The sequence below is a fragment of the Phascolarctos cinereus genome, unplaced genomic scaffold (genome assembly GCF_003287225.1).
Source record: "Phascolarctos cinereus isolate Bilbo 61053 unplaced genomic scaffold, phaCin_HiC Scaffold_4;HRSCAF=312, whole genome shotgun sequence".
NCBI classification, from domain to species: domain Eukaryota; kingdom Metazoa; phylum Chordata; class Mammalia; order Diprotodontia; family Phascolarctidae; genus Phascolarctos; species Phascolarctos cinereus.
Window position 1 is genome coordinate 576662642 of NW_027555847.1, and position 72089 is coordinate 576734730.

At 38.5% G+C, this 72089-nt stretch overlaps 1 protein-coding gene across 2 annotated transcripts; it reads left to right on the forward strand.

Moving 5' to 3' along the window:
- Positions 1-22927: 22927 nt before the first annotated feature.
- ATP6V0D2 (ATPase H+ transporting V0 subunit d2) lies at positions 22928-52538 on the forward strand. 2 transcript variants are annotated; one of them, XM_020970101.2, is made up of 8 exons: positions 22931-23247; positions 36620-36791; positions 42029-42207; positions 45302-45381; positions 46877-46954; positions 50506-50682; positions 51945-52022; positions 52258-52538. In XM_020970101.2, the coding sequence occupies exons 1-8, from the start codon at positions 23118-23120 to the stop codon at positions 52417-52419; spliced, it is 1056 nt and encodes a 351-aa protein (XP_020825760.1). In that variant the 5' UTR covers positions 22931-23117; the 3' UTR covers positions 52420-52538. The 2 variants fall into 2 exon arrangements, with proteins under 2 accessions (XP_020825761.1, XP_020825760.1); XM_020970102.2 differs by lacking the exon at positions 46877-46954 and having other exon boundaries at positions 22928-23247.
- The last annotated feature ends 19551 nt before the right edge of the window (positions 52539-72089 follow it).

Genomic DNA, 72089 nt, shown 5'->3' on the forward strand with positions numbered 1-72089 from the left:
GACTATGACGTTTTTAGGATGTGTGAAATTGAAGGGGAGTAAATGTTTTCTTTAGATAAGTGAGATATTATTTGATGTTTATTTTTTTTTTAGCATTGTATGCTTCTTTTTAAAAGTGGTATCTAAATTTCATAGGAAATCCTTAAGAACAAAAGGTATTTTTCTAAATGGAGAGTAAATGATGAGTTAATATAAGACTGTTGGGGCAGTTATTTGTTAGAAAGGGAAGATTGCCCCTTGGTATCTATGTTTCCAAGCTGTTTAACAATCTCATCACTGGCTTGGATCAATGCCACAAACAGGCGTGTTAATCAGATTTACAGAAGACCACAGAGCTGGGAGGAGTAGCTGCCCCGTGACAATCAGTATTCAAGAAGATCTTGACAGGTTAGAGTATATGGCTTAAATCTACTAAGGTTAAATTCTAAAGAGATAAATATAAAGTCTCTCTCTGGGTCTCGAAAGTTCAACCTCACAAGTACAAGACGGGGAAAGCAGTTTGTCCATTTTAGTTGTTTATAATCTCAATATAGAGGCAGCTAAGTAGCACAGAGGATAGAGTATGAGCCTGGAGTCAGGAAGACTCATCTTCATGAGTTCAAATGTAGCCTAAGACATTTAATGGCTGCGTGATCCTGGACAAGTCACTTAACCTTGTTTGCTTCAGTTCCTCATCTGTAAGAAATGAGCTGGAGAAGGGAATGACAAACCACTCTAGTGTCTTTGTCAAGAAAACCCCAGATAGGTCATGAAGTCAGGCACAACTGAACAGCAACAGCAGCAGGCTGTGATGTGAAAGGTTGAAAAGCTAATATGAACTTGGGCTTCATTAAAAGGGCAGCTAGGTGGCACAGTGGATAAAGCACCAGCCCTGAGTCAGGAGGACCTGAGTTCAAATCCGGCCTCACATATATAACATTCACTAGCTGTGTGACTCTGGGCAAGTCACTTAACCTCAATTGCCTCACCAAAAAAAAAAAAGGAGCATAATTTCTGGGAATAAAGAGGTCACATTCTCTCTGTACTCTGCCCTGCTCAGATGACATCTGGATTACTATGCTCTAGTCTGGGTACCATAGTTTATAAAAGATGTCCCAAAAAAGGGGGTGGCGCTTCCAAAGAAAGGCAACCAGAACACGGCCTTGAGTCCAGTCCATACAATATTAGGATGAGTTGAAGGCTCAGGAAATATTTAGCTTGGAGAAGAGAAGACCATCATCATATATTAGAAGAGCTGTTACATATAAGAGGGATTAGACTTCTATTTAGCTCCAGAGGCTTGAACCAGGAGAAATAAATGGGAAGCTACAAAGAGATAAATTTAGGCTTGATGTCAAGAAAAAAAACTTCCTCTGTGTGACCCTGGGCAAGTCACTTAACCACGATTGCTTCAAAAAAAACAGAAACCCACAAACTTTCTGATAATTTGAGTTGCTTAAAAGTGGAATGAACTTCCTCAAGATGAGGTAGGTTCTCTGTCTTTGGAAGTCTTCAAGAAAAGGCTACACTGTTGTTGTTGTTCAGTCATTTCAGTTGTGTCTAACTCTTCGTGACCCCATTTGGGGTTTTCTTGGCAGAGATACTGGAGTGGCTTGCCATTTCCTTCTTCAGCTCATTTGGCAGATGAGGGAACAGAGACAAACAGGTTTCAGTGACTTGCCCAGGGTCACACAGTTAGGCCAGATTTGAACTTAGGAAGATGAGTCTTCCTGTCACCAGGTACAGCACTCTATCCGCTTCACCACCTAGCTGTCCTAGATGATTACTTGACTGGAAAAATATCATGGGAATTTCATTCTGAACTGAGGCAAGAATATATTTGGGTGTTTTAATGATCACCTCTGTCACTCTGGGCCACTAGGTGACAAAGCACTGTACCTGAAATCAGAAAGACCTGAGTTCAAGACACTTACTAGCTATGTGACCCTGGGTAAGTCACTTAATCTCCTTTCAATTTTCTTATTTGTAAAATGGGGATAAATAATAATACCTACCTCCCACGATTACTGTAAGGATAAAATTATAGAGCTTTGTAAACTTTAAAGTACTACATAAATGCTAGTTATTGTTATTATACATTAAATAATGAGTTCTGTTGTAACCACTTGTGTATTTGAACTTTTGAGATAATTAACCATCACAGGATTTTGAACTCATCTTTGTCCCACAGAGTTCTGTAAATTCACAAATAAACCTTGAAATAAACCGAAGGACAATTTGAATTGGTTTTTTGTTTTTGTTTTAGAAAAATACTTATTCATGGTCCCAATAATTGCTTTAATGAAGGGAATAAGCTTTCTTCTTCTTCTTCTTAATATTCTTATTCTTATTATTCTTCTTATTATTATATTATCATTCCCATTATTATCATCCTTATTTATGAAATTGAGGTAAACAGAGGTTAAGTGATCTTCCCAGGGTCGTACAGCTAGGAGGTGTGTACAGCTTAATTTGAACTTGGGTCTTCCTGACTTCAGTCCCAGCACTCTAACTACAGTGCTACCTACTTACCTTTAGTTAAAGATGCGGTGAGAAGAACCATCTTTTGCAGGGAATACTTACTCTGAAAACAGAAACAAGATAACACTTGGACAGCTCCAAGGGAACCATCTTTTGCAGGGAATACTTACTCTGAAAACACAGGTGGCATGGGGGGAACGAGGTGCATTTTAAAGATGCAAAGAAGATACCACAGCTCATGCTCATAGGTTCCCTGGACCCTGCTCTGTTTAAGACAGGTCAGAAACATGTGATGCTTTATTTCCCAAAGGCCACTGAAAGCCAATAAAATATTGTGAGGAAAGGCTCTTATCTGTTTCAGGTATAAATTAATAGCTAAAAAAAATAAAATACTGTTTTGCTAAAGCCATAAAAACAAATGGCACATTGTGATTCTGATGAGAAGATTTTAGACATTTGATTAACTTGAAATCTTTTTGATATCTTTCTGTTTAATAGCCAGAGTGGCTTAAAATGCCCACTATAAACAATAAATTATGCCAGATCATGAAAAAAGAAATGAATCATTATTGCAAATGAGTGAGGTTAGAGAATCAAGAATTGAAGAAAGGAGAGCTAAAACTGTTCTACTGAGTACCAGGATAGCCATAGTGAATCCACATTGGCTGGTGTTCATATGCAAGGAACAAAGAGTCACATGCTTCTGATTTGTCTCAAACCAGCACATGGAGCAGAGTCCTGAGAACATATGAGAATGAGCTGTGGTATACAATTCTTTTATCTTTGAAAGGTCTCCGTGCTGCCCCCCCCCAGAGTATTCACTGAAGAAGATAGTTCCTTTGAGGTTGTCTAGGCACTAGTCATTTGGAGGGAGGAGGAAGAGGAAAAGGAGGATTCCCCCTTGATTAAATCCAATCGAAGCTGTGGATAAGTTCACTTATCTTGGTAGTGTACTTTCCAGGGATGTACACACGGATAATGAGGTTGACACACGCATTGCCAGAGCTAGGTCAGTGTTTGGGAGGCTCCGAAGGAAAGTGTGGGAAAGAAGAGGTATTAGACTGACTACCAAAGTGAAGGTCTACAGAGCTGTTGTGCTGACCTCATTGTTGTATGTCTGTGAAACCTGGACGTTCCAGGAAACTGAATCATTTCCATTTGAATTGTCTTAGGAAGATTCTGAAGATCACCTGGCAGGATAAGATACCAGACACTGAGGTCCTTTCTCAAACTAGACTGCCAAGCATTCAACCTCTGCTTCAGAGAGTGTAACTCCAATGGGCCGGCCATGTTGGCAAAACGTACGCTTGCCAAAAAGACTATTTTATGGAGAATTCACACAGTGCAAGCACTCACATGATGGTCAGAAGAAGCGATACAAGGACCCTCTCAAGGTGTCTCTTAAGAACTTTGGAATTGATTGTGTGACCTGGGAGACACTGGCAGAGGACTGCTCAGCATGGCGTGCCCACTTCAAAAAAGGTGCTGTGCTCTATGAGCAAAGCAGAATTGGAATAGCTCAGCAGAAGCACAAGATGCACAAATTTAGAGACTCCACCCCAAAGGTTCACACGGACTATTTGTGCCTGATCTGTGGTAGAGTATTCCGAGCTCACATTGGTCTGATCAGCCACAGTCGGACACACTGTAGCTTGACTCATTTTGGTCTTCTTCAGGAATGAAGAAAAACAGCCAACTTCGATCAAATATAATTTAGAACTGAGGGGAGAAAAGAGCTTATGAATGATTGTGCTGTATCTCTCCATATCACCCACTTACTGAAAGAGCCATCTCCTTCAAGATTGCCATACACAGACATGATTTCTAGCTTCCAGTCAAATGTATACAACGGGGTTGTGGCCAGAGGTGTGCTGGTAAATGTTTAACAACCAGCTCTGGAAGAAAAAAAATACTTATTAAACAAATCCCCAGTGGTAAAAATGTTCCCAGGACACATCTTTAAGATTAATCTGAATTATTAATATTACTCCATTACTTTCTTGGGTCCAGAACTCTAGACAATCAACAAAACAATAAATAAAACTGATTTCCTAGGTGTAAATGCTCACACCAAAAATGTAAAGTTGTCTTACTAGCTGAGTGACCCTGGACAAGTTATTTAACCCCACTGCCTAACCAAAAAAAAAAAAGTAAAATAAAGGTATAAGTAAGTACTTGCCTCCAGAGACTGGGCCTTTTCCTTAGCTAACACATTGGAAATAGAAAGTCAGTGATGTAGAATGCAGTAAGAACTAAATATGTAGTATGCTTTTTATAAGCAAACTCTTCTTGGCAACTAGTTGCTAGAGAAGTCCCCCAACATGCAGGCCTACATCCTAGAAGTATGTGATCTATTATGGGGATCATAAAGCAGCATGTTTTTTCACAAATCTACTCCACAATAGCCCAAAGCAAGAGGAAAACCAGGTAAAGTTTGGGAACAATAGATTTAGACTTCCTGACAAGTATTAATTACTAATGGTAGCATTTGCAATTCACACATTAGATTCAATAAACATTTATTACATAAAAATGATAATAGTGACAGCTAGCATCTATACTGCACTTTAAGGTTTGCAAAGTGCTTTGCATGTATTATCTCACTTGATCAACCCTGTACAGCAGGTAGTATTATTATCTCCATTTTACAGATGTAGAAACTGAGGTTAGAGGTTAGGTAGTCGAGTAAATAGGTAGCTGGGCCTGGAGTCAGGGAGACGTGAGTTCAAATCTAGCTTCAGGCACTTACTAGCTGTGTGGCCTTGAGCTAGTCACTTAAACCTCTGACTGTGCCAACTGTAAACTGGGATTAATAATAGCACCTACCTCTCAGGGTTCTTGTGAGGATCAAATGAAATATTTGTAAAGGTCTTAACACAGTGCCTTGTACATTTTAGGTGCCTAATAAATGCTTGTTTCTTTCTCTCCTTCAAACTCGAGTCTTCTTACATCAAGTACAACACCCTACCCCCTGGACCACCTTGCTTCTCACTGTTTGCCAAACACTGTAAACTGGAAGAGACATAATGTTTAGAGAAAAAAAGGAACCTGTTCTCAAGCCTTGTAGGAGGATATATCCAATACTGTATGTATAATGTTGTGCAATAAAATAATCTAATTTGTTATAGAGGTACAAAGTAATATTCTATATGTTAACAAAAAGCCTTTTAATTGTCTGATGAACAGGAACAGAGAATATATACAAAAGTAGAGGAACTCTACCTCTCCAGTAATCCTCAGTAGAGGAACTTTCTCTTCCCTAGTGGCTTTTGAATGAGGAGGAAGAATTACTGTGGGCCTCCAGGTAGGGAAGGGGCCTTAGATACATAGCGCTGTTTTTTTTCTCTTCTCTCTGTTATATTTCATTCTTTCCTAATAGTAAGTAGGTAGAGTACCTGGAATTGGAACAAACCAGACTATGACCCAGTGAGCTTCAAAAGGTCAGAAGAGCCCTCTGAGGTCTAGTAATAGGAGTCCATAACAGAGCCTGCCATAACCATGGCAGCAAGCCAAGCCCAGTGAACCAGCACAGTCTTGAGGAACACCTTGCTTTGACATAGTCCATAAGTGGGTGGCCATGACAACTGAGACATTATAAGTTATTCAGTCCATCAGCAATACTGCAGCCAGAAGTAAACATGGTAAGGGGGTGGGGGAGTTGTAATATTTTGTAGCTACTACTTTGAGTTTGAACCTTCTTGACTGGGAGGTAGTAGAGGAGGTTGTGCCTAAGAATGTTTTGTAGTAAGCACTTTAAGAATTCCCCAGGTACCGAGGTATAGAGGGGAGACAGTGTGTCCTGATTCAAGATGTTTTTGTACTTTACTTCTTTCTGTATCTCAGTAAATACCCTTTTGTAAAAGCTAACTAATGCTAATTATTTAAATTAATATCAGGGCTCTAATAATTGCTTAGATGATATGGAGGAAATGGTAATTGGTCAATTGATATTGGGGGAATATACTAGATGAGGGGCTTGTGAGCAGTAGTACCAGAGAAAGAAACCCTCACAGACTTTCGAAAGTAGCCCTAGAACCTTGAAAGGAGATTTAACCAAGCTCTAGGCAACTGACCAGGGTTGGGAGAGTGATCCCAGAGTCTATATGTGTTACATGTGTATGTAGGTGCATGTGTGTATGCACTAATTGTCTTCAAACTTTGAAGTGTTGTTGGAAGATAATCACAAGAAGAAAAATAAATATCTAGCTTAATTAGTATAGAAATGTAATAATTTATGGGGAAAAAAATATAAACTGTAAAAAGGAAAATAAGAACTCATTAAAACTTACCAAACTCACTACCAAAACTTGCGATTTCAATTGAACAAACGATCGTTCAATTGCCTGCAATGTGCAACACACTATATGTAACTAGCACTATTATATATAGGTAGGTAGGTGGCCCAGTGATTAGAATGCTGGGTCTAGAATCAGGAAGACCTGAATTCAAATCCAGCCTCAGAGACTTGCTAGCTGGGTGACCCTGGGTAGCTCACTTAAACTCTGTCTTCCTCAGTTTTCTCAACTGTAAGATGGAGACATCATAGCACCTACCTCCTCAGGTTGTTGTGAAGACCAAATGAGATAATCTCTGTGAAACTCTTAGCATAGTGCCTGGCACATAGTAGGTGCTTAATAAATTGTTTCCTTCCCTCCATGTGCTGAGGATGCTGGTTCAGTCAGATTCTCATAGTGCATGTATTTCTTAGGAGTAAATAAAACATTGTTAGAAGGCTAAACATGAGTAAAGATGTATTTAGTCTTTTAGGTCACTAGAGCATTACAGAGCATGGATTTAAATATTCTTTGGATCAAATAATTTCGATTACATCCTCAAAACAGATCCTGCATCTTCCCCTCCTCTATTCTGCTTGTCTCTATTCTAGATCCAGCACTCATTAACCTCATCTAGACAATTACAGTAGCCTTTTTATATTTCTTCTCCTCCCCCTTTTGTTGGTGTCTTCTGCTGAATCCTTCAGTCTGTTTTCAGAATAATCTTCCTTGTGTAAAACAACTCTCTGTCTTCCCCTCATGCCCACTCTGTCTTTCAGAATGCCCCAATTTTTGTGGAGAACAGCATCATTCCAGCCACCCAGGTTCACAACCTCAGGCATCCCTGATTTCCCATTCTTCCTCACCACACACATCCTATTGTTTCTGTCTTATTGATTCTACCTCCACAAGCTCTCCAACATCCATGCTCTTCTTGCCTCTCATATAGCCATATACACAGGTATACACAAAATGTATCAAAATAAAGAATACAATTTTGGGAGAGAGGACGCTAACAGCTGGGGATAAAGTGAATCAAGAAAGATTTCATGTAGAAAGTGACGTTTGAATTGAATTTTTAAGGAAACAAAGGATTCTAAGAGACTGAGGTAATGACAGAGCATTCCAGGAAAGGGGTCAGTCAGTGCAAAGGCTCCATCATGGTTCTCTTCTCCTTTTATGGCTCCTTTGTCCTTTCCTACTTGCTACATTTGAGGATTCCTTAAGATTTAGTCCTTGCTCTTCTGCTCATTTCTCTTTACACACTCCCTCTGAGACTTCATTCAATTAGTTGACTTCAAGTATTGATGTTGATGGATGACTTCAGAATCTCTCTAAACTCCCTCCAAAGTTCTAAAATGCATCTTCAAATGCCCATTAGATGTTTTCATCTTCCTTTCATGTGTTCCACTGCCACCTCCAAATCAACATGTTTAAAACCCATATTATCTTAATTATTATTATATTAAACATATTATACTACAATAGAATAAATAACATTATATCATTATATTAAATAACCCATGATTATCTTCCCCCTTGAAGTGTTTTCCCCTCTGACCTCTGTATTTCAGTAAATGGTACCACCATTCTCTCAGTCACACTGGGCCAAGAATTTCATCTCTTCCTTTGAGATGTTTCATATATCTATTCCTTTTTCTCCCATTCTCACTGCAATATATGATAGGAGATCAGCAAAAGAGGAATTAAAAATAAAAAGATAACTTACTATTAGTGAGGACCAAGTTGAAGATAAATAGCGCTTTTCTGAGGTTAAGCCACAGCTAGACTCTGTGAGTCACAGAGTAGGCCCAGACAGTGGAGTTTATAACTTCCTCTATCATAGATCAGCAGTCTAGGAACTGCAGAAGATAAAATAAATGGAAAGAGTGACCCAAGGTTGTATAATGGTATTACATACAGGGTAGAAGGTCAGATACGTGGCACTGTGAAGATAACACTGGTCTAGGGATAAAGGAGGCCCATGAGTTGCAATTCTGTTTCAGAGACTAGCCATGTGGACTTAGACAAATCATTTATATAGGTCACTAAGTACTAGGCACTGTATTAAGTGCTTTACAATTGGTATCTCATTTGATCTTCACTACAACCCTGGGAGGTAGCTCCTGTTATTATCTACACTTTACAGATAAAGAAACTGAGGCAAATAGAAGTTAAAATAGAGGTTAGTCACACAGCTCCTCGGTATCTGAAGCTGAATTTAAACTCAGGTCTTCCTGACTCTAAGCTCAGTCCCCTATCCACTGTACTACCTAGATGCTCCTCATCTATAAAATGGGGATAATAATAATATCTACCTCATAGGGTTATTGCCAAGATCAAATGAGATAATACGTGTTAAACACTTTGTAAACCTTAGGGTGCTATATAAATATTAGCCATTATTAAGGAGATGAAAACATTTAGGATGTTAGAAAGGGTAGCTTTGAAATGCCTGAATGAGGCCTACATTGGGCAGTGAGGCAAGTGAAGTGAGCTTGGGGTAGCAAACAATTGGGTCAGTCAAAAAGTGGGGTTGGTTTGCCCTTGTTAGATGATGAGCTCCTGATCACTGGAATTGTTCAGCCGAGTGGTTCTATGGGGAAAGCACAAGATTTGCAATTAGAGGTCCTGGATTTGAATCCTTGATCTGCTAGCCTCCCTTCTAACCTCTAGTTTCATATCTCTAGTTGTCTTTTAGATATGTCGAATTGGGTGTTCCATAGACATCTTAAATTTAACATTTCCAAAAAGAACTCCTTATCTTTTCCCCAAACCCTCCTCCCTTCCTCCTAACTTCCCCATTACTGTCCAGGGTACCACCACTCTCATGGTCACCAATGCTCACAACTTAGATGTGACCTTCAATTCCTCATTGTTTTATCACCCTTCATATCCAACGATTAAGTCTTGCCCTTTCTACCTTCATAATTTCTCTGATGTAGAACCTCTTCTCCACCCGATACTGCCCACACACTTTGCAGGCCCTTATCACCTCAAGCCTGGACTATGTGAAATCAGCTTTCTCTTCCTGCTTCAAGTCTCCCCCTCCAATCCATCCTTCACTCAGCTGTCAAAATGATCTTCCTCAATGCAACTCTGACCATATCACCCTCTCTATCCAATAAACTCCAGTGTTTTCCTATCATCTCCAGGATCAAGTTTAAATCCATGTTTGATTTTCAATTCCAGTGGTTCCGTATCACCTCCAAAATCAAATAGAAAATCCTATGTTTGGCATTCAAAGTCTTTCATAACCTCCACCCTCCCCTACTTTTCCAGCCTTTTTACACCTTACTCTTACCCAAGTACTTTGTAGTCCAGTGACATTGGCCTTTGCTGTACTATGAACAGCACATTCTATCTCCCATCTCTGGGAATTTTCCCTGCTGTCCCCCTTGCCTGGAAATCTCTCCTTCAGCATCTCTACCTCCGATTCTTTCAATTTTCAGCTAAAGTCCCACCTTCTCCAAGAAGCCTTTCCCAGTCTTCTTGATCTTAGGGCCTTTCCTCTGAGATTATCTCCAGTTAAACTTAAAATGTAACTTGTTTTCACAAACTTATTTGCAAATTGTCTCCCCCATTAGACTGTGGGGCCCATAAGAGCAGGGAATGGTTTTTGCCTTTGTTTGTTTCCTCAGAACTTAATGCAATGCCTGGCACATAGTAGGTGCTTAATAACAATAAGATATAACATTGAGAAAGAACAGATTGTGGCCTTCCATAATCTGTTCTTTCTCAGTGTTATATCTTAAAACCTCTAATTTCCTTCAGATCTTGACCACTTTATGCATGAGATCTTTCCTGATGCCCCCAGAAGATAGTGATATGATACTTGGCCAAAATGAGCTTGTATTTATTTCATATATATTTAAATGTGTACATGTTGTCTGGCAACTATGTGGCATGGTAGATAGTGCCTGGCTTGGAGTCAGGATGACTCCTTTTTCTCAGTTCAAATCTGGCCTTAGACATTTACTAGTTGTGTGACCCTGGGAAGTCACTTAACCATATTTCCTCATCTGTAAAATCAGCTGGAGAAGGAAATGTCAAACCATTCCAGCATCTTTGTCAAGAAAACCCCAAATGGGACCATGAAAAGTAGGACAGAATTGAAAAACAACTGAACAACAATGAAACATGTTGTCTCCCCCCCACCCCAACAGAATGTAATCCCCTTAGGGATAAAGACTTTCTTCTTTTAACCTAAATATTTAGCACAATTCTTGACCCATAGGATCATTTGTTCATAAATTTAGTCAGAAAAGGCCTCAAAGGCTGTCTAGTCTACTTCATTTTACTGATGAGGAAACAGACTGACAGGAGGGGAAGTGACTTACCCAAGGTCACATGGATAGTAAATGGTCTAGTAGAACTTAATATAATATTTAATTGATTGATCCTAAGTTTCCAGTGTAAATACTTGTTCAACTCTTTGTTTTCCTGGGAATGCACCAATAGAGTCAAGCAGACAATGCAAAGGAGTCCTAGGATACCTATGGAGCTATGGCATCAGATTATATTTATCATTGTGATTCCCTACTTTTTCAAACTAATAATCTATCTGGGGAGAATGACAGGTTCTGTTAGGTTAGTAGCCAGCAAACCAGCCTTCTGGCTACTCTGCTAAGACCAAACACAGTTCTAATTCTGAAGTTTAAGCACAGAATTGTGAACACTCTTCCAAAAATAGTGAAGAACTCTTTGAAAAGATGTGCTATTTTGAACTGTTGTAAAGACATGAAAAAGCCTTTCAAAATGTTTTTATGATTTTGGCTTTATCCACAGAGCAACCTTATCTTGCCCAGAACCAGGCCTCCAGGCACTCCCTGGCTATCTCCACATTAGACTACCTGCTCTCCAGTCATCTTCCCCTACCCCTCGCACTGGAACCTTGGACTCTGCCCCTGAGACCCTGGATTCTGATATGTGAGCTTTTGCCTAATCTTACTTGGAAGCAGGCTTCCATGTCAACTCCTCTTTCCTCTCCTGCTTTCTAATTCCACTTTAATATGCTGTCCTTCCCCATTAGAATGTCAACTTCTTGGGGGCAGAGACTATCATGCCAGATGATCAATGATGAAACATACTATCTCCCTCCTGACAGAGGGGCAATGTAATTGATTTACAGTACTGAATGAGACAAAAATATTTTTGAACACAGCTAGCGAGGGAATTTATTTTGCTTGACTGCATATTTTTTACAAGGAATTTTCTTTTCTCTTCTTTTTTCAATGAAGTAGGAGGTAGTAGGGAAAGAAAATAGATTTCTATTAACTTTTTAAAAATAGAGATGTAGGGAGTGCTGTAGATGTGGAATATTGCATGTTCTTTCATATGAGTTCGCTGCTTAAGTGTTTTACTTTGCTATGAGAGACCTCTTATGGTGGGGGATGATCTGTAAATGTTTGCAACATGAAAACATAACACCTCAATAAAACTTTTCAAGATGTCAAAACAAAACAAAATCCTTGTAACAAAAATGCAAATCATAGTAAAGCAAAACAAATCCCCAAAATGAATGCTTCATTCCGCACCTGGATTGCTCTTTGTCAGGAGGTGATGCTCTGTCATCAGTCATCTGAAATCATAGTTGGTCATAGTTGCTCAGAGTTCTTATATCTTTCAAAAATTATGTTTTTACAACATGGTTGTTATTTTATAAATTGTCCTCTTGGTTTTACTCTCTCACTTCATATTAGCTCATACAAATCTTTCCAGATTTCTCTGAAACTTTCCCTTTCATCATTTGTTACATAATAATAGTATATTCCATTAAAATCATATACCATAATTAGTTTAGACATTCCCCAATTGATGTCCACCTTCTTAGTTTCCAATTCTTTGCCACTACAAAAGGAGCTGCTATAAATATTTTCATATATGTAGGTGTTTTTTCTTTTTTTGACCTCTTTGGGTCTAGTTGTGGTATTTCTGGGTCAAAGAGTATACCCAGGGGCAGCGAGGTGGCCCAGTGGATACAGCACCGGCCCTGAATCAGGAGGACCTGAGTTCAAATTTGGCCTCAGACACTTGACATTTACTAGCTGTGTGACCCTGAGCAAGTCACTTAACCCCCTTGCCTACCAAAACACAAACCAAAAAAAAAATTTAGTTAACTTTGAAAGCATAGTTCCAAATTGCTTTCCAGAATGGATAGACTATCTCACTGAGCCACCGCAGGACACTAATATACCTATGTCACTTATTGTTTAGTCATTTTCAACTCTTCATGACCCCATTTGGGATTTTCTTGGCAAAGATACTGGAGTGGTTGGCCATAGGAAACTGAGGCAAACAGTGTTCAGTGACTTGCCCCGGGTCACACAGCTAGTAACTATCTGAGGCCAGATTTGAACTCATGAAGAGGTGTCTTCCTAACTCCAGGTCACACTGAGCCACCTCGCTGCCTCATCCCTATGTCAGCCAGTGAAAAACAGCTTGACCAATACAGCCACAGCCCCGCCCCTTCCCAACCCCCATTTTTAACCTCTTCCTGGAATGGTACTGTTAGGGTTAACTTTCTTACTCCTCTATTCCTCATTCCTAGTTCCATGTTCCTCATTCCTCTTCCTTATTAGGTAATCTAGAACATATCTTCATTTTACTGGGTGTATAGATAACAGGACAGTGTCCTATTGTGATGGTACTGTCTCTTTGCCTCAAGTGACATATAAAGTCTAGCCCTGAGGCTGTCTGAGCCTTTGACCAGAGTCTGAATCTCCCACTCCTCTCCTAATAGCAACTGTTTTCTACTTTCCCTTGTAAGTAGCAACAAAGATTGTTAAAGCTATCTGGATTCTCTGCACTACAACCTACAGCACCTTCAAACCTCTGTCATTTTCCTTTTCTCACCAGCTTTGCCAGTCTGATCTGAGTCAGGTAGAACCTCAGTTGTTTTAATTTCCTTTTTTATTAGTGATTTATAATATTTTCATGACTGTTGATGGCTTCAGTTTTGTCCCTTGAAAACTATCCCTATCCTTTGACCATTTGTTAATTGGGAAATGGCTCTTGTTGTTATAAATTTGAATTAGTTATTTATGTAGCATGGATATGAGACCTTTATTAGAGAAATTTGCTTCAAAGATTTTCCCCCCCTGTAACTATTTCTCTTCTAATATTATCATGCAGTTCTAGGCTTAATTGGCTTCCTACATTGGATTTGATGTGCTGATAAAAGGTCTGACTACCCCAAGTCTGCCCCACTACTATAGAGTTGTTTAGCCCACAGAAATCCTTTTTTCAAATGCAAATACCCATGGGACTGCTAGAGCCCCATTAAGTCAGTTACCTCAAAGTCTAGGAGGAATGACCCCAACAAGAAGCAGTGGCTTGGTGGAGAAGATGGGGCTGTATTGAAGAGTGAAAGATAACTCAGAGGATAGAAACCTGGAGACTAAAAGAATACATGTTGACATCAACATGTATAGAGAAGTCAGGCAGAGGAGTGGGTTTAGGGAGAAAGAGAGCTGTGAGGATCATAGCACTACATACATGCTAGTCATTATAATAATAATTATTATTTATTTTGAGTTTATTTGGGGGAATGTTGAATTTGACACGCCTGTGGAACATTCAGGTAGAGATGTCCAGCAGGCAACTGAAGATAGGACAGGAGTTCAATAAAAAGAGATAAGATTTTTGCAGTCATCCCACACATAGAAAATAGTTGAAATCAGAGGTGATCCTGTTATCTGAACCAAATATCAGGATACGTGGTATGACTTTGAGAATTATTATTCAAAGAGGCAGAGTTTTCTGTGTTATCATAGATTTAGAGCTGGAAGTGACTTTAGAGATAATTGACAAGTATTTCTTAATTTCTTATTATCTGATACTCCCTGTGCTAAACCCTGAGGATACAAATAACAATGGAGAACAATCCCCAGTCCCAAGGAGCTTCTATTCTAATGGTAAAGGCAAATACACACACACACACACACACACACATGCACATGTGTGTATATGTATATGTGTATGTATGTATGTGTGGTGTACATGTATATATAAACACATGTGTGTATGTATATATGTGTATGTATATAAGCATGTGTGTATGTATGTGCATGTATACATATATGTATGTATAAGTATATACATATGTATATAGATATAGATATATATAATAACATACAAAGTGGAAGAAAGATTATCTCAGAAGGTATGGTAGTAGAAGCTGGAGGAACCAGGAAAGACTTCCCAAGGAAGGTGGCTCAAGTGCCATCTTCCTTCTTAAAGAATGTCAGGGTTCCTCAGAGTCAGGTTGGGAGAAAGATTATTCCAGATGTGGAGAATAGACGATGAAAAGTCTCAGAGACAGAAATGGAGTGTTATGTTTAAGGATGAACATATAGGCCAGTATGGCTGTATGGGACAGTATGAGGAGGATAATAGAATGTAAGAAAGTTGGAAAGGTAGAGAAAGCCCTAGTTATGAGAGCTTTAAATGCCAAAGGAACTTATATTTGATTCCAAAAGTACTAGGAACCACCAGAGTTTAATGAGTAGGGAGAGTGACATGTTTAGACTTATGTTTTAAGAAAATCACATTGGCAGCTGAGTGGAGGAATAGAGTGGGAATAGCTTGAGGTAGGTAGACTTACAAGGTGTGCTTTAGAGATCTTAGAAGGCTATTGTAATAGTCCAGGTGTGAAGTGAGGAGGACCTGCACTAGGGTAGTAGCTTAATGAGTGGAGAGATAATGATGTATAGCAAAGATGTTGTAGAAGAAATCACAATATTTGACAACTGATTGGATATTGGAATGAGCAAAAGAGATGAGTCAAGGATGATACAGGTTGTGAACTTGGGTGATGGAAAGAATGGTGGCCTCTTTGAAAACATTAAGGAGGTTCAGAAGAGGGGGGAGTTTGTGGGGGAAAAGAGCTTTGCTTTGGGCATGTTGAGTTTGAGATGCCTATGAAATGTTCAACAGGCAGCTGGTGATGCAAGACTGCAGCTCAAAAGAAAGGCTAGTTCTGTGTGTGTTGTGTGTGTGTGTGTGTGTGTGTGTGTGTGTGTGTGAATCATCTTCAGAGAGAAAATAATTGAACCCATTAAAACACAACTAGGTGGCTCAATGGCTAGAGTACCAGGCCTGGAGTCAAGAAGACTCATCTTCCTGAGTTCAAATCTTGACTCAGGCACTTACCGGCTGCATGATGCTTTGCAAGCCACTTAACCCTATTGGCTTCAGTTTCCTTATTTGTAAAATGAGCTAGAGAAAGAAATGTCAAACCACTCTCTTATTTACTAAGAAAACCCCAAATAGAGTCATGGAGAGTCAGACATGACTAAACAACGAAAGACCATATAGTTCAATCCACTTATTTTACAACTGAGGAAAATGAGACCCAGTGTAGTAAAATGATTTACTATAGGGCTCCTAAGGAGGAAAAGACAGAGCTAGAATTCGATGTACTCCAGCATCAAACATAAAATACTGTTTCTTATTTAAAGCCCTTCACCACCTGGCCCTTTCTTCCTTTTGCAGTCTTCTTGTACTGTATTCCCCTCCATGTACTCTAAGATCTGGTTAAACTGGCCTGCACTCCATTTCCAAACTTTATAACTTTTCGCTTGTCTGCCCCCCACACCTGGAATATACCTCCTCTTCATTCTCTACCTTCTGGCTTCCCTGACTTCCTTCAAGACTCAGCTGAAATCTAATCTTCTGCAAGAAGCCTTTCCATACTTCTCCAGGCTTGGGGGACAGCCAGAGAAAATGCTCAGAGCCCAGAGATGGAGTGTCTTGTTTGTAGAACAGCCAGGAGGCCAGTGTTACTGGCTCAAAGAGTACATGTTGGGAAGTAAAATGTAAAAGAGTGGAAAGGCAGGAGGGGGATAGTTTATGAAGGGCCAGACAGAGCATCCTGTGTTTGATCATGGAGGTAATAGGTAGCCACTGGATTTTATTGATTTGAGTTGGGGGGGGAGACAGTGACATGATCAGACCTGTGTTTTAGGAAAATCACTTTAGCAGCTGAATGGAGGATGGATCATAGTGGGGAGAAATTTGAGGCAGGCTGACCCACCAGCTGGCTATTGCAATAGTCCAGGCAGGAGGTAATAAGGGGCTGGACTAGAGAGGTGGTTGTGTCAGAAAAGAGAAGGGGACATCAGAGGAGAGAAGAGAGCTTTTAGGAGAGATGTTGAAAAGATGTAATCAACAGGCCTTGGCAACAGATTGCATGTGGAAGATAAGAGATAATGAGGAATCCATGTTGACTTCTAGGTTATTCTTCCACGTCTGGGAGGATGGTGATACCTTCTACAGTAAAAGGTAAGACTGAGGGGGTGACGTGGGGGGGGAAGGTAATGATTTAGGAGGAAAGACAATAAGCTCCGTTTTAGATATATTGAGTTTAAGATTTCAACTGGACATCTACTTCAAGGTGTCTGAAAGTTGTGTTGGAGATGTGAGATTGGAGGTCAGCAGAGAAATGGATATAAGTTATTTGTATGCTATCTCCCCATTAAAATGTCAGCTCCATGAGTGCAAGGACCATGTTTTTGCCTTTTTTTGTGTGTCTCCAGTGCTTAGCCAGTGCCTAGATTATAGTAATTACTTAACAAATGATTGTTGATTGACTAATATGGATACCGCACCTAAAAGTTTTGCCATATTACTGTACTTCCTCTTTAATTGCTACTGCATCTGGAAAGGCTACATCACAGCCTTACACCAGTGAAATCACAGGTTCACACAAGAAAAAAACAAAATTGCCAGTATAGTAGGTGATTACAGTAGGTATATCTAGGGAAGATAGGCTCCAGTTGATTACAGGTTTCTGGAGGTAGCAGAAGGTTGCTATCTCCCACAGAGCTACTAAATTAATATTCCTAAAGCTCAGGTCTTACCATGTCACTCCCCTCATCAAGAAATCAGTGGCTCAACATTGTCTTTAAGGTAAAATACAAACTCTTCTGTTTGGCATTTAAAGCCCTTAACAATATGTGTCTAGCCCACCTCTCTAGGCTTGTTCCACATATTACTCCCCTTCACACACTCTATTTTCTAGCCCAAATGACCTATTTATTTTCGCCTGTATATGATTGTCTTAAGACAGACCTAAAGGCAGCTAGGTGGAGCAGGGGATAGAGCCCTGGGCCTGGAGTCAGGAAGACCTGAGTCCAAATCCAGCTGCAGACACTTACTAGCTGTGTGACCCTAGGCAAGTCACTTAACCTTGTTTGCCTCAGTTTCCTCATGTGTAAAATGAACTGGAGAAGGAAATGACAAACTACTCCAGTATCTTTGCCAGGAAAACCTCTAAAGACAAGAGGGAAACAATTGGACAACAACAAAATTTGAGTAATAATAGCAGCACCTATGTCCCTGGCAGGTTGTGAGGGTAAAATGAGATAATATTTATATTCAAAACCTTAAAATGGAGATTATAAACGTCAGCTGTTATTATTATCTCCACCTCATCTTGAAAGAATCCCTCTCCTTTCAAAGTTCAGCTCAAATGCCACCTCCCAAATTAAGCCTGTCCTGATTTCCCTTTTCCCCTCCCCCTCCTAAGAACTTGATTTTTATTTACTCTCTAAATATTTTATAGCTCTTATTTTTTTCTCTTCTGTTGAGTTTTGTTTCCTCTTTCTGATGATTCCTTCTATTGGTTCTAATTCTCACAACGTCACTAATGTGAAAATATGTTTAACAGGAATGTATACGTATAGCCTATATCAGATTGTTCGCCATCTTGGGGAGGGTGGTGGGGAGGAAGGGGGAGAAAAATTTTAAACTCAAAAGCATATGGAAGTGATTGTTGATAAATCAAAATAAATTAATAAAAATATTTTATAGTTCCTTTTTTTTTGTTTATATGTTGGTTTTCCTTCATGAGAAGGTAAATTTCTAGAGGGCAAGGACAATTTTTGTACATAGTGATTTATATGTTATCTCCCTCATTAGATTGAGAGCTCTTTGAGATCAGGGGTTGTCTTTTGCCTTTTTTTGTATCCCCAGTGTTTAACACAGTGACAGGAACATAGTAGGTGCATAATACTTGACTTGACTTACATAATGCCTGGCAAGAAGTAGATGCTTTATAAATGTGTATTGAAATTATGAATGAATGTGTGAATGTCATGAAAGATGAGTAGAGGTATGAAAGCAAAAAAAAAAAAAGGTGGCATTGAAAAAAGCCTTGAAAACAAACCCCCTATTCTAAGAGTTGGTCCTACTGACAACACTAAAGATGAGTTGAGAATGAAGTGCCTGTGAGTGTTAAAGACTTGGCAGAATTGGTGTTGATAATGAACAGTCAGCCAATAAACATTTATTGTTATTGTTCAATTGCGAACAACTCTTCATGACCCCATTTGGGGGTTTTCTTGGCAGAGATACTGGAATGGTTTACCATTTCCTTCTCCGGCTCATTTTACAGAAGAGGAAACTGAGGCAAACAGGGTTCAGTGACTTGCCCAGGATCACACAGCTAGTGTCTGAGGCAAGATTTGAACTAGGGAACAAGAGTCTTCCTGACTCCAGGCCCAGTACTCTAGCCACTGTGCCGCCTAGCTTCCCCTTCAAACCCCTGAGCTCAGCTTTAAATGCTTTAAATGGCTCCATCTTATTTTCCCAGACAAGTCACATTATTCCCATTTACCTAAGCAAACTGGCACACATGCTCTTCCCAAAACTCAACATTCCATCTCTTGCCTCGATCCCCATTGTATCATTTGTGGTTCCCCATGCTTGAACACATGTCCTCCTCACCTCAGCCTCCTAGAATCCCTGCCTTCTTTCAAGGCTAAGCTCATAGACTATTTCCAACCCCTCTCCCACTATCAAATGTGAATATTCCCTGTAGGAGAGACAGCATGGAAAAGTTGGATTTGAGCATGGTCTTGAGGTGTTACAGTTGGAATATCTAGGTTCCAATCTTGCCTCTAACTCCAGTGCTGTGATCCAAGGTTATACCCTACATGTTAGTGCCCCAGGCAACACTTGGGAGTCTCTGATAGGCTTTGTTGGAGGCACTTCTATACATACACCAAAGACATCATCAGGCAGGCCCAAACTCTTATCTATCTGCCTGTTGCATTCCACCTAGTAGAAGGAAAGCCCCATGTGGAGAGAGAATACTTTAAAATTCTGTTTTTGTATTCCAGTATATACTATACTTTGTATTTCAGTATATACTATACTTTGCATTCCAGTATATACTTATACGATAAGCAGATCACAGAAGTAGATAGAGGGAGGGCCTAGGAATAAGTGCTATATTAAGCTGTTTATATTAAAACAGACTGGAGAAGTGGATAGAGAGAGGGCTTTAGGAGTCAGGACTTAGTGGGACCCTCTGGCACATACATAAGTATCCAGGAGGACCAGCATCTCTGGTGTGAGTGCTTATAGAGCCCTTTTTCAGGCAGCTTATCCACTTTTGGAGTCCATCACTCATCTGTGGCTCCAAGAAGCCGTAGCATGCACAGAGGTCATCTGGGTAGATGGGCTATACCAGGTTGATGGTAACTGAAGGACCTCAAACCCATCGGTGAGTTAGGGGTATTTACTCCCAAGCATGTGAAGACCTCCCAGGCAGAATAGGTGGATGAGAACAGTTTGTTCCCATGGCCACAAAGACAGCTGAAACAGGCGCTATGGAGCACTTAGAGTTTGGTCAGACATCAAAGGTGCCAAGGTCATCCACTCCATCTCAGGCCATCACCCATCATCCTGACTTCTGTCTTGCCCCTGGAGTTCTATGACTCTGGAAGAGAGAGTGAGGCTGATGACTTTGTGCAGCTCTGCCTCACTTAAATCCAATTCATGTTCAAGTGGAATCGTTGGTTCTCTTTGAAAATGAATGACAAAACCCAGCAGCAAGAGACAGAAAGAGAAATTCCACTAAAAATAACTGTAGACAATATAAAATACCTGGGAGTCTACTTGCCAATTACAAAATACTTTTCATACAAATAAAGTCAGATCTAAATAATTGGAAAAATATCAATTGCTTATGGATGGGCTGAACTAGTATAATAAAAATGGCAATCCAACCTAAATTAATTTACTTATTCAGTGTCATACTAATGAAACCATGGACAATTATTTTATAGAGCTAGACAAAATTAACAATAAAATTCATGTGGAAAAACAAAAGGTCAAGAGTATCAAAGGAATTAATGAAAAAAAAAAGCAAAGTAAGGTAGACTAGCCATACCAGATCTCAAACTATATTGTGAAGTGGCAATCATCAAAATTAACTGATACTGGCTAAGAAATAGAGTGGTGGATCAGTGGAATAGATTAGTTATATAAGACACAGTAGTAAATGACTATAGTAATCTAATGTTTAATAAACCCAAAGACTTCGGCTTCTGGGACAAAAATTCACTATTTGACAAAAATTGCTGAGGAAACTGGAAAACAGTACGGCAGAAACTAGGTATAGGCTAACATCTTACACAGTATACCAAAATAAGGTCAAAATGGGTGCATGATTTACACATAAAAGGTAATACCATCAGCAAATTGGGAGAGCAAGGAATAGTTTATCTCTAAGATCTCTGGGGAAGGGAAGAATTTATGACCAAACAAGAGATAGAGCACATTATGAGACATAAAATGGATAATTTTGATTATATTAAGTTAAAAAATTTTTCACAAACAAAACCTATGTAACCAAGATTAGAAGGAAAGCAGAAAGCTGGGAAACAATATTTATAGCAAGTGTCTCTGATAAAGGCCTCATTTCTCAAATATGTAGAGATCTGAGTCAAACTTACAAGAACATAAGTCGTTCCCTGACTAATAAATGGTCAAAAGATACAGACAGTTTTCAGATAAAGAAATCAAAACTATCTATAATAATAAGGGGAAAATGCTCTAAATTACTATTGATTACAGAAACACAAATTAAAATAACTCTGAGGTACCACCTCACATCTATCAGATTGGCTAATGTGAAATAAAAGGCAAATGAAGAATGCTAGAGAGGATATGGGAAAACTGGGACACTAATGCATTGTTGGTGGAGTTGTGAACTGATCTAACTATTCTGGAGAGCAATTTGGAACTATGCCAAAGGGCTACAAAACTGCACATACCCTTTAATCCAGCAATACCAATATTAAGTCTATATCCTAAAGAGATCATAATAAAAGGGAAAGGATCTCTGTGTACAAAAAATATTTATAGTGTCTCTTTTTGTGGTGGCAAAGAATTGGAAACTGAGGGGATGCTCATCAATTGGGGAATGGCTAAACAAGTTATGGTATATTAATGTAATGGAATACTATTGTGCTATAAGAAATGATGAGTGGACAGATTTTAGAAAAACCTGGAAAGACTTAAATGCACTGGTATAAAGTGATGTGAGCAGAGCCAGAACATTGTACACAACATTAGCAACATATTCAACTATTTAGTTCTCAACAATACAATGATCCAAGACAAATCCAAAAGACTCATGATAGAAAATTCTATCCAAATAAAGAGAAAGAACTGGTGGCATCTTAATACAAATCAAAGCATACTATTTTCACTTTTTTTCCTCTGGCTTTTTCCTTTTGCTCTATTTCTTCTTTCAGAACATGATTAATATGGATATGTGTTTTACATGATTGTACATATATAACCTATATCAAATCGCTTGCTGTCTTGGGGAAGGGGGAAAGGAGGGAAAAAATTTGGAACTCAAAGTTTTATATTAAAAAATAAAACTTAAAAAATATAATAAAGTTATATAAATTTCAAAAAAGAAAACAAAGGGAAAAAATAACACAACAAAAAACTAGTAGCAAGACTTGAGGAAAACAATTTAATCTCTCAGTTTTCCCTGGCAATTCTCCAGGACAATAAATTGCAAAGTAGATACCAATCTTCATGTGTAGAATACATTCTCTCTCTTTACTAATTCCGTACGTTACAGGTGGGGCAAGAAAAGTCCGTACTACCCCAGGTACTTAATAAAAACTGAGTCGGATCAGATTAGCTGGGGAGGGAGGAAGAAGACTTCTTTTTAAAGTCAGAGTAGAAAGTGCCTAGCCTAATGCCTTGAACACGGTAGAAAATTACTAAATATTTGATGAATTGAAAAGTCAAGGAAGGGGGCAGACAGAACTAGTTCCATGTGGGGGTTGGTATAAGAGTAAAAAATTACTCACTTTCCCAAAGAAGGGATCTACGGCCTGGAAGGAGGCTAGGTTTGTTGTCTGACTGATTAGCTATTGTTGTGTAAGCAGGATTGAGCTGTAGGCAATTGGAGCTGGGGGAAACTAGTCAGGGAAACCCTCACCATCAGCTGACAATCATTTGTTCCTCAATCTCCTTTATCACCTTTCCAAAAGCAGCAGAACACTTCTGTGACTCGCAAAAAAGGACTGGAGGTCTGCTTCTGTTTTAATCAGCTTAATCATTTTCTCAATGCTACAGCTCGCGGAGTTTTATTTCAATGTGGACCATGGCTACCTGGAGGGTCTGGTCCGAGGGCACAAAGCCTGCCTCTTGACCCAGCAAGACTACAATAACTTAGTACAGTGTGAAACTCTGGAAGGTAAGTGCTGCCATTTTCAAACTCTTGGAAAATAAACAGTAGATGATAGATCTCTCTGTAAACTTTAAGAGGGAAAGTCTGCTTCCAGTGGCTTGGGAGCCTGGAGAACTTTGTAGTAAGGCCAGCTCTGATTTTCTGAACAGTCTGTTCTCTCAGAAGCATGATGAAAAAATAGAATCTGCCTCTTTATCCTCACTGGCGGTGAATTCACAGTTTCAAGTTCCCCTGAGATACTGCTAACATTTTGCAAAAAATACATTAATGTGTGGGACTGGTACACTCATTGATCTGAAAGGTGAATGTCAAATCAATATTTACAACTTACATTTAGTTAGGACTTTAAGGTTTACAAAATGTTTTATGTACATCATCTTGTGACTTGGTTCTTACAACTAGCCTGAGAAGTGAACAGTACAAGCGTTGCTTAAGTGGAGGCTGGCTGGCTGACCCAGGAGTCAGGAGGCCTGGGTTCTAATCCTAGTCTCTTCTTACTAGTTATAACATTGGACAAATTATCTAAACTCTTCGAGCCTTGGTTTCCTCTTCTATAAAGTGGGGTTGATAGTAGTTAAAATAGCTATGATCACTATGTTGTCTTGTGAAAAGTGACTTGCCAAATTTAAGGCAAAATAAAAGTGAATTTATCTTCATTTAACAGATGAGTAATTCAGGCTCAGAAAGGACCAAATGACTCACTCATGATCATGTGGCTCAAACCCAGATCTTCTGACCACAAGCTTTCCACACTATACCAGACTACCACTTATTAATTTCAGTATAACTTTGATATTAACTAAAATGCAGCCAGTCACAGTGGATAGAGCATGCTAGGTCTGGAATCATGAAGACCTGATTTCAAATCCAGCCTCAGACACTTAGTAGTTGTGTGACCATAGGCAACTAAGTCACTTAACTTCTTTCTTGCTTCAGTTTCCTCAACTGTAAAATGGGGATAATAATAGCACCTACCTCTAAGGGGTAAGGATCAAGTGAGATCATATTTGTAAAAAGTCATGGCACATAATAGTCTCTATATGATGCTTATTCCCTTCCTTATCCTGCCCTCACCTTCCCTAAATTTCCACCTAATTCAAAAAAAGAGTTTAAAAAAAAAACTTGACATATGCCCTAGGGAGAGGAAGTCAAGAAAAAGCTCTTTGAAGGTGACTTTGTGGACTGCTTTAATGAAAGCAGTAACTGCCAGGCCATGGAACAGACTGGTTAAATCCTGAACCTGCAGAACAGCAGCAGCGGCAGTGATAACAAAAAGACTGCTGGTGCTTTCGTTTGAAATGGGAAAAGCCAGAAACTAATATCTCAGAAATGGTAATAGCTGATTCTGTTCTCCATAAATTAATTGCAATAGCAGCAAATAATCCAAACTGAAGATTGTTAATTACATTTATGCAGCTGAGATGCCTCAATGGTGACAAAGTTGTAGTGTCTTCAGTGTTTCTGAGAAGGGGGAGCTAAGTGAATTCCTTTTTAATTTGTAGCCTAGTTTTTTTGAAATGAACCAAGATAGGAGAAAGTTAATGGAAGCTATGTTTGCACCAAAATCCAAAGAAGCAGATAGGCAGCCATTGTGGGTTTCTAGAAAACAAAAGGGTAAAGAGATAAGTATGTGGAGTTAAGTCTGTCCTGGAGCAGATCTCCGTGCCTTTGCTTGCTATTTGGTTAATTTTTATGTATCTTTTGGGATGTTTCAAGGTAGGTGTGGAAGGAGGTTAATCATCATCATTATCATCATCTATATATAGTGTCCATTCGGTGCCAGACATTGTGCTAAGTGCTTTATAATTATTATCTCATTTGATCCCTACAACAACCCTTGGGAGGTAGGTGCTATAATTATTTCCAATTTACAGATGAGGAAACTGAGGCAACCAGAGGTTAAATGACTTGCCCAGTGTCACAGAGCTAGTAAATGTCTGAGGCCAGATTTGAACTTGTCTTCCTGACTCTAGCATCTATCCAGTCTAGGTACCACCAGCTGCTAGTGGTGTTACTTCTTTCCCTTTATCCTTTATAGGTGTGTATGATAGAAAAAGATGAGGGCTGCTCTTATGGCAGGGGTAGGTAGACAGCCAGAGTGCTCCCTTGGTACCTTCTCAGGAGAAATCAAGGAAAGTCTCTGGGAAGGTGTATTGGGTGGAGGGACCTCCTGGGAGAAACTTAGGGGAGGATATGGAAATAGTGTGGAAGGATGGGGAGGAGTGAATGGGCTGTGAATTTGCACAATTGGGATGAGAATGCCTGAGAGGAGGGCTTCTTTTCTTTCTTTCTCTCTCTCTCTCTTTTTCTCTCTCTTTCTTTAAATACATTTTTATTTATTTCATTAAATATTTCCAATTGTATATAAAAATAATTTTTTAACATTCATTTTAAATTTTTTTGAGTTCCAAATTCTCTCCCTCCTCCCCCTCTCCCACACCTTGATAAGGCAAGTAATAGGATATCATATTAGCCGTGTGGGAAAAGAAAACACATACACACACACACACACACACACACACACAAAAGTAAAAAAGTATAATTTAACCTGTCCTCGGAGCTCATTAGTTCTCTCTCTGGAGGTGGGATAGCATTTTTCGTCTTGCGAATCATCTTTGGAATTGTCTGGGATCATTGTCTTGATCAGAGTAGCTCAGTCTTTCATAGTTGATCATCAAAAAGAGGACTTCTTAACCATATTTGAGGTCCAGACCCCTTTGATAAAAAGAGGGAACTCTTAGAATGTTTTAAAATGTCTGAAATAAAATACATACAAGGACTAAGGAAATCAGTTTTATTGAAATAGAGCCATCAAATTAAAAAAAAAATTACAGAGACCGGGTTCAGAGCTCTTAGTTTAAGCATTGCTTTACATACAGTCGACACCAGGCCCCAGGATTTTTTCCCCAGCAAACTCTACCTCACCTTCATTTGTTCTCTTTCCAATTGTCAACAGATAATTCCTAACTCCTTTCTCTCTGACAGGTATTCACTTGGTCATTAAACTTATCTCTGGTTCCCATCAATGATAATATTTTCTTTCTTTTTTGTAAATAGTATTTTATTTTTCCAATTACATGTAAAGATAGTTTTCAACATTCCTTTTTAATAAGATTTTGAGTTCCAAATTTTTCTCCATCCCTTCCTCCCTCCCCAAGACAGCAAGCAATCTGATACAGGTCATACATATGCAAAATGATAACATTTTCATGGTACATAGGGCTAAAAATGACTCATTTTATAAATGAGGAATTTTTTGAAGAAACACCAAAAAGTAAGTGCTAGATCAGTAGAATCTAGAGCTTGAAGGGACCCTCAGGTTGGACCTAGTCCAACCCTATCATTTTATGTAAAAGAAAACTATAGTCCAGAGACCCTATCCCAGTCCCAGGCCGTCTCCCGTCTTCCAATCCGGTGGTCATTCCCCAATACCACCCAGCTGGTTGCCTCACTAATGGTAATCTAGGAGACCTGAATACTGCTCCAGGCTCTGTGTAGACTTCAGCTCCCTCTTTCCCCTGGGAATAATAATAATAGCTGCCCTGTTTGACCTCTTTCTCCCCCATGTTTGGAGATAATTTATATAAAGTAATGCTACTGTCACATCTGGCTGCATTTGAGTGGAGAACAGCCAGTAGGTTTTCTTTTCTTTCTTTTTTTTTTTTAAAGGTCAGAAAGGATTTAAGAAGAGAGGATTATAGTTTCAAGGGCAGAGGTATAAGAACAAACTTAAGGATTGGGAATGTCTCTCTATAGAGAGACCAAATGTTTTAGTGAAATTTTAAGCTTTTAATAACAGAAAACTGCATTAAGACTTTTGGGACATCTGTATTTTTGCATGAAAAGAATGATAAGCAAATAATGTGCAAGAGAACACTCCCCAAAGTCATTTTAGCCCAGTGTGTAAAACTGGGCACTTTTTTGGTAATAGTTTATCACCATGTCAGAAAAGAACTTTGAATCCTAAAAGCACATTTCCCCCTGATTCCAAGCTATTAAGTACTATTTTAGAAACAACTTCCAGGACAGATGTAAATATTAAAAAAAATTACAAGGATAAGGTCACACTACCAAAAATATATTTTAGGAACTATTATTCACAAGCTTTTTTGAGACTTGGTCTGGTCTGAGATATTCCAAGCCTGTTACTGACTCACTGTAACCATCGATCGCTAAAACCTCCATAGCTTAATTTTCCCCTCTCTAAAATAGGGGAACTGATTCATGCTGCTTTTGTCACTGGGGACAATCTTGTTACTGGAGCTAACAGAAGTTGAGGCTATATAAAAGCTGGTCCACTTTACAGAATTCTCTTTCTCACCCCTAATCTAAAACTGGATGGGGCCTTAGATCTCATTGAATTCCATATTTAGGGGCAGCTAGGTGGTTCAGTGGATTGACCTGCCCTGGAGTCAGGAGGACTTGAGTCCAAATCTGACCTCTGACCTCAGACACTAGCTGTATAACCCTGGGCAAGTCACTTAACCCTGATTGCCTCAAAAAAAAAAAGATCCCATATCTAGCTCTAGAGTTAGAAAGAGACCTTGGGGAGCATCTTGTCCAACCCCCTCTCATTTTACAGGTGAGGAAACTGAGGTCCAGAGATCACAGTCAGGTGACTTGCCCGAGGTCATAAATCTATTAAATGACATAACTGGAATTCAAACTGAAGTCCTATTGATTCCAGAGCTAAATCTCTTCAGTCCAACCCCTTCATTTTGTAGATGAGGAAACTGAGGTCTAAGGAGGCTATATGGCTTGCCTGATGTCTCAGTTGGGATTTGAACCTAGGACTACCTGACTGCCAAGCCAATTCCCTTTATACCATACCATACTGCATCTAGTCTGGTCCTTTCCACTACCACTTCTCCCTTTTCAAGTGAGGAAACTGAAGCCCAGAGAGTTTGTGATTAGCCTCAAAGTCACACAGGTGGTAATTTGCTCCCTTGGTCTAGATCTATTACTCTTTCACTTATACCAAATCCTTAAGATGATTTAATCAATGAAAGTAATATTGTTTAAAAAAATTGTTGCTCTCTCCTCTTTTTTTTTTGTTTTTTTGGTGAGGCAATTGGGGTTAAGTGACTTATCCAGGGTCACTAAAAATTTCCTTGCTTTTGCATTGTATCATAGGATCATAGACTTAGAACTGGAAAAGGACCTTCGAGGTCATCAACTTCAATTTCCCTCATTCAGGAGTTGAACGTTGTTCTCAGAGGCCAAATTCGAAGCTCTTTTCACTGTCCCACACTCCCTTCCCACTCTCACCTCTTTAGGTGACACTGCTTTTCCTGGTTCTCCTCCTATCTGCCCAACAGCTTCTTCTCTGTTGATTTTGCTGTTTGTTTTTTTTTTCCATCCAGTCCCTTCATTACCTCTATCCTGGACTACTGCAAAAGCTTTCTAACTGGGGCAGCTAGTTGGTGCAGTGGGTAGAGCACCGGCCCTGGATTCAGGAGAACCTGAGTTCAAATCCGGCCTCAGACACATAACACTTACTAGCTGTGTGACCTTGGGCAAGTCACTTAGCCCCATTGCCTAGCCAAAAAAAAAAAGCTTTGTAACTGATCCTCCTTTCTCATGTCTCCTCCCCACCCCAACCCATCCTCTACTCAACTGCCAAAGTCATTTTTCTAAAGCTTGGATCTGACCAAGTCACAAATACCTACCCCCACGCCCTTCAATGTGCTCCCTTGGCTACTTCTCATCTCCAGAATCAAATATCATCTAGACTCTACTCCAATCCCACCTTCAGGAGACCTTTTCCTTTTCCTCTAGCTGTTAATGTCTTCCCTCTCCCAGACTGTCTTCTATTTACTCATTTACTCACTTGCATTTACTTGTTTGAACCTACTTATGTTCTCTTCTCCAGGAATATCTGTCTGACCCTGGGCAAGTCACTTCACCTGTTTGTCTCAGTTTCCTCATCTGTAAAATGGCAATAATAATAGCACCTACCTCTCCAGGGTAGTTGTGAGGATCAAGTGAGAAAATGGTAAAAGTTTAGCACAGTGCCTGGCACATAGTAAGCACTATATACGTGTTAGCTGTCATTATGATAATGATGATGATGAGCTCCTTGGAGGCAGAAACTTTTTTTCATATTAACAGTGTTTGTAGCACTATGTGATCAGGTAGGAGGTGCAGTGGATAGATCACCCTGCCCGGAGTCAGCAAGACCTAAGTCCAGATCCTGCCTCAGACGCTTACTAGTTGTGTGACCCTGGGCAAGTCACTGAATCCTGTTTGCCTCAGTTTCCTCATCTGTAAAATAAGCTGGAGAAGGAAATGGCAATTTACTCTAGCATCTTTGCCAAGAAAACCTCAAATGGAGTCATGAAGCACAAGAACAGAAAGACAACATGGCTTTCTGTGACTGGCACACAGTAAGCCCTACATAAGTGTTGGTGTTGCTATTGTTACTGTTAGCAGTTCCTTGGAGGCCAGAGGCACATAGAAAGTGTTCAGTGTTTGATTACTGTAAAAATAAACATTTCTTAAAATAATAACATCATCTTTAAATTTTGCACGTGCATCCATTTCTCTTTCTCCAGAACAATTAGACATGTTACAAAAGGAACATAAAGTATGATATTACACAACTAAGACGGTGTTTTTATCCTCAGATTTAAGCCTTCCATTCCACTGTCCATTTGTGAGAAGTGCTTCTGAATCTTGTGCACCTCATATTAATCCTTAAGAGTTTTTATAGTAGCTGACCTATTTTTCAGGAAAGGTAGGGTTAGGCAGGGAGGGCTTTATTGCGCACAGAGTGAGAGTGGGCCCAGTATCCCTTAGCTAAAATCCAATCTCATTCCATGATCTCTCTCCTCCTTCAAAGAGCCTTTTAAGTTATGAAAGTATCACAACCCTAAGACTTTCACATCCTACCTGCAGCTAGGTTCTGTGTTGGCTTTTTCCCTTTTCTTGTTCTTCCTTGGGTAGAAAGCCCATCTATAGTCAGTTAAATGCCCTTCCCCTACTTAACTTTTGTTGAATAGCTAAAATATCTCCTCATTTCATTATGGCTTCTACTGCATAGAACCGGATTCTAAATATGCATTTCCTTTTGGGTAGGGTCAAATGGGTTTGTTCTGATAATTTTTAGTTCCATGCAAAATAAATCTAAATTAAAAATTTAATATCCAGGAGCCTTGGAAATGTGGTACAGCGATAACAATACACTTATTGCAAGTCCATATGGTTTTTATTCAAGTAGCAACTTTTATTTTGAGCCTTCATCACTTCTCACCAACACCCCATTTGTTGTCCACCAAAGTGATTTTCCTAAAGTCTTTGGTCATGATGTCATATCACTCCCACTCTTCCCAACAGACTCCAGTGGCTCTCTATTACCTCTCAAATATAAATGTACAATCAAAAATAAACTGGAATTTAAAACTTTTCACTTGCTGCTGCCCTTCCCAAGCCTGGAATGTGTTTCCTCCTCCTCTTCCCTTCTAGGAATTACTGGTTTAAGACTCAGCCCAAGTGCCACCTTCTATGCAAAGCCTTTTCTGATTACACAAACTACTTGTGACCTCCACCTACAAACTTCTTTATATTCATTTTATATAAATTAGAATGTCAAATCCTTGAGGGCAGGAACTGTCTCGCTTTTGTGGCCTGAATCCTGGTTGCCACATTCTTGCATTTACCCTTGTTTAGAGCTCTTCTTTTGTGTCATCTTCTACCCTTATGATATAAGCTTCTGGTGGACTAATACTCCTGTGCACTTAGAACTGTGTGACAGATAGAAAGCAGTTAATAGACGCTTTATATTCTGTCTGTATTCCTAATAGTACCTTGCCCAGCATCTGGATAATTAATAGCTGTTTATTGATTGATTGTTGCTGAAGATACCATCTCAGGGTAGGGGAATCAAGAATTCTGTAGAATACTCCCTAAGGACTCTCAGGATTTTTCTGTCTTTGTTTTTCCTTACATACATAGCCTCAGTGGTTTACATAATGTCTGGTGCATGATAGGTGCTTAATGAATGTTCGTTTTTTTTTTTGTTAGTGGTGGTGACAGTGGTGGTGGTGGTGGTGGTGGTGGTGGTGGTGAGACCCTTAATAAGTGTTTGTTGAACTGTTTAATTGACTAGTAGATTTGAGATAGATCTTAAATTGGATTGGCAAAATGCTCTTGGTAGCATTCTAGACCCCTTGAATAGAATGGGCTTGGAGAAAAGAAATACCCAGATGTGTTCAGGGGAGATTGGCTATGCAGAGTTCCCTGGGATAGTGGTACTGAGTCAGAGTAACCAACGTGACCTTGGTTGTTGAGTCATTTTTCAGTTGTGACTGACTCTTCGTGACCCTGTTTGAGGTTTTCTTGGCAACGATACCAAAGTCGTTTGCCATTTCCTTCTCCATGTCATTTTACAGAGGAAGAAACTGAGGCACACAGGGTTAAGTGACTTGCCCAGGGTCACACAGCTAGCAAATGTTTGAGACTTGAACTTGGGAAGAGTCTTCCTGACTTCAAGCCAGGTGTTGTCATCTAGTTGACCCAGGGACTACTCTACCCTTCTCTGTATTACTACCTAAAGCTCTTCAGAGATGCTCCCCCAGGTCACCTCCTTCCTCTCAAAGACCTGTTCCAGTTTAAATGTTGTCTCCCTCATTAGACTGTAAACTTTTTGAGGGCAAGGATTGTCTTTTGCCTCTTTTTGTATCCCCAGAGCTTAGCATAGTTCCTGGCACATAGTCGGCATTTAATAAATGTTTACTGATTGACTAATTCTTTGATCTCCAGAGCAGTGTATGAAAATGTATACAACTAAGGATTAGACATCTGTCCCATCCTTATTTAGGCCATGGTCATTTTTCCTCCAAACCAGTGATGACAAACTCATTTAGAAATGGGGATCATGGGGCAGCTAGGTGGCACAGTGGATAGAGGTTCGTCCCTGAGTTCAAATCCGGCCTCAGACCAAACACTTGATGCTAGCTGTGAGACCCTGGGCAACTCTCTTAACCCCAATTGCCTAAAAAAAAAAAGACAGAAAGAAATGGGGGTCACTAAACCATATATAAGGATTCCTGTTTGCAGAATACTGACTTAGAAGACCACGTATTAACATTTTGATTTGTTTTGGCCCTATTGGCCCAAGGACTACCTGTTTGACTCCTCTGCTCTAGACTATTGTGATAGCTTCTTGAATGGTCATCTCCTTGCCTTCTCTCTGCTGCCTAATCCATCCTTCACACAACTGCCAAAACAATTTTCCTAATGCGCTGTTGTTGTTGTTGTTCATGTCTGATTCTTTGTGACCTCATTTGGGGTTTTCTTGTCAAAGATACTGGAGGGGATTGCCATTTCCTTCTCAAGCTCATTTTACAGATGAAGAAACTGAGGCAAATGGGGTTAAGTGACTTGCCCAGGGTCATGAAGCTTGTAAGCGTCTGAAGCTAGATTTGAACTCGGGAAGAAGAATCTCCCTGACTCCCAGTCTGGTACTCTGCACCACTTAGCTACCCATCCTAATGCATAGGTCTAATTACTTCACTCCTTCCCTGCCCCCCAAAAATCTTGGAGTCTTTAGCCCCCAACAATTGGGCAAAAAAGTATTTTCCCAACCTTATTTCATGTTACTGTATTTCCCTTCACGTATTCTTTGTTCCTGCCAGACACTTGCTGTTCCATTGACTTGATTATCATTTGTCTCCATGGATTCCTGTCAGCCCCCTCTCATGCTAGTAATACTTCACTGCAGAGATCAGCCTTTAATCTCTATTTTTCTTCAGGGCTCCACTTCCTCCTCCAATGAGCCTATCCTGATCCTCCCCAGATGCAAGTTTTCTCTCCCAATCTAAATTTTCCTTAAGAACTTGAACTGCAGTCTCTCCCTTATGTAACCATCCCTTCTCCCCCACTGTCACTTAACCCCAATATAAAGCACCCTGAACAGTCTGTGTCCAACTTGTCTTCCCAGACTGATCTCATATTACTCCTCTTCTTCGCAATATATTTCAAGCATTCTGATTTCCCTTCAACATTATATTATATTCCTTTGCTATCTTGACAGAAGGTGTCTCCCCATTCCTGGATGCTCTCTTGAGCTGCCTTCAAAACACAGTTCAGGTGTCAGTCACCTCTCTCCACATTGGTAGAGGTCAATGGAAGGATGGAGTTGGCAAGAACAGGAGCAGGGAGATGTTGTCTCTTCAATCTCTTTGGGCTTTTTGGCACCCCGCTTCAAGAAAGAAGATCCACAATGACACATTCTCACTTTAGGCCACAAAGGGAGAAAAATGCTCTTGGAAGAAGTCAGTGTAAGAGGAGCTGGAAATCTCCATCAGGTCCCTATCCCCAGCTCTCTACACTAGAGACCAAGGGGAATTTCCCCCTTGGGTGAGATCTAGGACTCTTATTTGAGCTGAGTTACCTAGATGCCAATGAATAAGCTCCTTCACTCTATATTGTCTGATACATATTTTTCTATGTATACTTTTTCTGATTTCTGTTTTCTTATCAACTTGGATAAATGGGTTTCTTTGCTATTTGCTAAGTGTGTTCACTGTGGAATTGATATTTGATGGGAAGGGAGCCTTGAACATAAAGCTTAGGGGTCCTCTTTTCCCCATTAAGACATAATGATCAGCAGTTTAGTTGGAACCCAAAAACTACTTCCCCTAGTTTAATAATATTTAAGGGAGCAGATAAATAAAATTCCAGACCAGTGGCCCTCTGTCTAAGGAGAGCAGAGCTGCAGCCTTGGGCCCTAACCTCCTGCTTCTCTTCCTGGAAGGAATTAAAGTCTCTCTTGATGAACAGTAGGGAAGATAAGAGACCAAAGGTGTACATTTTTGTCTTCTTATGAGCCATATACTTCATGCTACAAGAGGATGAATGAACATGGTCTTGACTGCATACTAATATCTGAGAACAAGAATTTTGGACACCAAATTGTCCTTGAAAGTTGGAAACTAAACTTGGCAACTTCTACTATACCAGCCTGTCTTTGCCACTTACTGTTTTATAGGACTGTAGTTATCTGCCAGGCTTGGAGATCTTGCGCTCCCAGATTCCCCTGGCAGCTGGAATATGCTAAAGAAATCAACCTAAAACAGCTACAACAACTATATATCAAAGAAGTAAAATATTGTGGTACAGTATAATATAATTTGCAGCATTCAGTGGCAATTGTCCTTTGCACTGAGAACACAGACTAACTACCATTAGTAAAAGCCAAATACAACATTCCAAAATGATCATTTTAATTTACTTAATTAAATAGGTATTCTCACATATTCTAAGGTCAAACAGAGAGGGTCAGCACATAAAAACATTTTCTAGACTTTGTGAAATAGTGGCTTTCTTGGCCTCTGCTGCAGTTCAGTAAATAGTGAAATTACAGATGATAATTCATTTATGCCCTGGACACCATATTGCTTACAAAAAACAATTTCTCAGAAGAAATTAATTTTCCAACTTCAGTCTAAAGATTTTATTTTACATATGTCACTTAGATGGTTTGATGGTTTTGGACTTATTATCAGAAAAATACCTGCCTCAAGTTCAAACACTGCCTCAGACACTTACTATGTAACTCTGGACAAATCACCTCTCTCGGTTTTAGTTTCCTCATCTGCAAAATGGCAAAGATAACAGGGCCCAGCTCATAGGATTGTTGGGAGGATCAAATAAGATAAACAATGCAAGGAGCTTTGCAAACTTTAAAGTACTACTTACACGCTACTTATCTTTCATTGTGTGGAGGTAGCTTTGAGATCTCAAAGGCCGTGCCAGGGGAGCAGAAGCTCTATCAAGTCTTCCAAACCTAAGAAGTCTTCAAGTATGAGCCTGGTAATGGAACACATGTCTGAGAGCCATCCTAGGGTTGTTCAGAGAGGCTTATCACCCCAAGGTTGACTGTCAGCTGATAACTAATTTTTCCTTTGTCTCATAGTAATATGGTATCCTAGATATGAAGTTGGAAGGAATATCAGAGTTTGAATCCAATGCCATCATCTTACATAAGAGGAAACTGAGGCTCAGACAACTTAAATGATTTGTCCTGGGTTACTTACCTAGTAAGTGTCAGATGTAGTATTTGAACCCAGATGTTCCTGACTCCAAGTCCACTGCCCTATAGACTATACCATAATACTTGGGGCATGGGGTTAGAGGGACATTGCTGTGCATTTTTGTGGAGGTCCTACAAGAACAAAAAGACATTTTGAAGACTTGAAGTAAAAACAACAAGAAGCTTGGCAGTTTTTTTTTAATCATAAAATATGAAACGTTATTAGAGCTGGAAGAGTCCTTAGAGATCTAGATTTCAATCATACCCTTCATTTTATAAATAAGGAAATAAAACCAAAGAAGGCAAATGACTTCTTGAGACCATACAGCTAGCTTGTGATTTATTTGGAAACTTTAGTGTAAAAAATATTGGTAGGCTATTACAGTGATGGTCCCCAAACCATGAAATATATAACAGTAAAACAATTGAGCAAGTAGCTTAAACCCTAAACTTCAATATTGTTACCTGTAAGATAAGGGCATAGTCCTGTCCTGTCTACTTCAATTAAATTCATCCAGCATTTATTAAGCCCGTGTTATGTGAAAGACAGTGTTCTGGGTGCTGGAGATGCAAAGACAAAACAAAAGAATCCCAACATGTTTTATAAACTATAAAGTATTATATAAATGGGAGCAGTTTCTCTTTTTTAAAAAATTAAGAAGGGAAATTTTGAGGTCAGAACTGAGAACCACTCACAATCTCCTTTTCAGCCTCCACAGCTGTCTCTGCTTCCCATCTAAAAATCCTTTCTCTTGCCTCAGTCAAGATTCTTCTTAAATCCTACCTCTGTAGGAAATCCACCCAGACAATAGTTGTATTTGAAACAATACCAAATATCCAGCCAGAACTGAGAAAAAATCCATGTTTGAATCTGGGGATTGATACAGACTCAAAATTTGTATAAGTAGTCAAATTCTTTACGTCCACATGTCAAACTGTATTAAAAAATATAATCCCATTGTGTAGACATAATGTAAGGGAAATTGGAGATCTTTGATGGAATTACAGCACTAAGTGATGGGCTTATGTTAATGCTAGAAACTTTGTTTCTGAGATTACCTTTTATATACTTTGTATATATCATGTATATATGTAGTTATTTTCATATTTGTCTCCTACATTTGACTGTGAGTCTCTTGAAGGCAATGAATGTTTTTACCTGTCTTTGCATTACTTTGCATAACTGTCTGGCATAGAGTAACCACATTAATAAATGCTTTTTGATTGCTTATAGTAATCAGTTGGATGCATATGTATAATTTAAATAAGATCAAAATGTAAATGATTAATATTAGCTCCTCACTCCAGGGACTAACATAAATTCAATCTTGGGTTTTATTTCAGACCTGAAAATTCACCTTCAGACCACAGATTATGGCAGCTTTTTGAATGAAGAAACTGCCCCACTCACAGTTTCTACTATTGACAACAAAATGAGGAAAAAATTGTGTGGGGATTTTGAGCATTTCAGAAACAACTCCTTGGAGCCACTTAGCACATTTTTCACCTATATGACGTAAGTGAAAACTTAGCTCTATATAGATCTTAAGCTGCCTTAAATTAAACCTTGTCTTAACTGATCCCTCATGGCTGTTTAAAAAGCAAGATATTAGGGTAAATCCTATTAACCTTTTCCACTGCTTATAAATTTTAATATATAAATGTTGGTGGCAACTTGACTTAGCAAAAGAAGCCCTGGATTTGGAGTCCTGGTCAGACAACTTACTAGTTTCCTCATCTGTAAAATGGAGATAATGGTACCGCCACACTTATTATAACTTCCCTAGGATCAGTTTCATGTTTATCATGGCACCTAGATGGTATCTAACACATTAGATGCCTGATAAAAACTTGTAGAATTGAAATCAAAGTACAAAAAGCACTTGTTATAAGAAAAAACTACCATTTATTTATTATCCCTATTTTATAGATGAGAAAACTGAGGCTGTTAGGTTAAATGACTTCCCCCAGTATTTGAGGTAGGATTCAAACTTGGAGCTTGCTGACTCTAAGTCCAACACTCTAGCAACTGTATTATCTAAATGCCTCAGAAAGATTGTTTACTGCTATTACTTAGAATTCTAGTGAAGATTATCATGCATTAGATCTAAATAAGATACTCTCATCCACCCCCAAATATAAAATGAATGACAACTATAAGTTTTTAAGGAGTATCATAACGTGTGAAGATTTCACAGTCCTTTATAAGCAATGTGTGTTCTAATAATAGCGATGTACTCATGTCATCATATTGCCAAAGAGATCTGAAAACACCTGCCAATATGATCATGTAGACAATGTTTCTTTAATAGCTGATGCTTATACTTGAGGTGTTGCCCAGCTATCTTGACCGATAGCAATTGTGTTTTGACATTATTGGTACCATTCTTTAAGGGTGTCTCAAGAATTTAGGTTGGTATTGTGGGAAACAACTCTATCCTTGGATGTTAATTGGACAGAGATCTCCCGTTACCTTGTTGGCACTACAAATATTTGTAGGCAATGGTACAAACTTATTCTCAGTGCTCTCTGCCCCCTTCTCCTTTTCTGTCACCATCATTGTGGTTTCCATAGCTGAGAACCTTGCCTCATTTTTAACTGAGAAGATTGTAGCCATTAGTCAAGAGTTCTCTCTTGTCTCTCCTCATCTCGAATCACTCTGATGTCTTCTACCACTTTCTCCTCATCTCACAAGATAATGAAGCCCTTTCCATCTACCTGTCCAAATGACTGCATTTCATCCTGTCTTCTCTAGCAGATTACCACCTTCACCGTTCTCACTCTGACTTATGTTCAATCTGTTCCTGTGTATTGGTTGTTTCCCTGCTGCCTAGAAACATACTCATGTCTCCTCATCCTCCAGAAACCTTCACTTGATCCAGCTAACCCTGCTACTATCCCATAGCTCTTCTCTCTTTTGTGGCTAAATTCCATAAGAAGGCTTTTTACACTTTGACATCTCCACGTCCTTTTCTCCCTCTTCTTAAATCTCTGCAGTCTGAATTCGAACTTCATCATTCAACAATTCTCTTCAAAGTTACCAACAATACCTTAATCACCAAATCTAATGGCCTTTTCTTAATCTTCATCCTTCTTCACCTCTCCTCCAGCCTTTTACCCTATCAATCACCCTCTTCTCTTCGTTATTTTTTCTCTCTAGGTTTCATGATATTACTCTCTCCTGATACACCTCCGACCTGTCTGTACCCTTGTCAGTTTCCTTTGCTGGATCTTCATCAAGTTATATCTGCTGACTATAGGTGTTCCCCAAGACTCTGCCCTGGACCCTCTTTTCCCTTTATACTATTTTACCTGGTGATTTCATCAGCTTCCATTGATAAAATTGTCTCCTTTTCATAGATGGTTCTTAGACCTCTTCTGACCTCTAATTTCATATTTCCAACTGCCTATTGGACACCTCAACCTAGATATTTTGTGGGTATACTAAACTCAACATATCCCAAACTGAGCTCATTATCTTTTCCCCAAACCCTATTGCTGTCAAGGGTACCACTATCTTTCCAGTTAGTTCAAAACTTAGATGTCATCCTCAACTCCTCATGTCTTTCTCTTCTCATATCCAATCACTTTCCAAGTCTTGTCATTTCTATTTTTGTAACATCTCCTGAGCTGAGAACCTTCACACAACATCCCCCTTTCCAACTCCCTTTTGTATGTTATCTTTGCCCACTTGATTATAAGCGCCTTGAAGGCAGGGGACTATCTTTTTGCTTGTATTCATATTTTCAGCACTTAGCACAGTGTCTGGCATATAGTAAGCACTTAATAAATGTTTGTTGCCTCAATAAATGCTTTTTGTATTTGCTATGTTGTTTCTCTCCTGATACTGCCACCACCCTGGTGCAGGTCGTCGTCATCCCATCCATGGACTACTACAAAAGCCTGCTGTTAACTCTTCCTGCCTCAAGTCTTTCCCCACTCCAAGTCTGTCCTCCACTCAGCTATCAAAATGATCTTCCCAAAGTACACATCTGACCATGGCACCTCCTTATTGAATCAATTCCAGTGGCTCTCTATTGAATCCAGGACTAAAAATAAAATCTTTGGTTTTGGTTTTTAAAGCCTTCCATGACCTGGCCCCTTTCTACCTTATTCTGCTCTGTGTACTCTGTGGTCCAGTCGCATTGACTTCCTTGCTGTTCCTTTCACATGAAATTCCATCTTCTGACTGAGGGCATTTTCACTGGCTGTCTCCCATTCCTGGAACTCTCTCCCTCCTCATCTCTATCTACTGGATTTCCTGGCTTCCTTCAACTCTCAGCTAAAGTTCCACTTTCTACAAGAAGCTTTTCCCAGTCCTCCTTAATCTAAGTATCTTTCTTCTAATTTTATCTCCAACTTACCTTGTATATATCCTGTTTTTGTATAGCTGTTTGCATGTTGTCACCCCAATAAGACTATGAGCTTCTGGACAGCAGGGAGTGTCTTCCCCACCATCACTTTTTTTTTTGTATCCACAACACTTAGCACAGTGGAAGACATTTAATAGATGTGTGTTGGTTGATTGATCATACCAATGAAATCACAGATCTGGTTCATATCTCTATCCGAGACCTCTCTATAAAAAAAAAAAGGCTGTCAGTCAATAAACAAGCCTAAGTACTTGACTATATGTGAGGTACTGTGCTAGGTTCTAGGGATACACACACAGACAAAAAAAACAGACGTAAAAATGATCTCTGCCCTTAGGAACTTTAGAGTCTCACAGGAGAAACAACAACAACAATAATATATGGACATAGACATATCCATGCATATGTATATAGAGAGTGACAGAAAGACAGAAAGAGAGAGAAACAGAGACGGGGGGGCATTTTACAAAATAGATACAGCGTGATGTGTGGTGAGAGAGGTACATAGGGGACATCAAGAAAGACCTCTGATAACTTTATTATATATTATACATAAATATATATTCTGCATAAAAGGAATAGCAAGTTGTATATAATTGATTTGCAGTTTCATGTACAATTGTCTTTTTAAAAAATTATACTATGTTATAGAAATGCTTGTTTTATTCCATAAATTAAAAACAAAATAAATAAAAGAAAGGCCTCTATGGATTCTGAGAGATGGAGAAGAGGCAGGAATGTGTTTTAAGTATGAGGGACAACAAGTATAAAGGAGAGAAATTAAGACTATCATGAATGAGGAATAGTAAGAAAGCCAGTCTGGCTATGCCATAGTGTGCCTAGAAAGTAGTAATGAGGTATTAGTCTGGAAAGACAGGATGTGGCCATTGTGAATCCAAAATCTCTGCAGTCTGACTTATATTTGATCTTAGAGGTAATAAGGAGCCACTAGAGTTTACTGAGCAATAGAATAACATGGTCAGATTTATGTTTTAGTAATATAAGTTTGGCAGCTTTGTGAAGAATGTGTTGGAGAAAGAGATTTGAAAGCAGAGAGATCAATTTGGAGGTTAGCAAAATATTTCAGGCCAAAGGCTGAGAAAAGGCTTAAACTAGAGTAAGTAAGTGACTGTGAATAGAGAGAATGAGAGAGATATGAAGAAAAAAATAATATTTTACAAGAGATGGGATATGTGGAGTGAATAAGAGTGACGAATCAAGGATAATGCCAAGGTTTCAAACCTGGGTGACAAGGAGGAGGATGGTGCCCTTGACAGAAATAAGGATATATGTGGAAGAAGGGTGGATTTGGGAGAAAGATCTCTTTTGGATATGTTGAACTTGTGATGTTTCTGGGACATCCAATTCAAAATATCTAATAACTGCTTGGCAATATGGGATTAGAGCTCAGGAATTAAGATACCAAGGCCTATAGATTTGGGAGTCACCATCCTAGAGCTGCTAATTAATGAAACCTCTGTGAGTTGATGAAATCACTGAGAGAAGAAAAGAGGGCTCAGGACAGAGCCTTTTTTATATCCACAGTTAGATGTGTTCTCAATAATGATTCAGCAAAGGAGATTAATATGGAACTGTCTGATACATAGGAAGAGAACCAAGAGGGAGCGCGTTAGGAAAACCAAAGGAGAAAAGAGTACTTCGGAGGACAATAGGGTCAACAATGTCAAATGTTTCAAAGAAGTGAAGAATTGACAAACAACCACTAGAGTGACAATTAGAAAAATCCTTGGTGACTCTGGAGAGGCTGTTTCAATTGAATGATGAGGTTAGAAGTCAGATTACAAATGACTCAGAAAGAGTGAAAGGCGAGAGAGAATGCAATAGGTATAGATAGCTTTCCCAAGGAATTTGGCTGAGAAAAGTGAGGAGAAACACAGGAGAATAAGTTGCCAAGGTGATAAGGCTGAATGGGCTTTTTCAGGATTGGAAGGACTTGGGTGTGATTATAGGCAGCAGTGAAGGCCAATATTAGAGATTAACACAATTCTCCTTTTAGATAACTGTTCATAGGGAAGTTTTTGTTGTATCAAACAAATTTGCTTCTCTATAACTTCTTTTACTTCTTCTGTAACTGTATAACTTCTATAACTCCTAGTTTTGCCCTCTGAGGTCTGACAGAACAAGAGTAATCCTGCTTCCAGGTAAGGGCCCTTTAAACACCCAAAGACAGCTCTTCTATCCCCTCTTTTCTTCAGAGTGAATATCTCCAGTTCTTGGAGGCTGTTCATCATCCTGGTTGAGCTCCTTGGGACTCTCTCCAATTTATCAACGTCAATGAATTGAACTCTTTCAGGGATACTTTTATGGGTCTTTGGAAGTCATTACCGTGCATATATTTAATATTCACTCTCCAACTCAGGTGCAGCTATATGATTGATAATGTGATTCTGCTGATCAATGGTGTGCTACAAAAGAAATCTGTCAAGGAAATTCTTAAGAAGTGTCACCCCCTGGGCAGTTTTATGGAAATGGAAGCTGTCAACATTGTAGAGACACCCTCAGATCTGTTCGATGCTGTTCTGGTTGAAACACCTTTGGGTATGCAAGTGTATACAATTCCTGATTTGTCTAGATTTTCTCAAATACAGAGACAACATCATTGAAATCCGTACTTTACCTTTTCGTATTTGATTAATTAATGAATTAGACTGTATGGCAAGTGAATTATAGAACTTTACATTTTTAGGGACGACTTTATATCACTAGCTTCTTAACCTTTTATTATAGCTTTATGCCTATAAAGGTCACATACAATGCATTTCATTTTAAGTATATATGTGTGTATGTGTATGTGTATATGCACACATACACATGCACATATACATCCATACATATAGATATGCCTGTGTGCATATGTGTATATACATGTATACATACATGTATATATAGAAATAGGTGTGTATACATATACATGTATTGACACACATACGTATATGAATAAAAATGTATGTGTATATACCTTTTTGAATAAGTGAAAAATGACCTGAAAGAATATTTTTGTCGTGTTTTGCGATGGATTATAATTAATGTTGCTAACAGCAATTTTAATCAATTGAATGCTAAGGGGATACTTTTGTAAGTATTATCCATTTAATATTTGTTGGGAAAAATGAACAGTGGTAGTTTACTATGAAGATCATTCATCAGTGTGGTCAATTTCTATTACAAAAACTAAAAGAGCAATTACTATAACAATTAACCCTCACTTAATTCCATAATGTACTATAGATCGTGCCTTTCGTTCCCCATCCTTCCTCTGAATTAGACTCATAGAGTCTTAGAGTCAAAAGCAATATTCAAGAAGATCAAAGCCTTTTCAATAGCCTTATAAGAGCCTTGTCTTCTCCCTCCCCAAAAGCACAAGATAGACAAATTATATTCTTTCATATCTATGGTCATCCAATATAGTCTTTGCTTAAAACTCTCTACTGACAGCCCTTTCCACTTTGGGATAACTCTAACTGTGGGGAAAGTTTTTCTTGTATTAAACTCAAATCTGTAACTTTTATGCATTACCCCTAGTTCTGCTCTCGGGGCCAAGGACAAATTTAATCCTTTTTCCATAAAATGGTTTTTCATATGCTTAAAGATAGCTGTCAAGTCTCCATCATTCATCTCTTTTCTGGACTAAACATTTCCAGTTCCTTCAAACCATCCTCATGTCATGCTCTCCAGGCCTTTCATCATCCTAGTTTTTTTCATACACTCCAGCTTGGCTTTCAGCATGGGCACAGCAGCTAGTGGTGCAGTGGCTAGAGTGCCAGGCCTGGAGTCAGGAAGATTTATCTTTCTGAGTTCAAATCCGGCCTCCGACATATTCTAGCTGTATGACCCTGGGCAAGTTACTTCACCCTGTTTGCCTTAGTTTCCTCATAAAATGAGCTGGAGAAGGAAATGGCAAACCACTACAGTATCTTTGCCAAGAAAACCCCAAATGGAGTCACAAAGAATCAGATACAACTGAAATAACAACCCATTCTATAGGCGAATAGGAAAAGGGCTGACAAGCCTCTTAGGTGCCTGCTTACTTTAAGAATAGCCTTATTTTCCCCTGTCACAGAAGATAAGGTTGAGAAAGGACCAGTTACAATGGTCAGTATTTACATCTTCGTTCTAGCCAGAGTGAGGGGTATTAAAAAAGAGGCACAATTCTTGTCACCCCTCATCAAACTGCAGTCTTATTAATCAACAAAGTATTTCTTGAATATCCACTGTGGGGTGCAGTGAATACAGCACCAGGCCTAAAGTCAGGAAGACCTGAGTTCAAATCCAGTCTCAGACACTTAATAGTTGTGTGACTCTAAACAAGTCACTTAACCTCTATTTACCTCATTTCCCCATCTGTCAAATGTGGATGATAATAGCACCTACCACCCAGGGTTGTTGTGAGGATCAAATGAGATAATTATAAAGCACTTAGCACAGGGCCTGGTACATAGTAAGCACTATATAAGTGTTAGCTGTTATTAATTATTATTCTACACATTCTTATTGATTATATACTCTATCCTAGAAAGATACCGAATATAAAGATTGGAATAGAGACTGGACCTATGATTTCATTGCTATAGAGGACTTTTGGGTGAGGAAACTCCTATTAATACAGACCCTTTCATTGCAATTTATAGTCTTTGCCTAGGACGACAATAAGTGAGTTGCAAAAGATCCAATAGCTAGTATTTATCAGTCTTGAGCCTAGGTTTTTCTAGTTTTGAGGCCAGATCTCATCTGACCATACCATACTGTAGTATGTAGAGTATGTAGCATTCATGCAGACTTATAGGAACTATAAGACATGGTTTCTGATCTCAAAGAGTTTATTGCAATTGTGAGATAAAATATGCATTAAAAATTAAATAATATCCAAAGAAAGTATAATTGTCAAATGAGTACAGAGATTATAAAGGCTTTAGGACTTCAGAGAAGAAGCGAGATCAGTTTGAGCTGAAGTGATTAGGGAAAGCCTCATGGGAGAGAGGACATAATCATACATATAGCACCTACTATGTGCCAGGCACTATGCTAAGTGTTTATGACACATATCTCATTGGATCCTTATAATGACCCTGAGAAATAGCTGCTATTATGGTGCCTATTTTACCATTGAGGAAAGTGAGGCCGACAGAGGTTAAGTGACCTGCCTAGTGTTACACAGCTAGTCAGTATCAGAGGTCAAATTTGAACTCAAGTCTTCTTGACTCTATCCACTCTACCACCTAGCTGCCTCATGGAGAAGTGGGACTTAAGCTAGGCCTTGAAGGAATGGGTACAATTTTGTAGGAGAATACTAAATAAGGAGTGAGTTCTAGTTCTGACTTTGCCAGCAGATGTCCTTAAGCAAATCCTATTATCTCTTGGCCTCGCCTTCATCTATCAAATAAAAGTGTTGCACTAGGTGTCTCGAACATCCCTTATAGCTCTAAAGATTTATTGATGTATGACTATTGCTCTAGGAAAGGCTAAAGCATTCCAGGTAGAACTCAGTATGAGCTAAAGGCCTAGGATTAGGATCAGAATTCAGTGAGGTATATTTGGATAACACCAACAGTAAGTTGGTGTCAGTCACATTTATAGCTATATGCATGGCCAAATGTGTAGCATGAATTAATTCTGTGACCATCTCTGTTTTCAGCTCCTTTCTTTCAAGATTGCATGTCTGAAAATACCCTTAATGAAGTGAATATTGAAATAATGCGTAATAAACTCTACAAGGTAAATACTTCTATAAAATACTGGATTTTGTAGTAGAAAATGCCCCAAACTAGAGAACAAAATATTGTTTTACAGTAAGTTATAAAGAGAAAAGTTACCATGCTCCTAAGTCAATTCCCACAACTATGTATACCATGCTCCTTTATGCCACGATTGCAGGGTATGAACCACAAACCCCATTTCGATTCAAGGAGTATTAAGTGTCGACATAGGTTCGTTCATGCTACTGTCGTGGATTGTTGAATGATTCAAATGAATCATGAAACATGGTCTCTTGCCTTCAAAATGCTTATCAGTTCAAATCACTTTGCTCAACTATTCACAGTTTTCACTTGCTGGCAGCATATGACACCCTGGGGTGGCATTGCTAGAAATCCATGACAATCAATGCTGAGTTTCCTTCAGGGCTCAGCTTGTGCCCTATCCCATGGGAAGCACACACTTATCTTTCTAAATCCTAGTGCTCTTCTCCTCTCCCCCCCGCCACCCCTGACCAATGTTTTATGTATATTTTATATTTAGTTTTCTTTATACATGTTTTCTCCTAACACATTACAGGCTCCTTTCATTTTTGGCTTTGTACGCCAGGAGAGGCAGCATGGCATCTTGGCTAGAGGTGGCTTTGAAGACAGGAAGACCTGGGTGGGATCATCCCACTTCTGACACATACTGGCTGTCTGACCTTAAGCAAGTCATTAAACCTAACCTCTAGGCAACTCTTTAAAACCAAGTTGCAGAGAAGGTGCCGACTATATTGATAGTAGGAGTTTCCTCATCTGAGAGTTCCCTATACCAATAAAATTATAAGTCGAGATCCTTTATTATCAAATTAAGAATAATATTTATTATAGGTTGAGCAAAAGATATGTTGTCTTGTTCAGCCAATAAGAATGATGGATCCCTCACATTACAATTTAGTACATTCCACAATATATACCTCAGAATACAGGGAGACATACATACATACTTTGTGGAAGTCTGAGTATCTGCTTTTCCCAAAGATCCTCAAAAGAAGCATCACAAAGGCCATACATCCTATTGGAATATTTTCCTAATTGTGATTAGAAACATTATCCATTTGTTTCTGCCAGGTACACAGGATAAATTAGATTTAATCAATACATGGTCAGGTCAAATCACCTTGTTCAGCTCCTATGGACTTGCTGTGGGAGAGATTACAACTTTCTCAGGATGACAAATTCTTATCTAGGAGCAAGTGGAACGATTCACAATACTGCAAAGAGCTAAGCTGTGTGACAAAGATGATAACTATGAATTGTATTTGGTTCTGCCTTCTCTTTGCTGTTGTCCTTACTCACATTGTGTGAGTTTATACTAAATATTTTTTTCATCAAAACATAATCTATACAATATTTCCCCAGGGAAAAAGGATGTAATTCCTATTTACGACATTTAGTAACTCACAGTAAGTTGAGCATTCAAACTTTTTAAAGGAAAGTATATTTATTTTATTGTCTTACAATTTTTTAAAAAGTCATACCTTGAGGCTTTCTACAAATTCTGCAAAGAACATGGTGATGTCACAGCAGAAGTAATGTGCCCTATTCTTGAGGTAAGAAAGAGATAATTTTTTTTAAATGCCAAATGTGCCTAGTCATTTTTCAGTTATTTTAAAGGTTTTTTTCTAACCTTTTCTAACCATCTAAGTGATTTCTTTTTCTATAATTTAAGCCAACACTAGATAAAGTTACTTGTATACATAGAATAAGACAGGATAGCATAGTAGAAAAGCTATTGGAAAGTTTCCTTCCTTCCTATGTGTGTACATATATATAATATACATGTGTATGTATATATTCTCCTCTATACATAAATATGATTTATTTGAATGGGAATTCATATGCATGTGTACATTTATACACATGTATATATCTCATACATATAATAATAGATGCATATGCATATATCCATATAAATGTAGAAATAGATATGTGAATCTGTTTATAGGACTTTACATTTTTGTGAAATTTGTCCTTGTTAATCTTGGCTCAAAATTCCAGCCTGTCCAAATCTGACTCCTGATTCTATCATTAATATGTCATACTAAATACTAAATAACTATCTTTAGGACTTTGGGAAAGTCACTCAATATCTCTGTCCCTCAACTAACTCATTTGTAAAATATGGTTTATTATACCCTACCTACTTCACAAAGTTGATGTAAAGATTAAACGTGATAGTGTATTGATAAGCACTGCATATGTTGAAATTCTAATAATATTATTATTTCATATACAGTTCAACTCTGACATGCTCTGTTTGACATTTGAAGCCTTTTGTAACCTGGCCTCCTCCCACCTTTCCAACCTTCTTACACTTCCCTCCATATACTCCATGATCCAGCTACATTGTCATACCCAATGTTCCTTAAGAACAACACTCAATTTCCTATCTTTTCATGAGCTGTTCCCCATGCCTGTAATGTTCTGTCCTCTCACGTCCACATCCTGGCCTCCCTGACTTCCTTCAAGGAGTCCTTCAAGACTTAATTTAAATCCCACTTTTTGTAAGAGGTCTCCCTTACCTCTCTCCCCACCCCACCCCACTCCCCTACCCCTGTCCTCAACATATGTAACATCAGAGCCTTCCCTCTGAGATCATCCTCCACTTATACTATGTAAATCTTGTGTGTTTTTGCATGTTATCTTGCATGTTATCTCCTTTATTATAATGTATGTTTGTTGAAGATAGGGACTGGAGTTTTGCCTTTCTTTGCTTCCTTAGCACTTGGCATAGTACCTGGCCTATAGAAAGTAGTTAAGTGGTTATTAACTAACTGAATGACTATTGTCTCATTTAAACAATAAATATGCAAGGTTGACGACATGTATTAGTTGACATAAATTAGTTTATGTAGCATCCAATAAACTGAATATGATACTAGTGTTAACACCAAGCAAATTTTATATTATGAGATTTCACAATTGTAACTTTGGATTTACACAATTGTAACTTTGATTTAAACAAGTGTTTTAATATACAAGGATAAGGTCTAGCTTATGTTAGACAAGTACCTTCAAACATACTGTACTATTTGCCCTGAAATAACCTCTTTCCCACCATTTGAATTGTCCACATGGTATATAAGGAAACATAGTAATAAAACAAACACATGGTTTGTGGAAGCATGTTTAATTTATCTCTATCAGAGTATGTTGCTAACAATAATAAGGCCAAGGTCCTGGGATGGACCTAGTTAGTTTTGCTTTGTTCTATGAGCTTAGTCTCATCCTTCTACTTCTACTATATATATGCCCTTACATAGTCACAAGGGGTCTTGGCATGAGGGGGGAGATGCAGCCACACAAATTGATAATGACTACATAAAGATAATTGATTCCTGAGTTAGGAACCTTGTCTTCATAAATGTAGAACAGTTTGCTGCTACAACCACAGAATTGCTTAGGTCAGTGGTTTTAAGCACCACTATTTCTAATTAGAAAGATATTTTTGGGGGAGAATAAAATCAACAGCTTCATTCAGGCTTGTGAGAGTGTCCAGGGTGCCCCCATTCTCCCTCCTTAGCCTCATTTCCTTTTAGAATCTTAAAGAACACTGGGTATCATCTAATGAAGAGGCATCAAACTTGTGCCCAGTCTCCCAAGTGCTACCCAAACCGTATAAAAATATAATCGTTTAACAATGAAATATTTAACAAAATAAATAAAAATACAACATAGATAATGTCAATTTGTGGTTTTCTAAATGAATATGAAGCCCCAGGGATTCATTTCTATTTGAATTTGACACCATTGATCTGGTGCACATGCATCATTTATCTTCATCTATCAACATGCCCTAGATTTTTTCAAAGTTTCCATCTCTATCCCAAACTGCTATTACCCAGCGCCCTCCTTTATATTCCTCAGCTTTGCCCAATAGCAAACCAGTAAAAGCAGATCATTCCCATCCACTAGAGTCAGCCAATGCTTCCAAGTAGGCAACTCCTAATTCATCATGTTTTCATGATTTCATTAAAGTTATCAATGGCTTCTTCAGCAGTCCCATGAATCAGTAGCCGTGTCTAATTCATCAACTATTTTATTACATCCAAGGAGCTGTGCTAGTTACTGAACATACCAAGACAAAACTGGGAGGTCCCATATGGAACTTACGATCTTACTTTTGTACAAAAAACTATTGACAGGGCATTTCCTAAACAGTCTGTCAGTAAACAGTATGAGTTTGTGGTACACTAAACTTTAAGGGAGTTTCAAAAGTAATCGAACAATCATGAAATTTCAGCATTGAAAGGGACCTTAGAAATTGCTTAGTCCTATCCCTTTATTTTGCAAAGGAGAGGAGGAAGTTGAGGTCTACAGAGCGGAAGTGACTTTCCCAAGGTCACCTAGGAATTCAGTGGCAGAGCTAGGATTAAAACCTGGATCTCCTAGGAATTAGTCTAGGATTTTATTCCACTCTGCCAGAAAATAACATGGGAAATTTAATTGAGAACTTAACAGTATATAGAAAAATCTGTAGTGAAATAGAGAGTGGAAATAAATTGCAAATTACAATGTGGGGGGAATGGGGAGACAGACAGACAAAGAGAGAGATTGGTATTGAGAATTGATATAGTAAAGTGCATAACCTGCATTTATTCTCCATGCTGGTCCTCCCAACTTAGGGCAGTTGCTTTGGGAAGGGAAGGGAAAAGAATAAGCATTTTTTTTAAAGTGCTAAGCACTTTATAAAATATTATCTCATAATATTATCTCATTCCATTTTACAATTGAGGAAACAGAGGCAGATAGAGGTTAAGTGACTTGCCCAAGGGTCCATAGTAAATATCTAAGTCCAAATATGAACTCAGATCTTCCTGAGCACTCTATCTACTGTACCACCTTGTTACTTTGGGGTAGAAAAAGGTTAAAGGAATTCAAAATGATATTATTATTAATTAACTGTTATAGTTAGCATATATATAGTGCTTTTAGGTTTGCAAAGTGTTAAGAAGATGTTGCTACATCTTAATCAGATACAGGTCAGGAAAGGTAATCAGATTGCTTCAGAAATGGATTTGCCTCATTTTAATCCCAACATCTGCCAAAGTATTTAGCAGATGATTAGCTCTTTCTGTAATCCTGTGTTTTATACATTCAGTTTGAGGCTGACAGACGTGCTTTTATCATCACATTTAATTCCTTTGGCACGGAGTTGAGCAAAGAAGACCGAGAAACACTGTACCCAACCTGTGGTAAACTGTATCCAGAAGGATTGCGCCTGCTGGCCCGAGTAGAAGATTATGAGCAGATGAAGAACGTGGCTGAAAGCTATATAGTAAGTGAGAATGGGCCTTCCTACCCTTATTTCCCCAGAATGGGATACATTATTCTAATTAATTATTATTTTAAAACACTCATGTATAATGGGAACTGATGAATAGGGCATCAGGATGGTTGACAGATGCAATTGCCCATGTGTAAGAGAATGGAGGGCCAGCTTCCACAGTAGAATGCCTTGGGGAGATTTGGAACATGCACAGGCAGCTATGTGTGGCATATGTCCCATTCTCAAATCATCTGCTGGCTTGATCTCTTGGCCTTTCAAAGCTCTTGAGGTTTTAGTCATTTCCTTTCTCCTTCACCTAAAATGAAAGAACAAATGCTGAGGAATACTGAGCCCATATTCATGATACACATGTCAGTCTCGAATAGGCAGGGCTCGAGACCTCTATCCTCACAGTATTGTCTTTCTTCTCTCACTGGAACTCGGCCATATTGGAAGGAGTCAGACCAAGAGGCCTGGCTATGGTTGATAAGTGCCTTTTTGAACCCCACCCCCGTCCCAGCTGTGGAGCCAATCAAAGATACTCCTCTTCATCATATGGTTAGTGGACCGGAATGTTTATGCACGCTCTGAAGTCCTCTCTGAGCATGCTCATAAGGACTAGGCTCACTGGCCATTCCTTCATATGTGAATCGTACTTATCCTCCAGCTGTAGCAATCATATTCTTCAATCTTTTTAGGGAAACCAACAATAGGCAGAGCTACCTGTGCTGTCTCATTGTAGAATGTAAGATTCTTGAGGGCAAAAGCTGTCATTATTTTATATTTATAGGTCATTACTTAGCACGGTGTCTGGCCCATAGTAATCATTTAAGAGTATATGTAGAACTATATAGTGACATAAACAGTAGAAACAAATGACTAATTATAACGCTAAAAATAGACTGTTCATGGGTTGTTTCATTAGGAACAATGCCCGAGATCTTTCCAAAGAAATGCTTTCAAAAGTATTTCTACTCCAAAACTGATGGTTTTTTAACCAAGTGCTTATCTCCTAAGAACGCTTATTTTATTGTTTCATTAAAAAAAATTTCCCAATGGGTAACCAAAATACTTTGGATATGTGATTGGTTCATATGGATCTCCTTGGTGTGGGTGGGTTCTCTACTAGTTACAAGTACAGAACATAACCCTTCCTTCCTCCCCTGAATGTTTTTTGCCCATGTCATTCCATAAATCATCCATGTACGATTCACTTGAGAGTCTACCTTTTTAAGAAGTCCTCATCAATATTTCTGTCTTTGCTTTTTAAGGAGTACAAGCCCTTGTTTGAAGCTGTTGGTGATGGCCCTGAAGGAAAGTCATTGGAAGATGTATTTTACGAACATGAGGTGAGATTATAAATCAGAAGTTATCCTAAACTAACTCAGGACTTCTAAACCTATCTATTTTAACTCAAGGACCATGTATTTTACTTTTTCGGCATCACACACTTCGGTTATCATCAATTTAAATGCACATGGGCAAGAAATATCTATATTTTGTGTCCAATTTATCTCTTGGTATGTTATGAATGTAACATTTTCCCTACATGGGTTGATGTTCTTTATTCTTTCCCCTTTGCAGGTAAAACTGAATGTACTGACCTTCAACAGGCAGTTCCACTATGGAGTGTTTTATGCTTACATAAAGTTGAAGGAACAAGAGATGAGAAATATTGTGTGGATTGCTGAGTGTATTTCACAAAGACATCGAACAAAAATTAACAGTTATATTCCTATTTTATAATTCAGTGGGAGAAGCAAGGTTAGAAAATCAACAAAAACAAATGTGCTCTTGTGGAAAATGATAAAAGGTATTTTGCTATATACTGTGGGCTACACAAAAATAAACAAAACTTCATCTTACCGTGCATCAGATCTGTTATTAAACCTTCTAAATTAACACTACAATAATAAGTCAATTATTTCTTTTTCTAACAGAATTAAATCATTGTTTTTACATTTATAGCTCATGGCTCAATAGGCATTAAGCACTAATTTTAAATTATTCTAAAATCAATAGTAAGTTATTCCTGTTTTGTACTCGAAAAGTCTTTCTCCTCACCTCCCCAGTTATCCATAGCAAGAACTTTGATCCTGACTCTCCCCATCCCTTCCCACCTCCCTACCCCACAGACCTCTGGATGTTCAGTTTTTCTGTTCTTTTAAATTTTTTAATTTACTGCAGTAGCCACTAAACACTTGGCTTTTGTGTGAAAGTTGATTTGTTGTTTTGGGACATCAGTACAACTTAGGAGTTTTTAAGTTGGCTTCAATGAAAGCGTGTTAATATTTGTCAAGTCTTTCCAACCCATATCTCACCAGTGTGAGAGCATATACCAGCCACCAATGCAGATGTCAGCCCTTCCTTATTCTTATCTAGGTCTTTCCATAAATTCCCTATAGATAATCTACCCTGTATGCTAGGAGACAAGATAGAGAAGGAGGAAGAGAAGGAAGACAGCAACAGGAACATCCTCCTTCTCTTCCTCATAGATAACATCAGCATAAAACTCAAACTGTCTATCTGTTGATTCTTATTCCCACTACATAACTGAAGCACGTCTTTTCCTCATATCTGTCACTGATAATGTATACCACTATTTTTATCCTGCTATTACTTTAAAAAAATATTATTCATATGTCGAAAAAAATGCATCACTGACTTGAGAAAGAAAACAAAAGACTAATTGTATTGCACCATTCCTTCAGCAAAATAAGTCACTGAACCATAATTCTGCATTGCAGGATTTCCCGGTGAATATATTTGTGTATTAGCATGAAATCCTATGAAAAGGGAAAGGAATTTTGGGGTAAGAGGATCATCTTTTTTAAAGGTGAAAGAGGTCACCCCTAATTCATTCAGAGAAGTGAATTTTTCCCCAAATAACTGATAAAAATCAATGTTGGCATGATGGAAAAAAAGGAAGGTGTCAATGGTGGGGGGTGGCAGGTGGTGCTGGGAGGGGGAGGATGAGGAAGGGATTTTTGCCTCAGATAAAGGTTAAGTAACTAGGAACAAATACAAATTTATAATTTTTTTTTTGATGAGGCATTTGGGGTTGAGTGACTTGCCCCGAGTCACATAGCTAGTGAGTGTTATGTGTCTAAGGCCAGATTTGAACTCACATTCTCCTGACTCCAGGGCCAGTACTCTATCCACTGTGCCACCTAGCTGCCCCTATAAAAATTTATAAAATTAAAAGCCATATCCCCAGTGGGCTAGTGGTCAAAAGATAAGAACAAACAGTTCTCAAAGGAAGGATTGCAAAATATTGACAGCCATATGAAAGATTGCTCTGAATTAATAATAGAAATGAAAATCAAAATCTTGAGAAAAGATGGAAATAGTCCATGTTGGACTGCAAAAATATGGATATACTACTGGTGGAGCTCTTAAGTTGGTCCAGCCATTCTGGAAAGCAATTTGCAATTACTCAGAAAAAGTGACTAAAAAAGCCAAACCATTCAACCTAGAGATCCCATTGCTAGGCATATAATACCCCAAGGAAGTAAAAAACAGAAAGGTCTCAGCTACGTTAAAATATTCATAGTTGCACTTTTTATGGTATCAAAGAATTGGTAACAAAGTATTGGGGAACAGCTAAACAAATTGTGGTATATAAACATAATGGAATATTACTGTGCTTTAAGAAATTATGACAATGAAGAATTAAGCATCGGAAGAATAAGTGAACCAATGCAGAGTGAAGTAATCAAAACCAGGAAAACTATTCACAATGACTACAACAATGTAAATGGAAAGAAAATAAGTGCAGAATACTGTATACCCTGTTAGACTTAATTGATGTGTTGCTTCAGTTTACTGAGCTGCTTTTTTTCTTTTTCATCTTTCTTTTATATTCTTGTAATACTGGGTTGTCCATTTTTGAAGACATGGGGTGATGTTTTGACTTGCTCATGAGTTGGATTTAAGTGAGACAGAATTGAACAGAGTCAACAACCTCACTCTCTCAGTCATTGAAATCCAATGGCAAGACAAAAGTCAGGATGACTGGTGATGGCTTGGGATGCAGTAGATGGCCTTGGCATCTTTGATGTTTGACCAAACCCTAAGTGCTCCATAGTACCTGTTGCAGTCACCTTTGTGGCCATTGGAACGAACTGTTCTCATCCAACCATTCTGCCTGGGCAAGTCTTCACGTGCTTGGCTTAGATACCCCTAATTCACCAATGGGTTTGAGGCCCATCGGTTACCCTCAATCTGATTTAGCTCATCTGCCCAGATGGTTTTTACCAGGGTGTGGCCTCTGTGCATTCTACACCTTCTTGGAGCTACAAGTGAGAGCTGAGTGAGAGGTGGACACCAAAGGTGGATGAGCAACCCTGAAAAGGGCTCTTCTAGTCCTCACACCAGAGGTGCTAGTCCTCCTTTAATACTCTATACAGGCCACTCCAGTATCTTAATACTGGGTAGAGAAGAATATATTCAGAAGTACAGGTGATGGAAAAATAAAATATTTTAAGTTTAAAGAAGGTAAGTCTGAATTTAAAGCAAGTTTCTTCTACATTAACATATGCATAATAAATTACACATTAAAACTCTTTAATTTATTCATAAACAAAATGCAAGCCGATATCTGGAAGTGGCAGCACTCAGAAGCCAAAATTAAAGAGCAAATAGACGTTTATCATATAACATTAATACTTCTTGTGCGTCTATGAATAGAAAGTAAATAAATTTTTTAAAAGACAAAGATTGCCTTAAATATTCAATAGTTATTTATATAGATTTTATTATTGAGTCACAACACAGATGTTAGAAGCCTCATTTCATGGGTGAGAAAACAATCTTAGGTTAGGTGACTTGTCCATGATCAAAAAACTAATAAGTAGAGTTTGATTACCAAAAGATTACTTTATGGATCTAAAGAAAATTTTTTTTTAATCTGGAGACACAAAAGATCAAGAATATCAAGGAAATTAACTTTTTTAAAATGGGAATGAAGGGAGCCTAGTTGTACCTGATCTCAAACTGTACCACAAAGCTATAATTGTCAAAACAATTTGGTACTGCGTAAGAAATAAAGAGGCTGATCAGTGGAATAGATTACATATGTGACCTAAAAGCAAATGAGCAAAGTTACCTAGTTTTTTATAAAACCTAAAGCCTAGCTACTGGGGCAAGAACTTATAATTTGACGAAAGTTTGGGAACTGGAAAATAGTCTGGCAGAAACTAGATAATACACCATGTACCAAGATAATATTCAAATAAGTATATGATTTAGACAAAAAGTGACAAATTGTAGGAGCATGGACTGAATTAACTGCCATATTTTTGGGTAGAGGGAGAGTTCATGACCAAACAAAAAACAGGGAGGCTTACAGAAGGCAAAACAGATAATTTTGATTATATAAAATTAATAAAATTTTTCACAGACAGCCAATGCAAGTAAAAATTAGAAGAGAAGCAGGAAACTGGGAAAAATTCTTTGCAGCAAATTTCTCTGATAAAGGTCTCATTTCTAAAATATATAGTAAACAGTGAAATTTATAAGAATAAGAGCCATTCTCCAACTGCTTATAGTCAACATGAATATGTACTTTTCAGAGGCAGAAATCCAAGCTATCAATAGCCATGTAAAAAATGTCACTAATAATTAGAGACATGAAGATTAAAACAACTATTTGATATCACCTCTCATCTGTCAGATTGGCAAAGTAGACAAAAGGACAATAACATGCTGGAGGAACTGTGAGAAAACAGGTATTTTAATGCACTATTAGTGGGACTGTGAACTGGTCCAACCATTATGGAAAGAAATTTGGAACTATGCCCCCAAAGGTATTAAAATGCATATGCCCTTTGACCCAGCAATACTGATAATAAGTTTATAACCCAAAGAGATTAATAAGTAAATCAATAAACATTTATTAAGTGACCACCATGTGCCAGGTACTGTTAAGTGCTAGGGAGTTTCTATCCTTGGGGAGCTCACAATTTAATGGGAGAGATAACAAGAAAACATATACACAAACAAGCAATATACAAGATAGATGTGAAATAATTAACAGTGAAGGCACTAGGCTTGAAAATCAATAAAAGATGGGATTTTAGTTAGGACTTAAACAAACCCAGGAAAGCCAGTAGGAAGAGATGAGAGAAAGCTTTCAGGTGTGGCGACAGAGAAAATGCACAGAGCTGAGAGATGGTGTTTCTTTTCCTGGAACAGCCAAGAGGCCAGTGTCATGGGATTAAAAGAGAATACTGGAAAAGTAGAGGGGCTAAGTTATGAAGGGCTTTGAATGCCAAACAGCATTTTGAATTTGATCCTGGGGCCACCTAGCTGTTTATAATTTATATCAATTGATCAATAAACATTTAACACATACACTGTGCTAAGCACTAGGAATATAAGAAGAGGCAAAAGACACTCCCTTGCCTTAAGGACAAGTTAGGATTACAGTCTAATGAGGGAAACAACACGCAAAAAAAAGTTTAAAGCAAGCTACATACAGGATAAATGGAAGATAATTGACAGAGCGAAGGCACTGAAATTAAGAGGGGTTGGGAAAGGATTCCAGGGGAAGGAGATAGAGCGTCCAGTTTGTGGAATAGCCAGAAGGCCAATATGATTGGATTGAAGAGGATCTGTCAGAGAGTAAGGTGTGAGAAGACAAAAATGTAGGAGGGGGTTAGGCTATGAAGGATTTTGAATGTCAAATAGAGAATTTTGTATTTTATTCTGGAGACAATAGGAAGTCCCTAAAGTTGATTGGGGGTGGAGGGAGAGACATGGTCAGACCTGCACTTTAGGAAAATCACTTTAGTGGATGAATAAAGGATGAATTGGGGTGGCATGTAGAGAGGAGGTGGAATTTGAAGCAGGTAGATTCACCAGCAGGCTATTGCAATACTTCAGGCATAAGATGATCAGGCACTAGAACGGGGGCAGTGTAAGTGGGAAAAAGTGTATATTAGAGAGATATTGCAATGTGAAATCGACAGGCCTCAGCAACAGATTGAATATGGTGGGTGAGCGATGAGTTGAGGATGACAACCAGGTTGCAAGCCTGAGGTACTGGGAGGATGGTGGTGCCCTCTATAGTAATAAGGGATATAAGGAAGGTGAGGGGGAAAAGGTTTAAGGTGAAAGATGAGTTCAGGTTTGGACATGTTTAGTTTAAGTCATCTACTGGACATTGACAGAAATGATTATTTCTCTCATATTAATAACCAATTACTACCAGGGGATGCAGGTTTGTTTGTTGGGGTTTTTTTAACCTTCCTATCTCGTCATTCTCTACTAAGTCAAATCTGCCTCTGAAGAATAGGGCTATAGATGATAAGATTGGATTTAACATTTTCCTCAGTCTTGCTCAGACCCCACCCAACTGGAGAAGCTTGTCTCCAGAATAAAGATTAAAGAGTAAAAAGAATCTTGTCTAGGTGAATTCTGGACCATTGCGCTCTACTCTGGCTTGAAGTGGGGAAGGGGGGAAAGAGAGAGAGAGAAAGATCCTTTGTCTAGATTGCTCAAGTCTGGGAGTAAGAGTGACATAATCAAAGTCATATCCCCCAGCACCTCATTAGAGTAGGCCCACCTCTCTCATCAACATTAACCAACCAGAGTTGATTGATTCAGGAATACCCACTCTTCCAAGGGCATGACCTTCAGGCCTTTGGCTTACAAAAGAAATCCATATGACCATCTTTTTATTAATTATTTACTGGTCATAATTAATATAATGATTAATTACCCAGAAACTAAGTCTCTCGAACTTTTTACATGTCACAACATCAAGTTTGAGATGTCTGAAAGACAATTGGAAATGTAATATTGGAGCTCTGCAGAGAGATTGGAACAGGAAAGGTAGATTTGAGAGTCATCAGCATAAAGATGATAATTAAATCCATCGGATCTGATGAGATCAACAAGTGAAGCAATATAGAGGGAGAAGAAAAAAGGGCCCAAGACAGAATCCTGTGGTTAGAGGCTGTGATCTGGATGAGGAACTAGCAAAGGAGACTGAGAAGGAGCAGTCAGATAGTGGGCAGTTTTCTGAAAACCTAGACAGAAAAGATTCTTCTGGAGAAGGTGATTGACAGTGTCAAAGGCTGCAGAAAGGTCAAGAAGAATGAAGATAAAGAAAAAACTATTGGATTTACCAACTAAGAGATCATTGGTAACTTTGGAGGAAGCAATGTTGGTGGAATGATGAGGTCAGAAGATGGATTGTGAGGCTAAGAAGAGAATACAAGAAAGAAAGTGGAGGCACCTATTATAGAATCCCTTTTCAAGGAGTTTAGCTACAAAGGCAAAAGAGATATAAGAAAATAGTAGAGATGGAAAGATCAATTGAGTTTTTTTTTGTTTTTGATTTTTTGGAAAGAGAAGACATGGGCAGTAGGGAATGAACCAGTAGACAGGGAAAGATTCAAAATAAGTGATAGAGTAAGGAATGACAAAGGGAAATTTGGAGGAAAGTTGGAGGAAACTGGATGAGGTGGCTTGCAAAGATAGAGGGGGATAGTCTTTTAAAGAGTAAGGCCACCTCATCATGTGATAGAGGGGTGAAGGAGGAGACAGTGGCAGAAAGTGTATGAGTGTTATAACAGAAAGAAGATGGAAGAGGGAGCTGATGGAAATGCCTCAATTTCTTTTCTGCAAAATATGAGGTGAGGTTTTCAGCTCAGAGAGTTGGGTGAGGGAGTCTTGGGAGGATTGAAGAGGGATGAAAAGGTTTAGAAGAGTCACTGTGGAGATTGGATAGTGAGTTGAAACAGGAGGCATAGGATTACCTAGCAGCAGTGAGGGCCCAGCTGAGGTTGTGTGTAACATAAATTTGTAATGTACGAAGTCAGAATGACTGCATGATTTCCACCTTCATTCAGTAGCATATGTGTAGGAGTGAAAGCCACAAGTGGTGAGAGTAATCCATGGTTGAGGCATGAATAAGTATAATCAGAGATATGATAAAGGAGCTTGAGATTTGAGAGAGGAATTTTAGAGTTGAATTGATTTACCAATGGATCAAGACAGGAAAAAGAGAAGAGAGTGGCTAGTGCAAGAGAGATGGCTTGGGAGATAATTGAGAGGTCAAAGAATTGGAGGTTACAGTATGTATGAAGAGTAGGATTCTGTTAGGGAAGGCAGAGGAAAAGGTAAAAAGCAAATTGTTTATGACTGGTTAAGGGGATTTCAGAATTCTTGAGTATGGAAGTGGTACATTTGTAGGTGATAACAAGATCAAGGCTATGACCATCTTTGAGTGTGAATGAGATGGGGTGAAGGAGCAACTCAGAGGAAGTGAGTAGGTTGAATGGTTAGAGTACTTGAGGAAGAGTTGATATGGAAGAGCTAGGTGGTGTTTGGTTGAAACTTTGGGGTAGGAGGGTTGAGTGCTGTAGGAGTAAGGAATCAGGTGACTAAGGGATAGGGAATGGGATTTGAATTATGACCTTCAGGGGTTCAAAATCACCAGGATGATTATGCATGAAAATGTTCATTACTGAGTAGAGAGTACCTCTCCTCTTCCCAATGGAGTTGGAGATCACACTAAAGGCAAATATAGTATGAGAGGGAGGCACAAGGTCAGATGATCAGATGGTCAGATGGGAGGCCCTGCTTCACTACCCCTCTTCCCTTTGAAGGGTGGAGATTACTGTGTGACCCTGGGCAAGTCACTTAAACCCAATGCCTTAAAAAAAATGAAGGGTGGAGATTAAACTGGAAAAGGGCCCAGCAGGAGATGGATGTTGAATCCACACAGCAGGAGAAAAAATTCTCATTCCCCACCAACTTTTCTTTTTCTCTTTCCTCCATGGATAGGCATAGCAGGAGATGGAAAACCTGAGGTCAAAGGTAAAGCTGCTCCTCTGCATGAGAGATTCTCCATATCCCAGTTGGGAGACTGGGCTGGCAGCTGTAGGTGAATGTTACCTTGTGCTGACACAGATGAAAGTCATTGCTTTGGAGCAGATAGAAGATGCCTGGCCCTTGCCGCTTTCCCTCAAGGGACACCCTGCACCCAGCAAAAATGGAAGTTACAAGGTGAGCGGTCCGAAGATCATTTGACTCCTTTAGATTAAAGAAAAAGATAAAAGACCATAGGCATAAAAATATTTATAGCAGCTCTTTCTGTGGTAGTAAAAGCATTGGAAACTAAGGGCATACCCATCAGTTGGGGAATATCTGAGCAAGTTATGGTATTTGAAAGCGATAAAATACTTGTATGCTTTAAGAAATAATGAAAAGGTTGGTTTCAGAGAAACCTGAGACTTATATGAACTGATGCAAAGTGAAGTCAGCAGAACCAGGAAAACAATTTATGTAATAATAACAATATTATAAAGATAATGAACTTTGAAAGACTTAGAAACTGATTAATAAAATAACCAATGACAATTTTTGCACATGATGAAATATGCTACTTACCTCCTGATAGCTGATGGACTCAGAGTGCAGATTGAACCATCTTTTCTCTTCTTCTCTTCTCTTTTTTCTTTTCTTTCCTTTTTTCCTTCCTTCTTTCTTTTTTCCTTCTTTCTTCATATCTTTCTCTCCTACCTCCTTCTTTCTTTTCTTCTCTCTCTCCATTCTTCCTACCTCCTTCTACCAATTCTTCCTTCCTTCCTTCCTTCCTTCCTTCCTTCCTTCCTTCCTTCCTTCCTTCCTTCCCTCCTTCCCTCCTTCTTTCCACATGGCTAATGCAGGAATTTGTTTTGTATGACTTTGCATATTTACAAAGTTTTGTTTTGTTTTGTACTTTGGTCTTGTCAATGGGTGGGGAGGTGGACGAGGGAGGGACAAAATTTGGAAGTGAAAATAAAATTGAATTTTTAAAAATAATTTTTAAGAAAGAAATAGGGTTTGATCCTAAAGTGCTTTCTTACTCCAATCTGTTCATTAAACTGTACTGTATCTTCATGCTTCAAGAGTAAAGTTGTGAGCCGCCATAACCTCTGCACCCAGACTTTACTTAAGGTTGCTAATAAGTGAAATCAGTACTGTAGATTGGAAGCTTTGTGATTGAGAACTATCTCAGGAACTCTCTGTTTATCAGTGAGGTAAATGTGACAGAGTAAAATTAGAGAAAAATAGTTTCCCAATTCTGCTTGAAAATGCAAATCTACCCCTTCCTCCAAAGCATTGCCTCCGAAACCCAACATTCTCTCCCACAATCAGCCACCACTCTTTTGAGACTTTTCTCACATTATAATCTCTATCTCACACTAAAAGTGTCTGGGTTGATAAACCTATACTCTATATCTTCCAAATTCCTATACTCTATATCTTCCAAAAATACTTAGAGTGAACCTGCCTGTTCATTTAACAAACCTCTCCTTACTCCCCCCTCCCCCCAATATTGTGCTCATTTGTCCCTATATTGTTTCAAATCAATCTGCTCTTGGCTAGGCAGAGCTCTGGTGAGGAACCTGAAAGCAGTTTGAGGATACAAGCTGGCAGATTGGCCATCAAAAATGATATTGAGCAATTTGGCTGGAAGTGGGATGCATCATGAAGTGTGGAACAACTTTTTAAGCTTATTTTTTAATGAAGAAAATCTATTTTCTCTCATGTAACAAATATGCAGAGTCAGCCAAAACAAATTCCTGTATCGATCACGTCCGAAAAATATGTCTCATTCTGTACCCTGAGTCCATTACCTTTCTCTCAGAAGGTAGTATGATTTATCATTGACCATCTGGATTCAAGGTTGGTTGAGAGAGTTATTAAGTCTTTCAAAGTTGAAACAGTACTCCTAACGTCATTCTATTATTTTCCCAAGTGAAAAGAAACAAGTCAACATACATTTATTAAGTATCTACTGTGTGCCAGACCCTGCTAAATGATGAAAATACAAAGGGGGGGGGAGACCCAGTCCCTGCTCTTGAGGAGCTCACAGACTAATGAGAGAAACAACATGCAAATGACTATGTACAGGATAAATTGGAGGTAATTTCAGAGGGAAGTCACTATGATTAAAGAGGACTGGGAAAGGCTTCTTGCAGAAGATGGAACTTTAGCTGAGACTTAAAGGAAGTAGGGAGGTAGAGATGAGGGAGAGATTTCCAGGCATGGGGAACAAGTTAAGAAAACGCTCAGAGTTTGGAGATGGGTTAACATGTGAGATATAAAGCAAGGAAGCCAGTGTTACTGGATCGATGAGTACTTGGTGGGGAGAAAGATGTAAGAAGATGAAAAAGATAGGAAGACTTCAGGTGATGAAGAGTTTTATAAGACAAAAGAATTTACTTTTGATCCCTGAAACGCTGAAGTACTGAGCCTAGTAGTAAGCCATAGTTAAATTGCTTTTTTAGGAAAATCTGAGTTATAGGAAACTGGGCTGATTTCTCTCCCTCCCCCTTGGCAATCTAAATGTATACCTTACCCATTACCTTCAGAATGAATATAGTAAGTCAGATTGAATACCAGTTAATCAATGAGTATTATTAAACATCTATTATACCTATCCAGCACTGACAAATTTTTATTAATGAGAAGGAAGTTGAGCCTTTGGCCTTTGCTACCCCATCACACCTTGCCTGTACTATTGATGTAGCTCCCTTACTCATCTCTCATCATCAAGTCTTTCCTCATCCTATTCTTCTGTGAAGAAGTGTTAGGTACAAGAAGACTAGAAAGGTAGAATGCAGCCAGCTCATGAAAAAACTTTGAAAGTCAAACAGATGATTGGGGAGCAACTGAAGTCTATTGAATGGAGGAAGGGATGTGGGTGACATCAATTTGACAGCTGAGCTGAGGATGGATTAGAGGGGAGAGAGACTTGAGACAGGCAGGCCCACGAGCAGGTTATGGCAATAATTCATGCATGAAGTGATAAGGGCCTGCACTAGAGTGGTGGCAATGTCAGAGGAGAGAAGGGAGTATATACAAGAAAGTAAGTGGGAGAGAGGGTCAGCCTAGGAAAGGGAGACCATGGCAATAGAACTCTGGGGATGAGGGAGTGTGACCAACAAGCCAAAGCCTGTCGCTAGAAGGAAATATACCCACCTTATGTTTGCACCTCAAGCAAACCTCTTGATGTTCCAAGCCAGTTACAACTTTGCCTACCTGCATAGCCATGGGCAAGTCACTTAATCTCAGGATCTTGTTTTCCTCAGCTTTATAATGGGAATAATAAAACTATATCTATTTCCCAAGGTAGCTATGTGAAGAAAGTACTTTGTAGACCTCGATGAGCTATATAAATGTGAGTCATTTTTAAACATCCAGAAAAGGGAGAGTAGCCTTTGGGGGACTGGAAAACTAGAATCATGATCAGAAATCTTGGTTTGTATCAGTTACAAATCAGTTCAAGGGTTGAGAGCACAGATGGCTGTGGGAAGGAATGTGACTCTGGCATCCTTCCCCTTTGTCTCATTTATTTCCAAGAGGCAGACAGCTTTTCACCCCATTGATTATTTTTTTAGGGATCATTCCATTTCTTTATGATTCATTTTCTCTCCTGCTCAGCAGTCCTCAGCATTTGTGTTTCTTTTTGTACTGATCAAAATTTGCTGGCTATGGAATGACTGCAACAATATCAGATGATGACATCTTTACTAACTGTGTTCCTTTTCTCTTGAAATAGTGTCATTTATTAAAGCCCTTCCTATGCTGGCCTTTCCCTACTTTTCCAGTCTTCTTATACCTTACTCCTCTCCACATACTCTGTGATCCAGTGACACTGAGCCCCTGGCTCCTACTTGCCCAAATCATTTTATCTTCAGATTCTATGCAGTTCTCAAGGCTTTCATTCCTTGGTAGATTGCACTCAATTTAATTCAACAAGCATTTATTAAGTATTCATGTTAACAGTCATAGTCCTAGGAACTGGAATTAAAAGGTCAAAAATGTCCTCTGGAAGCTAATATTGTGCTGGGAAGGTACAATGGGCATACAAATAAGTATACTTCAAAGCAAGTTGAGAAACAAACAGCGTGTATCAGAAAAAGCTTCACAAAGGAGTAGGCATCTGAGATGAGCTTTGAAGGAAGTCAAGGATTCTAAGAGGTGGAAATAAAGATACATTCCAGGTATGGGAGCTGGTTTGTACAATTTTATAGGGCAAGGGATAGTATATTGGGTCTAGGAGTGGCAAGTAGTCTTGTTTGGCAGAAATACAGATAGTAATATGAAATAAGGTTGGAACATTAAGTGAGAGTCAGATTTGGAAGTTTTAAAACTAATTTTTAGTGAGGGTACACCTTATATCATTTTGGCTACTAGTTGGAGGATGTTTTGGAAAGGGGAGACACTGGAATTAAGGAAGATCAGTTCAGAGGCTATTGGTCATTAGAGATAAGGGGCTGAATTAGGGTAGTGGTCCTACGAGTTGTAATAACTTGATGATAGAAGAGGCATTATGGAGATAAGATCAACAAGAATTAGAAACTGATTGGATGAGGGTAAGGCAATGAAGGAGAAAGAAAAGTCTGGGATGACTTCAAGTTGTAAATCTGGGTGACTAGAATGTTGATACCCCCATCTGAAGTAGGAAGGTTTGAAGAAAAGTTTGGGTTTGTGGGGGGGGGTGGAGAAGGGGGGAGTGAATTCCATTTTTGGATAATTTTAAGATTTACTGTGGTTAAAAAATTGTCACCTCATGTCCTATCTTCTGATGATTCAGCCTCTTCTGTGTTCAGCTAGGCTAGTCCTTCTGATTATAGAGCAATAAACCCACACCAATATCTAGAGTCAATGCCTTTCCAGCTTTAAATGAGCTAGCAACTTGAACTCAGGCTGGCATAGTCTTGGAGAATCTTCACGCCAGGTAAGATTTTGAAGGGTGCAAACTGTGGTCATTAGGAAGGAACACTTTGCTTATTAATAGTTTTTCAATGGCTGCTTGATGAGAGCCTTAAAATACCAGTATTATAGGTACAAATTTTTTCATGGTCCTCTAATTGAAAACCTAAATAAACTTTTAGGCCGAAAAGAAATTACTTAGAAAGGTTTCTTCCCCCTAATACAAATGCGTCATCATTCTATTTTTTGTTTTTGTTTTTTTGTTTTTTTCTATTTTTGTTTTTAAAGAAGCAAGACTTTAAAAAAGGATTCAAGTTTGTCATTTTTTAAATTGTTAGTTTTATTATTGCTTTTTATTTTTACATCAATCACTTTCTCCTAAGTCTCAACCTCATTAAACCTTCCCTTATAACAAAGAAAAGTCACTGACGCAGTGATCTTAAGATGTGCCCAGGGTCACACAGCCAGTTGGTGTCTGAAGCTAAATTTGAACTCAGGTATTCCCAATTCCAGGCCCAGTCCTCTACCCACTGTGAACCAGTTGCCAGACTGGGGCTCATGAAGCATGAGACTTCTCTGATCATAGCATCCACAGGTCCCCATCCAGATGGGGAGGGTCATTTGATTACCTGTCTTCCTTTATCCCATCCAACACTACATTTTTTTGTCATCGTTGCCAATTTTATGTGTGAGGTAAAATTTCAAATTTGTTTTAATTTTCATTGTTCTTATTGGTGATTTGCAGCAATATTTCATATGGTTATTGTTAGTCTTTAATTTTTCTTTTAAAAATTATTTCTTCAAAAAAATTTTTTTTAATTAAAAAAAATTGTTTCTTCATATCCATCAACCACTTATTTATTAGGAAATGGCTCTTGGCCTTATACCTGTGGCAATCCCCTTTATATGCTGAATATCAGACTAAAAAAATATATTGAATGCAAAGAATTTTGGGACAAAAACTTTTTATATAATAAAATCATATATTTTGTCTTTTATTATCTTCCTTATCCTTATTTCCTAGAAATTTCCCTTTCCCCAACATCATAGGTATAAAAGTACCTCCTTCTATTCTTTATTTTTATTTCTTTTATTTTTTTGTAACATGACCTTTCATATTTAGGTTGTGTATCCATTTGAAGCTGTAGCAGAGGCTGTTATATCTAATTTCTACCAGACTACTTTCCAGCTTTCCCAGCAGTTCTTGTTAGACCAAGAATCTTACTGGGAAGCATTTTAATGAAAATAGAACAAGCAAGCACACCAGTACTACTGATGCTCACTAGGGAGACAGCATGGTTGGAGTGGAATGACCTGAGGACTTAGAGGAGATCTGCTTGAATCACAGCTCTGATGATGACTGGCCGTAAGCAAACTATTTATTCTCTCTAGGTTTTAGTGTGTAACTGCCGTTCAGTTGTTTCAGTTGTGTCTGACTCTTTGTGGCTCCATTTGGGCTTTCCTTGGCAAACCACTGGAGTGATTTGCCATTTCCTTCTGTGGCTCATTTTACAGATGAGGAAATTGAGTCAAACAGGGTGAAGCAACTTGCCCAGGGTCACATAGCTAGTAAGTGTCTGAGGCCAGATTTGAACTCATGAAGATGAGTCTTTCTGACTCCAGGCCTGGCACTCTATCCAATGTGCCACCTAACTGCCCAGGGTCTCAGTTTAGTTTTCTATAGAATACAAATGAAAATAATACATTAGCTATTTCACAGCCTTATTATGAGGAAAGTGCTTTGTGAATCTTCACACACTATATAACTGGAAGTCATTTTTACTATTAAATGTACTATCTCTATGATGATTGGAAAAGCATGTAAAATTTTTATGAGTTGATGAAATTTTTAGATCAACTGACAAATTTCAGACTTTCCCTTCAAGGTTGGATGAACAAGTGAAACAATGTTCACATTAAGGCAACTTCTATGGTAAAATAGAATAAAATCAAATTCTATTTTTCTCAAATCTGAAAATGAATCTTTGCAGGTGTCTTAGTCAACTTGCAAATTTAATGCCAAGTACCTAAAGTTAGAGAGGTGGTAGACCATAGGTGCAGAATGGTGCATATGCTATCAGACATGATCAGTGTCTCTATTTTTTTCCTACTAATTGTACTTGGCACATAGTAGGTACCTACTGTTTGTTGACTTGACAAAAAAAGGATGAGAATATAATTTGGAAATGACAGCCATGTAAAAAAAAGCAAAAATGAAAGATTTTATAAAAAAAGAATAAATGAATGAATAAGGTAAAGTCAAATTTAAAAAGTCAAGTGGAAAGTACTCAAAGCAGGAGTAAAACCTCCTTATCACAAAATCCCTAATCCCAGAAGAGCAGGTGGGAATTTAAATCAGCATATTTCTAAGATGTGGCCTAAATTGCCATGTAAGGCTTCATGCTATTTTCAGGCAAGGCTATCAAGAAAAATATTCCATGCAAATTGAAAAGGAAGGTCTGGACAGATAGCCAAAATTCCCCCTAAGCAGCGCTATAGAGTCTGAACGAAAAAGAAGCTGGATCTGGTTTAAGACAGAAGTCATTCATCATTCAAAAATCTGTGAGAACAATAAGGAAGAAAGAAAAGAGAATGCTTCTGGAATAACAAAGGAGAAATTCTGGCCATAAATTCAAGGAAAACCCAAACCTCACTGGAGCATGACATTTCAAGACATGACCCGTGGGCTACAGCCACAGAAATTGCCTATTTGGAAAGATTCTCCACCAGCAGAAAAACAGCTTAATGCAAAATGCCCAACTGCTGGGGAGTCAGGGGCAGAATCTTCATCTGAGAAGGACAACACATTAATCGTTTATTCCTGGAGGCTGTTTTTTTTTTCCTGAGTTCTTTTTTACTTCCTCTTATTTATTATTCAATTAAACTTAAACTTGTCCAAATACCAGATTTGAGCAGAAAAAGGGTAGAGGAGGAGCCTCAGAATGAGGAAATGTATGCTGTAACCTTTAGGCATTGTGAAATATGGCAGGTTTAACTCTCAGGAAAAAGGCAAGGCAAACAGTATTTTTTACATGTCCAGGGTATGGTTGCTGACAACTAGTAAATTGACCCACAGCTCAAAGGTGCCCCGATACACAATCAGCAAAGATAACGAAAAGCTCTCTGGGGGTGCAAGTGGTGGACTGAAATGGCAGCTGGAAAAAAGGGGGAACCCCGTTTGTTAAATGGGGAAGGGCAATGGTGGGAGGAATATTCCTGCCTTCATTCTCTCCAGACTCTCTAACAAAGCCTCAATGTGAATGAAGGTCCTATTTTCTCTTGCCTCATTGTTGTTTTCCTCCTCAGCTTGCCACCCTGGTCTCTTCTCAGACTTTCACTTCCATTGAAAAGTGCAGACTTATTTTCTCCCAATTGTAAAGCCTCTCTCCTTAGCCAAGTATTATGCAGGCCAAATTTTAAGAAGTTAGTCAACAAGCATTTATTTAGTGCTTACTATGTGACAGGCACAGTGTTACTTTAGGGCAAGTTTTCAAGGACACATATATTTCAGGCTAAGCAAAACACAGTAAGCAGCTGGAGAATTTTTGAGTTACTCAAGATTTCCCCATTGTGGGGGTGGGACAAGGCAGTAAGAGGATAAGGAGGTTCCTAAAAGCAGTTTTCAACACTGTTATGTTGCAACACTATTATGAGTCATAATATATCTAGCCAGTCCAATTTTACCCCCGTAGGAGAAACAGGCTTTCTATTAGTAAGGTAAATATTTCTTAGCTCAGCCTTCTATACTTTCATTATCATATGGAAATAACTTAGCAAACTAATATACTTACACTCTGAGCAATTAAAGAGTAAAATTTTAGAATTCGTCCCTCACTAAAGAAAGTTCACAATGAACTGAGACCATATGATAACAGATTTCTCATAATAAATTAATATGTCTTTCTTGATACCATCTTGAGCTAAAAACCTTAGTGCTTATGCTTTTATGTATGTCTCTTTCCCCTTTTCTTTTCTTTTTCCCTTTATTATCTACTCTACCGAGAATTCGATTCAGCAAACTTTTATTAAATGCCTACTACATATTAGTGATGATGGGAGATGCAATGATAAAGAAAGGCACGGCCCTGCTGTCAAAAAGTTCACAATCTAGTAGAATCCAAGAAGTTAAAAAAAAGAGCATTATAAGCAAAATATTTAAAATTTGAGGAAGCTAAGAAACATAAACTGTAGGAGATGAAAATCATGTCAGAAACATAGATTCCAGCAGTTGAAAAAGACCTTGGCATTACCTAGTCATTTTACAAATAAGGAAACTGAGGCCCAGAAAGGCTTGACCTGTATCCTACTAAATCAGTACTAGAACTCAATGTTTGTAGTAAATCTCAGAGTACTGGATCATATTTATTCCAATTTTCAAGTGTTTAACCTTGAAATGTGATATATTACTATCCCCATTTTACAGATGAAAAAATAGACTCAAAGAGGTCAGGTGACTTGCCCAGAGTCATACAGCCTAGTAAGAATGAGAACCAGGGCTGGATCCCATGGCTCCTCACTCAGTATTGCCTCTGGTTGTGGTTCTTTTTTTTTTTTCCTCTTTTAGTCTGAGATTATGAGACTCAAGCCTTTCCTTACAGGATACATGAAGGTATAAAAAAAATGCTATAGAATAACTTTTTTTTTAACTAGGTAAGTATTATATAATTAATTTGTTTCTTTTTTAAAATATTTTTTCAATTATCAAGCATTTCTTTTTCCTTCTACTGCCTACTGAAAAGAAAAACAAAATCCTTGTAACAAATATGCCAAAGTCAAGTGCAATAAATGAACACATTGGCCCAGAAATGTTTGTTTCCTTCTGCATATCAGTTTATAATTACTCATGCTTCATCTTCAGTTCTCTAGAATCATGTTGATCAGTGTGTTGGCCAGAATTCTTAAGTCTTTCAAAATCCTTTTGCACAATCTGGTTGTTATAGTTTAAATTGTTCTCCTGGTTCTCACTTCATTCATATAAGTCTTCTCAAGCTTCTCTGAAACCCTTGCTGTCATTTCTTCTAGCACAGTAGTTTTCCATTATATTCATATGCCATAATTTGTCAAACCACTTCCCAACTGATGGACACTTCCTTAGTTTCTAGTTCTTTGCCAGAACATACATGACTTTGCTGCTTTCTTTGATCTTTGAGTATATATAGACCTAATAATGGTTTCACAAAGTCATAGAATATGCAAAGTTTGGGAACTTTTGGGTCAAAATTCCAAATTGTTTTGTAGAATGGCTGGATCAATTCACAGCTTCACCAACTGTGTCTCAATGTGCCCGTTTTCTTCTAGTCTCACTAACATTTGTCATATTCAATTTTTTTGTCAATTTTGCCAATATGATCAGTGTGAGGTGCAACCTAAGGGCTGCCTTTATATGCAATCCTCTGATTATCAAGGATTTGGGACATTTTTAAATATGGCTATAAATAGTTTGGATTTCTTCCCTTGAGAACTTCCCACTAATATTCCTTATTTATCAGTTGGTTAATGGCTCTTATTTTTATGAATTTGAATCTATTTCTTCTATATTTTGGAAATGAGACCTTTATAAGAGAAACTTTCTGCAAAGATTTTTTTCCCCAGTTAACTTTTTCCCTTATTATCTTTTCTGCAATGACCATTAACTCATGTCTTGGCTTCTGAGATTATGATTATATATATTCCTTGAGGTAGGAAACCTTATTTATCTTTGTAATTCTCTCATCTAGCGCATTACTTTGGACATAGTTGATGAATAAATGGCACTGTTAAGATAATAGTGACAACAATAGAACAGAAAGAAACCTCAGAGATCATCCAGTCTGAGTTTTTGGTTTTACAGAAAAGGAAACTTTTGAGTCCAAAAGAAGTGAAATGATTTGTCTAGGGTCTAGAGCTAATTGATGGAGAAGCTATAACTAAACCCTATTGCTTAATTGTTTGATTTTGTGGTATGTCTATTGATCAATTGGCATTTAATAAGGACCTATAATGTGCCAGGCATTATTACTAGGTGCTGGGAATACAAAGACAGAAATCACAGAATCACAGAACTTGAGAACTGGAAAGGAGCTCAACTTCAGTCTCTGCCCTCAAAACTTATATTATATAATACGTACATACATGTTGGTGTAGATTTGTGTTGTATCAGTATTGAGAATTCTGAGAGAAATTTCTAACACTGTGGATCAGTACCTTCTTTCCAATTTATATTACTAGAGCATTCCTGAGGCACTGAGAGGTTAAATAATTTGCTCAGTTACATCATCAGAAATGAGACTTGAAGACAGGTCTTCCTGACTCCAAGACTAACTGCCTAACCACTATTCTAAGCTGATTTTATATACATACATGTATATATGTACATACACACATGTGTGTATACATAGATATGAGTATACGTATATAAAATTTGGGGGCAGCTGGGTTGCATTGCACAGTGGATAGAGTACCAGGCCTGAAGTCAAGAAGACTCATCTCCCCAAATTCAAATCTGGCCTCAGACACTTACTAGTTATGTGACCCTAGGGTAAAGCACTTAACTTTGTTTGCCTTAGTTTCTTAATCTGTAAGTGAGCTGGAGAAAGAAATGGCAAACCATTCTGATATATTTGCCAAGAAAACCCCAAATGAGGTCACAAAGCAGGACACGACTGAAATGATTGAACAACAACAAAAAGAATTGACTAGCAGTTTGGAAGTAGCCTGGA

Coding starts and splice junctions, on each gene's coding strand:
- ATP6V0D2 (XM_020970101.2), top strand. CDS start 23,118: ATGCTACAGCTCGCGGAGTTTTATTTCAATGTGGACCATGGCTACCTG. Junction 36,792..42,028: donor ACATTTTTCACCTATATGAC/GTAAGTGAAAAC, acceptor TCTCCAACTCAG/GTGCAGCTATATGATTGATA. Junction 52,023..52,257: donor ATGTATTTTACGAACATGAG/GTGAGATTATAA, acceptor TCCCCTTTGCAG/GTAAAACTGAATGTACTGAC.